Source organism: Archocentrus centrarchus, chromosome 24, assembly GCF_007364275.1.
Source record: "Archocentrus centrarchus isolate MPI-CPG fArcCen1 chromosome 24, fArcCen1, whole genome shotgun sequence".
NCBI lineage: Eukaryota > Metazoa > Chordata > Actinopteri > Cichliformes > Cichlidae > Archocentrus > Archocentrus centrarchus.
In genome coordinates, this window is record NC_044369.1 from 16,809,703 (window position 1) to 16,881,791 (window position 72,089).

The window sequence follows — 72,089 nt, forward strand, 5'->3', positions numbered from 1 at the left end:
TTACACAGGGAGCATATTGATGGTTTCCTATCTCCTTCACTCACTTTCACCTAGTTACATTGTCCAAGACAACACCACTCTGCGTAACTGTGACTGACACTTTACAGCCTATTCTCAGTGGACTCTCACCTCAGTCGATGAATAATCTTCACGTGGCAAAGGAAGGAGTCCGGGTGCACAACCGTGGGGCTGAAGCCGGTGTTGGCAGTACAAGGTTGCACTAAGTTTGATTATAGATTTACCAAAAGACCTAAGCAGCAAGACTGGTTGATTAACAGACCACAGTGTGACAGTGTCAGTGGCCCTTGGTGAGTACAGACAGGTCTGGCATCTGGTGACAATTTAAGGAGAATAAAACAGGTTTGCAGGTTGGAAAGTCACTCTTGCTTTACTTGCAGTTTTTTTTAATATCACTAGTCACATGTCAGCAGAGAACGCCTGTCCATAAAAATTCTATACAAATAAAATTCTGCTTATATACACTGCAGAACAAGCTACAAGTTAATACGTCGTTATGATTTGCAGCAATAATATGGAGTGGCGAGTGTAGCTTATGCCAGCATAATAAATAAAAAAATGAAAAAGTGACAAGCCCATTTATCTGTTTAATTCAATCTTCTGTTGAGACATCTTTTCGCTGGACATCATAGCTGATTTTGTTTAGAGGAATGCTTTGTGGCAGGCTGATTAAACACAGACTTACCCCCCCACCCCCACCCCCTCCCCCCAACCCCCATATTGGCTGAAGTTGAAAGCCCAGTAAATGAAATGACTTCCACAGGATTGCACCACAAAGGAAGAGAGTGCGTCAGATGTGCATTCAGCCGGCGTCGTAGCCAACCCAAGGTCAAAAGGGACAGTGTGTAGACAGTTAACCAACTGACAGTCAGGGCAGGAGGATGCCGTTACACCCTGAGGCACCGTCTCGCTAAATATCCGAGTGCACACAAACACAAATACACGTGTGTGCGCTCAACTGGTCATCCAGGCACAATTTCTGACTGCACATAAACTACCAGAGTTGCAGACAAAGGTATAAGACTCCTATTACAATTATTTCATATTCCACATGGAAGAAAAGAAATGAAAGTCACTTTCTGCTTGGTAGAAAGTGATCAGCTGCTTTACTGAGAACCATTCTTTTTGTGTGCATCTATGTGTAAGCTTGAAAATTAATTTTTATCTTCTACACACTGCATGTAAAGTATCGGCTACAATTATCACTTTAGTGGATAACGCAAATAAAGTACACATACATACATTGTGATGGCTCAACGAAACTTCACATCTCCATATTAGCCAAAGCTTATTATTGAAGCTCATTTTGAAGGTGTGGCTGAATCCTCGCTTTGGCAAAAGACATCCTGAAAGTGCCAGGTGACAATTTGCACAAAAAGGTTAAAAATATACCAGCACACTACTACTTAATTCTTCTTTATATGAACATGACAACAAGTGGCCTTCATCTGTGGTCGTGTTCATCTTGAACAACAACAGGAATTAAAATAATAAACTTGATAAACTTACTTTGTCACTAAAAATGTGGAAGACCACTGCACGCGGCTTTTTTTTAAAAAGGGATTTCTAAGTTCTATGTTACATAGTTGTCCAATAAAAATCATGTGCAACCATTACATAAACCATGTGATTTTATTGTCACTGTACATTCAGTGCACTGTTAGATCTGACTCACTCCAAAAAAGAAAAAACAAAAAGCATATATTTACACATGGATACAGTAGGCATGAACACAACAAACAAAACACAAGAAAATGCCACACAATACTGTCTAGTGAAACCCAGCTGTGGTTGGCTTTTTGCTTCTCACTTCCAGTGTTTTCCCATATTTTTTTCCCCCTTTGTCTTCCCAGGACTTTGCGTGCATAGTTAGCCTGTCCTTTCCCAAGCATAAGTGTATAATTAAAATGAACCAAAGCTCCCCTTTAACTTGATTCATATATTACAATGCTAACATATTGCTTTTGAGAGGGGGTAAACCTCTTGGGTAATCACATGTCTATGGTACATACACCTAGCAGGGGCCTTTATACACCGTGGACCAGAACGGCCGGGGAGGTTCCTCCGTGTTTTATGTAAATCTCGTCATCTCAGCGTGCGCGGAGATAAGGTAAGTCCGCAAATGGAACAGCGAATAAGCAGCTTTCTCCTCCGAGGAATGTGTTCCCCAATCGCAGTAAGTTCATCTACATTTTTTTAATACCCAGCCAGTGATGTCACTTTATTTCTGTGCCACCGATTCCCAGGAGGAGCCCATGGCCCGCTTCCAAACCCAGTGTAATTTTCAAAATATGAATTGAGGTATAGGGTCTGGACGACTTTACTCGCTATACGTCCTGCTGTGCCGATAACCAAAATCGATGGTGACCCAGAGTGGGTGCGTGTTTCAGCAATGAGATACACAAAGACACAGAAAGAAAAAAAAAAAAAAAAAAACAGAAAATAAGACAATATCTCACCATAGACTTACTTAAATAATTACCCATTGACTCAATACAGTGACTTGTATTATACAGGTTTTCAGTGGGCTCTAAAATTTGCTGCTAATCAAACGCGAAAAACTCCCTAAATTGGCAAATCAAACAATCATAGTTGTAGTAATGAACAGCAGTCGCAGTATAGTATAGTGAAATATGCACAATACATTTGTACAGCATGTCCACAATGTAAACAAAGAATAAATAAATGTCAGTCTGATGCTCCACGACACAAGGAACATAGGTGGCCGTTTTGCCTTGCATAGCCCAGTGATCGCTCTGTTATGAAACTATTACAGACACCCATGAAATCATCTTTGTGAAGGTTTAGACAAACCCTTCCCACCATCAACCAAAGTAAAACGTCTCTCGTCCCCAAGGTAGAGCCAAAGCAGAAATTTAATTGCTCCATTTCTACTGAGAATTTCAGCTTAGGAGACAATTAGAATTAATTGGATGTAGTAGAACCGTTTTAGAAGTCTCGAAATAAATTAAGCATTTTCTTTTATTTTCTTATATTAATTTGGGAGAAGGGGGAAAGTTGGGAAACAATTAATCTGCTATCAAGTCTTCAAAGAGCACGGAGGAGGTGTGTAAATGAACTCTGGTCAGAGAGAGGGTCAGTTTTCCTGTTTTGGTCAAGCTGGAGCGTGCTCATTAACCCTTCACACAGACAGAATAAGATGAACTGCAGTCATCTCCTTAAATTAGTACAAAAAAAGCTTCACTTTTTAGGGCCGTTTTATCTCAGGGTGAGACTTCACAGAACTAATCAATGCCTGAATTAACTGGAACAACAACAAAAAGATAATACAATTTCCACCATGTTCTGCTGTGGGGTTTAAAGGATGCAGAGCAGAACGAAGGTATGACCATCATTAATATACTGCAACATCCATATTTATGTAGAAACAGCAGTCATGTCTGCTTGCATCACTTGTATTAAAAAGACAATAATGCTTTGGTTTGCTACTGTACAGAGGTGATGAATGCCTCATTTCAACCGGGGGAGGGATAAGCTGGTTAACAAGTGAGGAAGTGCATCATGGGATTTGTATTCTCTAATGTATATGGTTATAATTATCTATGCATTACATTACAGTGAATCAGTAGTGTTCCTGTGGGAATCGTCAGTAGTTACTGGCAGCTTGGCTTTATGCTTTATAATTGTTTGGGCAGAAGCTAATGGCACTTGACACTTTAAAGACTACTTTAAGTGTTCACAAGGGACAATATGTGTCTTACTAAAATCCTAAGAGCAGCTGTTTAATTTAATATTAGTATACTATTTTGATCGCATGGTAACATGTTCCATCTAACCTGCTCAGGTCATCAGGACAGGAAGTAATATGTTCATAACTATATGACTTTATCCTAATTGAATAATTTGGCAACTGGTTTACCACTGACAGATATTACGTTCCAAAGTTCTACTATCACTTCTGGAATATACAGATTTATTAACTTAGTCTGTACTCCTTAATGGGAGTATGAGTGTACACAGTGCCTGTCTGAATATTAGCACCTTTATTAAAAATGAGCTAAAAAAAAACGAAAAACAAAAAAACAAACCCAAAAGTTGAAAACATCCTAAAGCTGCATTTGGAGGTCTTTCCCACTATTGTTGCAAAGACTGAACCGCATTTCAGGTTGTTCTCAGACAAAAAAGTGTCATTATACTGATGAAAAGAAACTTAAAAAAAAAGTAAAGTGAAGATGTGCACTTACACCAGTTAATATTTCCTGACAATAAAAAATTGATTAAAAGTATAAATTTACACGTTGCATATCAATTTTTCCCCGCTCATTTAATTTGTAATATGATCTCATGCTATAACCACAAATTGCTGTCCGCAAAGAGTGACATAGATTAGCTAGAAAAGTTATTTCTTAGCAGTGATTCTGATAACGACTCACCTAAAGCAATATTTATTTATTTTTTCTTTTTAGAACAGAAAAAATCCAGGATGTTAAAAAGTGTTCAAACTTTACACGTGTGGCTAGCATATATATTCAATTATGGGAAACTGCTATCAATACAGTGACACTTGTTGTTCGAGAATCCAAGCTAAAAAATAGGTGGGTGGGGTGGGCACAAGAAAAAAGCGAAGCCTACCTGTACAACATATCGCAATCTATTACACCATCGTCACCAAAAAGCTTCAAAGGCAACCAGAGATTTTGAAATAAACTGAATATTACAGTCGTCCCGCACTGTAATGCTTAACTGCTAATATTAAGGGTGTCAGTTTGCATTGCAGGGTGTATTACATTGCATTCATTTGCAAATATTTTGCTGTTATTGTGTCCTTGGAGTAAAATCCTTTACCTTTTCTTGAGTTTAACTTCATTCTTAAATATAGCTTATCATTATCATGTGCAGGTTTCACAGTATGTTTAGTTGCCAATAGGTGTGCATGACAAGAAAGAGAAGTTTAGCCTCTAAAAGCAAGAAAACAGAGTGAGCTAGTACAATACTCATTATTGCCACATTACTCATAGCTGCTCAGTGCAAACTCATAGTGAACTCTGATCACCAGCCAACCACTGTCCTTCTGTAAGCACCAAGTTGACCGAACCACTGAGTTGATGAAGCTTCTACGAGGTAAGTATATTAGGAGGAAATGGAGAATCTTACTGTGGTGGGTACCACTACTGTCTCTGATGGTGAATACAAGAATATGTCTAACAGCCCCCCCCAATGTGTCCAGTGCAATGTCATACAATATACAGTACACATATTATATGTAGACCAGTTAGAGACTATTGCTTTAACAACTTGAGATGAGAAAATATGAGATAAGGAAATAAAAACACATAACGTGGCTAAGTAACTGTACAGTTCTTGAGGACATTTATATTATCACACTTCCATTTTCGAGATGAAAATAAAATAAGAAACAAATTCACAGAACCTTCAGGTGATATAGAGCAACGGGTCTCCGGTTATAACAAGACCTCGGCTGCCTGATTTCTGTACACAACATCTTTATATACATCATCGTGATCCCCTCTCAATCAGATTGATAATCGCCCATTTTTAAAACTATGTCAAGTCCCTTTTACCTTTAAGTTTAGTATTGTTTAAAAGTGTTAAAATGACTCCAAGCTTCATCTTTTCACTGTCAGTTGGCACACCACCATTATTTTTTTATGGGCTGTCCCTCGCCTCTGACTGGGTGATGCAGCTGCGTGTCAAACACCTGGCCTGGGTGTCAAGCCTTGGCTTCCAGCATCTCGAGGAATAGTTTGTGCATGGGGACTTTGCCCTGCATTTTGATGCTGTAGAAGTGCTGAACGGCCTTGGTGGCAGTCTGACGGAGCAGAGGCAGGGTCATTAACAGCTTGCCCGCCCGTCGGGGGTCCTCCGGGTGCTGGGAACCTTCAAAATCCTGCAGGGCCTCATGTAGAGAATCTTGGAGCCTTTGGACAGCCTCGATATTCTCTATGTGCATGGAGTCTGAAGCAGGAAGAAGAGAGGCACATAAGTTTTTTAAAAGCTTTTTGCTGAATAACAAAAATGCTAAAGAAAAATCAAATGCTTCATATCTACATGGTAAATGGACTGGTTCTTTATATAGCACAACTCGGGGTTCAGTATCTTGCCCAAAGATATGTTGTCATGCAGGCTGGAGCAGCCAGAGATCAAACCGCCAACCTTCCGATTAGTAGACGACCTGCTCTACCTCCTGAGCCACAGACACCCCAAGACTGAGAACAACTGCATGTTTTGCAGCAGCATCATCTGATTTTAAACTCAGTAGCTTGTATATGCAAACATGCGGTTTTGTTTCTGAGTGCTTAATGATGCTCCTTAAATAAATGACTATGCATGGCTGAGACTCCAGGGAGATATAGGAAGTTAGAGAAGTACAGTAGGTATATATAAATCTACAGCGGGAGAGGAAAAAGATTCATTTCTTTTGGTATCATGGACCACATACATCCCCCCTGCTAATGAATTCAGATGGCTGCATTACTAGGATATCGTTCGGCTGAATGATGGTGGCAGATGGCCTTCATTTCCATAAGAAAGTGAATACAAGAATATGTCTAACAGCCCCCCCCAATGTGTCCAGTGCAATGTCATACAATATACAGTACACATATTATATGTAGACCAGTTAGAGACTATTGCTTTAACAACTTGAGATGAGAAAATATGAGATAAGGAAATAAAAACACATAACGTGGCTAAGTAACTGTACAGTAACTGTACAGTTCTTGAGGACATTTATATTATCACACTTCCAAAGAGCAGTTGGCCCCCTTATGTATAGGCTCTAAAATAAAACCAGTTGAGACTTATTAAAAACTGCTCTCTATGTATAAGTCTACATGTTGGAGAGAGAGAGAGAAAAAAAAACAGGCTTGTCCTCCGAAGGACGAGCTGACAGCGAGCATTTTAATGGACAAGCACTGCTTTGCTTTCAGCCAATTTCACTGCACTGACATACCGTGTCAGGTCTAATCTGTGTATGCATCATATCCACAATTCATTAAGTCACAGATAAAGCTGCACAACATAAATACGAATTCAATACAGTATTATAATCAAATCTCACAGAATGAGATAAACTCGTCTTAACCTCAGTACTCCGTCTTACTAAGGAGAAGCCAAACATGGCTGCTGATTGAAGTGTAAGTGAATGAGATCAGCTCTGCCATGTGTCATGAAAGTTGTGGAGTGAAGTAAGACCATGTATGAACATGTAAATGAGGCAGAAAAAAGGAAAAGTACAAGGCTAATTATGTTCCTAACTGACTGATTAAGTCTCTTTTACCAGTCGCCTTCTGTGTAAATTGCATTTCTATCTTGGGAAATTAACTAGGCTATGTGGACCGCACATGTGTTCCAGCACTCTTCATTTGAAACCTTCATGTTAATACCGATCTGATCGTCGTTAGGCTGCATGATCGTGTGTGTGTGTGTGTGTGCACGCTTGAGAAAGAAAGAGGAAAATAAACAATGTGTTTTTAAATGGGTGCATACGTAGAGCACAAATGAATGTGCGTGTGTGTGTGTGTGTGTGTGCTGAGGTAGGTTGGGTGAGGAATGCAAAACTAACTTTGAAGAAACAATTTCCATGTAATCCGTCAGCAGCCGGGCGTCAATCCCGTCGATACTTTGCTAATTACAAAATCAATGGCCATGAATTTCCACAGCTGTCACACCCAGAGGACCAGTGGAGCCGAAGCTCGCCGAGACTGTGTTCAAACGAGCCGAAGTTGCCCTCTCGCCCTCCCTGAACTCCCCTCTGAACCCCTGCCTTCCTCTCTCACACGTCTCCCTTACCTTTACCTCCCCATCTTTCCATCACCTCCCCTCCCCTCCTCTCCCATTCATCCTCCACTTTCCCATGGAGTGTGTGTCATCAGGAGACTAAAGCTCTGGGCTCAGCATTTTTCATTTTTCAGTCAGGCAGGAGAAAAGACTCCTAACAGGCATTGATTAGTGGGGGACAGGCCCAGCCTCATGAAAAGCAAACTGTCAATACGGGCGCAGCATCTTCACATTGGAACAAACGAGACCCGTCTCTCCCCGACGCTCATTCCACTCCACTTAACACATTTTATTGACAGCCCCTGTTTTTCTAATGAAATGCTAAATATATCTCCCTCGGCTGCGGCGCGCTGGCAGCTACTGTTATGGAGATGGAGAGAATGAGAGCGCAATGTGACAGTCGCACACACGCGCACATGTATCTGCACACAAATTGAAATATAGCTACACACAGATGCACACACAAGGGACAGGGTGGGGGTGGAAGCTAAATTAAAAAAAAAACCCAAACATACTCCTAACCTTTATGTCCTCTCTTATCAGGGATCTTTCATTGTGGTGATGATGGTGCCACAAGATAGAGATAACCACTTGGCATTTTTTCCCTATTTCATTTCTTTGTTTGTTTAATTAAATGCCAACTACCAGGCTTTATAGAGATGTACGTTACTGTCAAGCTCATTGCTGCAGAGAAAAGAAAGGATTTTTGGCAAAAATGACTGCAATTACACTTCCCTCTTCCTTATTGATGCACAGATTCAAACCCACTACTCATCCAACATTTCTATTCATTTGAGCCTCCAATATTTCAGAGACTAGGATTGTGAATTTAAGTCCAACAGTGCTTGATGATTAAGAGTTGGGATGCAAAAGGTTAACCTTACCGGAGTTGGAAAGTGCGATGGCTTTGAGTGTGACAAATTCTTCCTTCTCCATGCGCAACTTCTTGTAGCGTCGCACCAGTGGGAGGATAGCAACGTGAAGGTCCAGCAGGCCCGAGATCCTCGCCTGCTCCTCATCCACCACGTAGTCCTCTGCGTACATGATCTCATCCTCGCAGGGCAGTGAACGAAATACAATGCTCAACACCAGGATCTCCATCCAGGCGCTCTGCAGTAGACTCATCTGGTCTGCCAGTGAGAGAGTGGAAAAACCTGCAAGATTATAAAGAAAATATATGTCATGTTTTAACATTTTCTTTTTAGGTACTGCTGAGCCCTCACACAGTACAACCATGTGACATAGCAAGAGGGCAGCCTATTAACCTCCTTGCTCAGTAGCTGCCTTTTTCAGTCCTCCTATGTTTTATGGGCCATGTACAATTGCTGCACAATCCTCAAAGAAATCCAACTTGAAACAGAGACGACCACTGTATGCAGTGGCTTTCAGGGAGCAAAATAAATCAGCCAGGAGCAGAGAGGCCTTTGAAACATGAGCCAGGGCTGCTTCAGCCATCAACAGCCAACACTCAGTCCTTCTGCAACCCACTGCATAAGCACATGAGACCCTGCTTAGTAAGGACAAATCCAGACTTAACACTGATTATATTTTATTATTGTCAGAGTAAAAAAGGCTGAATAGACATTCACTTCCTCTTTACAACAACTTTGAAATGAATTTGTAATACTTCTATATAAAACATTTACTATAAGAGGAAACAACATTTTCTGCTAATCCATGCCCATGTTACACTGCTGTTTGGCTTGTTTGTGCTGTTGGCCATGAAATGAAAATGATACGATGGTTTTATAGACTGAAGGTATATAAATGCAGAAATTGGGTCATTTAGCCCATTGTGAGGTGGTTGCTATGCAACATGATGATGTTATAATATATCATGTATAATTCAACTTTCGTGGATTTAAATTAGATGACTTAAAAAAATAGGATGCTTTCACAAGGTGTTGTAAATGCATACAAAGCTAAAAATGTTATGTTAGCCCATTGCTAGGTGGTTGCCATGCAAACTAATGGCATCATTACATATCATGCATAACTGAAGTTTTGTGGATAAATGTCATTATTGTGAAATAAAAATGATAGAATGTTTTTTAACTCTCTACAACTGCATAAATGCTAAAAACAGGCAATTTCAGCATGTTGTTAGCTGGTTGCTAGGCGATATAATGACATCAGAAAATCTGACATAGATAAGAACCTTAAGATGTACCTGTGTGCTAAGTTTCACTGCTCAACTCCTGATCGTGTAGGAGGAGTTGGCAGCCAAAGAAACAAACACACAGACAGACACAGGTTTCGTGTACTGTAGTGTTTCATTTTTCCTGTGGTTTATCATTCCATGCACATCAACATGGTCTCTCACTGTTTTCCTCTTTCTGCTCTGTCTATCACATTGTTTATCTTCTTTGTTGGTATCAACTTTCAACACACCCTTTCTGGCTGTGCGCTTTGAACTGGCATTTACTGGTTAGCTCATTAGCGGGAACAGTAAACAATCTTGAGCCATAATGTTTAAGAAACCGTGTCTGTTCTGTTCTGCTATAGTTCTGCCAACTGCCAACTGCATTTACTATTACGCATCGCAAGTGTATCACTGTGCTGATTTTGTGAGTGAGAATGTGTTTAGAGTTTTGCAAATAAGGTCTGCGAACTGGGTATAATTCAGTGAAAGCTCTTTAATGTTTTGCCAAAAGTGTGAGTTATTCAACGAATGGATTTAGGTTACTGTGCATTTGGTTCAATGAATGGGTTTTTGTGTTTCATCAATTCAGAAGAAACTAAGTGTTAAAGGGCTAAATGCAGCTGTCTTTGAAATCATTTTTGTAGAGTTTATTAGACAACAAGAAGGAAATTTTAAGTGATACGTGGACATAAACTTGCAAAGTAAACCTCAGAAACATCAGCAATATAATTAAATCTGGACTTCAGTAAGCACTGATCTGCACGTAGTATATTGAGTTAAAGCTGCTTGACTAACAGTAACATAATCACTGGGAGTCTTTTTCAATTAATTGCATTTTTCATTACTGTAGTGTGATGTAATGGCATTATGAATGGGAATACTTTAAGTTTAGCAGCGTAAGGTCCAAAACAAAGCGAACATGCAGTCTCCTTCCTCTACTGTTCAACCTTTTGAACTTGGAGTGGCAATTTATCCAAATCTCGAGGTCGACCCATCAACTTTCCCCTCTAACATTCACCCGCAACACATCAAACAGATGGACACCTGAAAGGACCTCAGCAGCCACAATACCTTTCACTACTCTATGGTGAATAGGAAGGTGATTGGGGATATTGACCAGGGGCTTGAACTCACCATGCTGCTTACTTAAATCTGAACTTGTATGGATTGGAATCGGGCAGGTTGACTTAAAAGCGGTCCTCCTGATGTTTCTTATCAAGCAAATAGAGAAACGACGGGAAGAGAGAGAGAGAGAGAGAATGAAGCAGAGAGAAAAGAGTGCTGGGGGTGTCATTGATTAGTAGATTGTAATCAGTCCACCAAATGCGAAAGGGTATCGATCCAAGCCTCAGATCTGACAAACAGACATTTGATGGAGGACATCCGGTACATGTTTAGTTGGGGGAAGAGAGGACCAAAGGATCCCTGAATGTAGATATCAATGCTGTGTCAGGAATTCATGAGTTTACTCCAGATTCCCAAAAGACACTTCTGCGAGAGAAATTAATGGCCTGAATTCTGTGAAGCTTATTTAGAATAGGGAAGGAGGACAAAATATATCAGTTAGAAAAAAAGGGACCATTGTTACATACAAAAACTATGTTTCAATAACTGCAAAGCAAGAATAATTCAGACTAGTGTTTAACGTAAAACACTTTCAATGTACTACTATGACATTAAAACCACAGACTATGCAGAACCCCCCTGTGACGCCAAAAGCTTTGACTCATGATGAAGATGAGAACCCCTGGGGGGTGTCTCTGTAGCGTCTGACACCAGGACATTGGCAGCAAACGCTTTGGGTCCTGTGGGTCACTGGGTGTGGCCTTCCCGGACCTGGCCTGTTTTTGTATGTGACACAGATGCTCAATGGGACTTCGGAGGCCAGATCAACACCTTGGGCTCTTTGTAATGTTCCTCCAGCTATTTTGGAACAATGTCCTGTAACAAAATTTAGCTGGGTGGTATGTGTCAAAGTAACATCTACATGGATGCAAGAACTAAAGACTTTCCTGGCATAACATCACATTGTGTTTATAATTTTGTGGTTTATTATTAAAAAAATAAAAAAGTCTGTAATTACAGACAAATGGACTACTTCTACTGTCAAGAGCTCAGCTTCTCTCCATCTATTTTCTATTTCCACCCCCCCAAAACTTGTCATCCTCTTCAGCTGTCTCCCCATTTTCTTCACCCCCACCCCACCCCACACACACACATTTTTTTTCTTTTTTTTTACACTCAATTTACTGAAGCAATTGAGTGACTTCCTGGCTTCCCTGGGGTTAGCCTGGAGCTGGAGGTGCGTCGCCTGGAGGTGGCTGAGTTAAGTGTCACTGTGGAGCTTGAATCCCCCTGATGAAATATCAATATTTCACCCCAGTGATTTACTGCCGTTTGACCAAACATGACACAATACTGAACAAACCAGGTAATGTCAATGTCTCTGTGTTTGCAGTCTCTCTGCATGAAGACAAAAAAACATGAACGGTGACATGTTTTTCACCCAGCTAATAGCAAGAGGAAGACAGCGGTACCTACAGGGGTTTGAAGCCTTTATGGCTTAACTTGTTAACTGAAAAAATAAAAACCTTTAAGTTGATATCCTACAGGTTTAACTATTTTAACTAAAGAAATCACTGACATAGACTGTGAGGATAACTAAAAATGCTTAAGAGAGTGGACAATTTTCATCAAGTGAAAGGGAATAATAAATGCAAGCAAATAAATTTGATTTTGATATGATAAAACAAAAAATATATAAAACTGAATACATTTAAATATAGATTTTGAAAGCAATTAAAACCAAATTGCTTAAATACATCCACGTATTCTTCATTGTAACTTCTTGTTATCAACATGTCCTAACAGCTCTCTGAAAAGATGATCCAAAAATGCCACAGCAAGCGTACTGACGGGGACCAGGAAGAGACACCCTGTACTTTTATGATTAGGATTAAATCTTTCCTTTTTGGTGACTCTGAACACTCCATGCATTTATTTGACACGACTGCATGTCATTAAATTTGAGTCTTCTCTCTCTAGTTTGTGCTTTGTACTCACCTTTCTGTAAGAGGTAAACATTTATGATCTGTGGTTACGAGCCCAGCTAACCTGTTTATAGTCTGTTATTTCTCAGTGCTTATCTCTTCACTCACCCCAGCTGATCAAGGCAGATGGCTGCCCGCCCTGATCCTAGTTCTGTCTGTAGGTTTCTTCCTGTTAAAAATATGTTTTTCTCCCCATTGACAAGTGCATGACCAAAGGGAATAGCTGTGCTTCTCTCTGTGACACTACAATATCTTCATCTAAGTATGTGAAGTGCTGTGATCAAAAACATTTTAATACCGACTAATGAGCACGTTTTTCTCTGTCAAAACAAGATTTACTGAGATACCAAAAGGCAATCAAAATAAATATTTTAACCACACAGAGAGAGTATATAAGAAAATGCATTTATCACTAAATTAAGTAAGGATTATTTTTGTTTACTTTAAAATCAAAATCAGAAGTATTTTTGTTGCTCAAACCCCAGGATGCAAACAACCCTCTCCATGTTTTAAAGTGCCTTTAGGCTTTGTACTGAAGGTGACTCAAAAGTGAAATCCAGTTCTACTCACTGTGTCTGTAACTCCACATGCAACACCCTGTTTTTGACCACGTTGTACTCCTCAGGGGGAGCAGTTTTTGTGGTGGTGCACCATCCTGCGGGGGGGGGGAGGCTGTTGTCATGCGTGTGTGGAGAGGGGGGTTAAGCGTCTGTGTGGAGAATGAATCCCCCTGATGAAATATCAATATTTCATCCCACTGATTTTCTGCCATTTCACCAAACACAGCACAATATTGTCACAATGTGACACACTACATTTAACCACTGTAGCATGTGAGTTAACAATATGCGTATTTCTGTAAGGCAACCAGTCCTCAAAACACCAAAGGATGTTAGTGGCTGTTTACAGAAAGATAAATGGTCTGGTAACGCAACAAAACAGCACAGGTGCATGTAAGATAACTAACTGAAGCTCTGCTCAGTACAGTGAGGAGACTGAGTGGTTGGCAGTGAAGCTTGAAGCTGTCATTGAGAGCTAGGTCTAAAACAGACAGCAGTTCACTCTCTATTCATTTAGTATCATTACAGGCCTCCTAAGAGCCCTAATGGGCCTAATAAAAAGACAGAGGTAATAATGAGACTTGAGGGCCCTATATGAGCAGGAGGAGTAAGGAGGGGGAGAACCAGGGGAACAGGAGAACAAGGAAACCAGAGAGTGTATGTGAAAGATATTATGGCAGAGGGAGTGTGGGACAGAAACAGAGAAAAAGAGAGGAAAAAGAGTGAGCATTAAATACACTGAGTAGAGGGCGCTGGATGCTGTTCAGCTGAATGTAGATCTACACTTTATAAGAATTAGTGGTCATTTCTGATTCTCTGACAAAAACATGTCTCTTCTAATGTTCTTGAAGCCAAAATGTGTGTATTTGGTTTTATTTGAAAACCTTCAATTTTCACTTGTTGCTTTTAAACAAACAAAATGAAATTATAATCATCACAATACATAAAATTGTTCCTTTCCACCTATACAACACAAATATTTAAGACTCCACAATGAACACATGTAACACAAAACCTAAACACTGCTCCTTGTTTCTTCCCAGCTCTCCACATGTGGATGCTGAAGGACTTTTACATTAATGGAGCGATTTGCACTAATGACTCTTATTACCTCATCGTTAAGGCCATTTGTGCAGTGGGCTATGAGTGTAATGGAGGGAGTGGACTGTTAAACTGTAGGGACCCCTTTTGTCTTAATCGTTACTTGGTGACACTTTGACCCAGTGGCCGCGGGTAAAATGTCCCTGGAGCGTCACATGCCTCTTTAATAACTCTGACAGATCTGGATTTAGATCTTCATAGCATTCAAGATCAATACTTATATATACAAAAATGTAACAGAGAATAAGGCAGGAAAAAAATATAGTAAAATTAATTTCAGTCCCCATGGGGCTCCATTAAATTGAGGAATTTGACTGTAGTTACCCTATTTGGCTTCTCTCAGAAAAATACACCTGAATTAGATTTCTTGTTCCCTTGTTCTCAAAATGTTGGATGGAAAAGAGGTCAAGAGAAAAAACTGTGCATTTGGGTCAGGGAATCTCCTTTTGTCCCTGTTAAGGCTTGTTTCTGGAGTGGTGAGACAGCACGCCTGCTTCAAACCCCAGCATCCCTCCACAGGCTAATCACTTAATCAGGCTTCCCGTTGCCTTCGTAAAAACATTCATGTAAAGGTCAAAGGATGGTTTGGGATCAGCTAACTTTGGTCCACATCGCTTTAATAATTCAAACAGATGACATAAGCTTTCCCCAAGAGGTAACTTCTTCCACATGTTTCTACTATGCATTGGTTGCTGTTTTCATATGGTTGCCCACTTGGTGAGGCTAGGTGCCCCACCTGTAGGGCATGGCATGCACACACACACACCCACACACACATATATATATATATATACACACACACACAACAAATTGGTACATAATGCAGAGCTTGTCAGAAGGGAGTGTCAGCCACTTAGAAAGGAGAGGAATAAAGGATTATAGAGACTGTTGCTGCCAGAGTTTTCTCCTAATGTCATACTCCACTCCAGAACTTTTGTTACCACTAAGGCCTCAGTCACACAGGTCTAGGGACCAGTTGGCAACCATCTGACAACTACTGGTTGTGAGGGAAAAACGTATTTTCCCCAACCATTTACTGATTTCTGGAAGTTTCTGGCAGTCACTGTGAAATTGATTATTAACCCTTTAACTTGGGGCAATCGCCACTGAAGCGCCGGTGTGATTGCTTTGGTGGCTAGCAGGTTGTCAGTAGTTTGCATGGAAAATGCCAACTTGTCTGCAAACACTCACAAGCTACTCTCTGAGCTGTGGTGAAACTTGAAAAAGTGCAATGGAAACCAGAAATGTAGAATCTTCACCTTCAAAGTAATGTGCCTTACTGCTCCAACAATTTGTTTCAAAAGGTCTAAATTCTATTTTGAAGGTGAACAACAACACATGGCATATTACACCATATCATTATTTACTTAACAGAAACTGACCCAAAATGCAGAAGCAGCATGCGAAAAACTAAGCACACCTCATGATTCAATTAGCTTGTAGAACCATCTTTAGCAGCAATAACTTGAAATATTTGTTTTCTCTCTGTCTTTATCATACAGAATGGTGGAACTATTGTTAAAGATGAAGTTTGGCCCATTCTTTATTACAGTGTCACTTCAGTTCATTGAGGTTTGCAGGCCTCTGTCTATGCTCTCTTAAGGTCCCATTATAGCATTTCAGAATTAGGTTGAGCTCTGGAATGACTGGGGCATTGCAACACTTTGATTCTTCTTGAAAAGTTCATGGTTGACTCAGTGACTGCAAGGTGCCCACATCCTGTTGCTACAAAACAAGTCCAAATCATCACTCCTCCATCACCTGTGCTTGGCAGTTGGTCTGAGGTGTTTGTGCTGATATGCTGTGTTTGGTTTTCTCCAAACATGGTGCTGTGCATTATGTAGTTTTTCACAATTGCTATTACATAAATGACATGGTGTAATATGTTGTTTGTTTGAGGTTGTATTTACCTAAACGTGAGACCTACTGAGGACCAGGTTACTTTTGGTTTTATTACATCCTGATATGAAAAACCTTAGAATTAAAAGAGGACGTACTTCCTTTTTCCCATGACTGTACTTGCCATCATCTCATAATTACTTGGGGCGACTGCTCAGCAAAAGATTCATAGTCTTGCTTTAAATGTAGAACATGAATCAGTGAATGGAAAAAATAGGACAGCTAAGCAGCTGGACAGCGGTGTGTGAGCCCAAAAGGAGAGAGTAAATCCAGAGATAAGGGAAAAAATTAATTGCGTTAGCAAAAATAATTTTTTAATTTATTCTTTATTTACAATTGATTAATTATGTGTAAGCAAGCATAAGAAATTTTTTGGTTCCATATTCCAATGTAAGAATTTGTTGCATTTTTGATATTATTGTGAAGTTAATATGCAACAAAAGACAACTTTAGATATGAATTTATGTTCTGAGAAACCATTGTCATTTCTTTAAATGAATTAGGAAACCCTTAAGACATGCATCAGTGAAGAATATTATTTGCTGTAATTGAATAATAATTGAATTGACTACTTGTGCATCTTTACATGCTTTATTTAACTAAATCAATGGCTTGCATCTACTTTGAATCCAACCTGTGCTCCTTTTTAAAAATGCAGGGGTCCAAAGTGTTTGCTTCAACTGATAAAGATGAGAAGAACAGAAGATCTAAGAACATTTGCATAAAAAGTCTTATTTAAGAATTCATCAACAAGAAGAAGGGAAATTCATCAGTATTTCCCTAAATAAATCAATTTCACCACAGGCCCTGTGTAGTCTTTTTAAGTAAGTAAGAGGATTGTTTTCTTTAAGTCTGGGATTGAAATGGAATACATTGACATAGGGGCGGGTCCCAACCCCCCAGACTCTCCCACCCCACCCCAGTCAAATCAAAGGTTTCAGCTGCTCTTTATTGATTAGATTTTAGAATATGGGACTAGCTTCTCCCTTAGGTGCAGATGAGTAGCAGATGTTAATTATCCCGTGTGTGTGTGTGTGTGTGTGTGTGTGTGTGTGTGTGCATGCGTATGAGTGGGAGGGGGGGGTGGCACGTTATGTACAGCACTCGGTGAAGTACTCCAGTAATCTCACACTGTAACATTTCAGCAAATCAAAGAGCAAACAGCAGCTTCTCCTCTGCTTTACCAACAACACAACACTGCACATGAACCTAGTTTGTTAAAACAGCAGCTTAATAGATAACCCTACTTCTGTTTCTATTTGACTGTGCAGCAGATCTGTATAAAAAACATCTGTGTCTGAAATTTCACATGAAGACAAGTGTTTGAACAGCCGGATCCCCCGATGACAGTTTCAGTCAAGAGCAGTCACATGTCCCTACCTGGGATATGTTTGGCCCAGCCGATGATGACCACCAGCTCGCGGTCAGCCAAGTCACACAGCGTTGTCAGGGCCTTTATGTCTCCGTCGGGCATGGTAGGGTCAGGCATGGCATAGATCTTCTCTGGCTCCACCACCAGCAGATGAGAGACGATCTTTGTCACTAAGAGGGGAAGGAGAGAGAGCGAGGGAGGGAGGGGGTGAAGGGATATAAATGTACTGTGTTGTGTGGTAAAAGTAGGACAAAAATGTCCAAGTGTTTTTACTTAAAATATGATCATATTATGCCACGGGAATCCCACAACTGGTGAATATAAAGAAACATGTTAGTGAACATTCATCTTTGGATTTAGATACCAATGCTGTTGTCACATTCCTCAATGGGACTCATTTTACTCATTTTATGCCAAATCATATTAACTAATAAATGTCACAGAATCAAACCTTTCTGTAATGCTCAGGTAATATGCACATTGTCACTGAGTGAGATAAAAAAAAAAAAATAATAAAAGCGACTCACGTGGCTTTTTGGCAGGAGGGGGGAGGGTGAGGCCGAGGTAGGTGCCGTTTTCTGCATCCAGCCTCCGCTTATACTTCTGCCGCCCCCCTCTCACTCGGTCCAGACGCACTCCTGCAAAAAACATCACGAATGCATCAAATAAAACAAAGCTGCTCTGAATAATCCACAAAACGTAATGATTATTTAGCAGAAGGGAACTTATCACTTGTTATATGTAGAAGCAGGTGTTCTGTTGACTGGTTCAATTTCTCTTTATTAGCTTAATCTTGAAAATTACACTTCATTATAATGGCCCATTTTACAGTGTTATATTCACTACTACAACCACTGCTGATTATAAAACTGTAGCATATTTATTGAGGGAAATGTGACCTATTTTGCTATGTCATCAGACTCTCTTAAGGATTCCAGTGTTTTTAATTTTCTACCCTCATTATAAGCACCACTATACAACTATTCCTTGTATAATATATAGAAGTCCTGCTTGACAGTCATTTTTAACCTTTTGACTGTCAAGCAGGACTTCTGAGTGGAAGTCAAAGCATTCACATGCGGGATTATCTTCAAAGCCATCACAGAGGACACGGGCTTGATACACCTTGTCTGCTGAATTTATACATTTGCATTAAAAGTTGTTTGAGCACTGAGGGAGCGCAAACAGATTTTACATGGTCAAGTAGAATTAAGTTGTGTGAGATTTCCCAGTGACTCATATAAATTCCTTTGATTCCCCTGGAAACAAAAGAATCCGATTAGGATGGTCTTTCAATTTCCTGACACCGACTATCCACTAACCTAATTACCCACCGTGCCCAGAGGGAGCTCATTCTTCCCAGCAAACACAGTGAGATCATTTTATGCCTGGCAGATTGAAGCTAAATCGAGAGCCCCTCTCCTAACACAGCTTTCCATTTGTACGCCTTAAAGTAATCAATAAGGCTTGCAAATAGACTTCTTGTTCTTTGAACACATGTGGATGCGGTTTTAATTAGTCAGTTAGGCAGCCAGGAGCTGGGTTTGCGATAGATGGAGCTTTAGTGGTTGTTTTAAGCATTACTCTTGGTTAAGTTAAATTTAAAATGATAAATTGTGCTTCAGGAAACTGTGTGCATGTACTCCAGATATTAAATCAGTTCAGGAGCCTCTCTCTATTTAATGACATACAGAGGCCTAATAAAGGGTTATGCAGTTAGTTAAGCCTTTCACAATAATAAGCTTGTGTAATGCAAAAATATATTAAGAAGGTACAACTCCCAAATTCATGTACCATGCACTTGTCAGACTAACTGACAGTGGAATTGATGCTGCTTTTGCCCCTAACTTTATCAAGACACACACATACTGACACACTCTAGTTTCCCTGCCGTGGGCTGCTAGGTCATGTAGCTGCGACAAGCGACAAGTGACCAAACAGCCAGAGTTAGAATTCCAAGATCCGCGGGGGCTGTTTGAACTCGAACATCCAACTGGCCCATAATTAATAGACGCTGACAAGAATTAAGAGCCCAGCGCTAACCAGTTTCAGTTTACAGCTTAGTGGTGCTGCAAACAGCAGAGACCTGAGGCAGGAGGGCAGAGACAGCGACAAGGGAAAAACAAGGGTTAGATGAGGCTGACGAGTGGGAGGGCTGGAGAATAAAACAGAACATTTTGTTGTGTTTGGAGGAATATATCTGTTTTCTGATGGTTTCTTCTTTCCTCGCTTGTACATCTCCTCCCTGACAGCTCTGCCTGTCCCAGTGACCACCTGATCTGACCAGCGCAGGATTATCTCCTCCCCATGTGATATGGAACAGTACTGAGAATATGACCACAACAAGACAGCTGAATGAGGCCCTTGGAAGCGAGCCGGGGGGGGTTGTGTCATCGTCAGCACCGCATTCCAGACCTCAGGCCTCAAACCACATCGGCCTCCACACTTTAAGACAATGTGGGTCCAGACGAGAGCCATGGTGCAGTGACATGGGGGTGGGGGTGGGGGGGTGGGTACAGGCGGGTCCACAGATCATCTTAAAGGCATCCAGATCCTTTTTTATGGTTGCTGGCCTTCCATAAAGTGTGACAGGCAAAGTATGGATGCATGGGTGAGGTTATGGAGTAAAAGAAGTGTGTGTGCTGGATATTATGAATTCACATACTACAGCATGCTCATAACTTTGTGCTGACTGTGAGAAAGATGGGCTGAGACACTTGGTTGAAAATCTATTCTTGCTATGTGCGTCTGTGTGTGTGTGTGTGTGTGTGTGTGTAAGCCCATGTGTGTGGAAAGACGATGAAGGATATTTACATTGGAGCAATCTTTACAGCCACCTGATCCAGCTTCCCTTTCACATACACTACCTTTATTGACTTGTAAAATGTTAAAGCAAATTCCTCATTAAAGTGACAGCGTCTTCCTTTATGTGCTGCCGGCGGGTGCACCGGGTGTGTCCTGTGGATTATTTTGTTCTGCTAGGTGTTTATTATTTACACATAATTGCACAGATATGTATTTCACTGTAGCAGTTGCCAAAATTAATTTTATGGCCACATAAAAAAAAAAAAAAAAATAACAGTGAGTAACAAGGACCTTAAGAATACATAAAAATAATTCAAGTCCTCCTCAAAGCACAAACATAACGAAAGAAACTTGAGTATGTAATGAAATTATCCACATAAAAAACCCAACTCAAATGGTCTAAATGAGAAGATCTCCACGACACTGTGAAAAACATCAATCTCTATAGTTTCGATTTTTTTGAAAAACACCCACCACGTTTATTTATTTTTTACTTTTAAATCATAGTTTGAAAACTATTCAAACTATAATAAACTCCCAGGTGAAACACAAACCTGTCTCCAGTGTTGTCAATGTAAAAATGATGCTAGAAAAAACAGAAATAAACAAAGAAATCAAAAGGAAAGAAAGTAGAGCAATTAAAAAAAAAAAGTCCAAATGAGTCCAAACAAAACATACCACATGATATATGTGAGATTCATCCCTCTGATGCAAAAGAAGCCCTCTACAGACCAGCTATCATCACTGAAATGTGCATGTGGCTCAAATTGAGATTGTATGTTACTATGTGAACGTGTGCATGTGTGCACATGTGTGTGTTTATGTATCTCATGCAACTATTTTCAGCCTTTCACCTGTCAGAGGCGCTTCTTTCTAGAGAATGTGTCAGAATTGGCTGGCTGGCTAACGCTGCCAAAGGGAGATTAGGAGCTCCCTATTTTAGATGGGAAAAATCAGAGGGATGCAGCGTGCTCCCCCTCCGACACGGCCGCTCACCCTTTGCAAAACGCAGCCGCGCTGCCCTTCCAGGGCTGCCTCTGATCGCTGTCGTCAGTTTTTTTTTTTTCTTAAGTCTGGGTGGGCTGAAAAGAAGAATGGGAAAGCGAAGAAAAAAAACTACACAAAATGTTGAAGGGGGTGGGTATCAGCATGGTGCACCATCTGCTGTAACCCCCGGTGGCCTGGCAATGCTGGTGCTGTTTTACCGGAACTGCCACGGCACTTGTATCACGCTTTATCATGTTTTACACTTTACGTAAATCTGAGCCAGCGTGTCCGCAAGGGGTATTACTTTGTATTGTAGGGCCCCGACCACAGATGCAGCTCTAATTGAAAACATCTGCAAGGCTGGAGAAGGCTGGGTTGATTCAGGATCCCGGGTGCACTGGCGTGGCAGGTGCTGATTTTGTATTGTTTGCACAAATTAAAAGAAAAAAATGGAGAAGGGTGTCAAGCAACAAACATGGAAGCTCACTTGTCAGGGGTGATATACGTTTGACATGTGTGTCGCGAAACGAGTGCGTGTATCGGAGGGCTGCTATGAGGTCAGCGCTTCGCTAAATCCTCTTCTTGGGATGAACACGTGTTAGCCTCCGTGTCTGATCTATCACCTGCCAGACAGTGAGGACAGGCCAGTGCAGAGCCTCTGGGTGGGCGCTGACTCTCAGCTGCGGTCTGCCAGCTACTCTGACACCCTTAAAAGCAAACAAGCCCACACACATGTGCTGTTAGACAAGTTTATGACACAAGAAAAAAACAAGTGGCAGGGAGGAATAAGTCCTTTCTTACTTATAGTTTAACTTCTCATGATGCAGAGCAATACACGCAGAACTGAATCAGGTTTTGAAGCCTCCCATAGCGTATAGACTTCGGGTATATCTTTATTTTGATGATGTAATCTTAGTGTATAGATTGGTTTCTGATTTAAGCCTATTGATTGGGAAGGGATCTGACAGTCTGTGATATTGGATATGGCTTTACTAATCTTTTGTGTATGTGGCTGGAGGAAAATAAGGCTGTAACATTACCCTGGTAGCCACGTTCGCTCAGGAAAGACTGCTGATCCCTATCTGTGGTTAGGAGAGGGCGAGACAGCGGTGTAGGTTGCCAAAATAGTCTGGCAGCTTGTGTTCATCCACCACATTATAGCGATGTCAGAAAATCCCCGCAAGCAAAGAATAAACCACAGAAACACTGAGCTAACATCACTGAACTAGAACAACCTGCAGTGGCTTCTGAAGAGCAAAGTGTAAGTGTCTTTTATTCTCTGACTGTTTAAATTCTCCTTTTGGGACAGACGTTTAGCAGGTCTACAGAGGTCTGCTTCTGTTCCTGTGGGACGGGGTTTTTGAACACGATAATTTGTTAACATGATGACTGGACACCTGTTCAAGGACCTACATAGATACCTACGTTTGCTGCCCCCAAAACAACAAAAACCAAAAATCTGCTGCTCCTCTTCAGCAGAAAACAACCAACTGTGACTCAAAGTGGAAACTGAAGAATGCACACGCGGTAGATTCTTGCATGATTTAACACCGTACAGTAACGCTATGGGATATTAGCGCTGCTATTAGCTGTGGGCACTGACTCCTGGCAGTTGTGACTGACACCATGCCTTCCGTGAGTTGTAATTACGTGAGAGTTTTTCCATTCACCTGTGACCTTTCATCAGCCTCAGCTGGACATCTAAGGGGCCAACAAACGTCAACCGGCTTCTTCAAACAGCTGCCTGTCGCTACCGTCCATCCAGGTGCTTGGCTGTGACGTAGCACTAAAGCCAGATCAGGAGAGAAGCCTGTCATCTACAAAATGTTTTTTTTCTTTTTTTTTTTTAGAAAATAATAATCTGTTAAATCTTATACAGACAGTTTAACTCAGTACACCTTCCTGTTCACTGGCCGCTGTTAGAACACCTGATTTATTTAGACTCCAAACACACCTGAAGCCACCAAATCAAGCTGTAGGAGTGAAGTCAGTTGATTAGTGGCAGGTGGTACATGACACGAGGGGTTTCCCCCACCCACTAATGGTGCTCGAAAACCCTGGCAGCTGGCACTTTAAAAGTCAGGATGGCACGATTGGTATGAGTTAGAGAAATATCAGAAACCTTTAGAGCAACCGATCACGACATAAAACTCTCACGACATCCCATTCTTAGAACATCGCTGCATTTGGATCATTATGACTCTGAATGTCTACAAAATATCCCTTCAGTAGATGCTGAAAGGTTCTCCTTTGCTGCTTTAAAAGTCTTTGCATTTTAAATCAGAATCTGGATAAATGCGAATGTAATGTGAACCTTATAAAAATAAATATAATACTAAGCTGTCTTATCCTGTTCAGTATATCAATCTGCTGTTTTGTGAACTGTGGTGGTGTTTTTAGATCCCTTGGCTCTCTGAAATGACCCTTGGCAGATTCATAATTAATAATTATGCCCATCTGCTGCTGGTAGTTCAGAGTCTACATGAGTCTGTTTGAACCTGTTGATCATATGCCTAACTGGAGATAATAGAGTGTTATATACCAGTTTATATGACATTTTAAGAAATAGTTTGATGGACCATGACACAGGCTTGTCTGTGACCAGCCCTTGCTAACTTGTTACAGGGTGCCCCCCCCCGCTGGTTCCATGATCAAAGTCCCCCTTAAGTCTGTAAGAGGCCACGCCACTGCAGTACGCCATGATTAAGTGTCCCTTTTACTCTTAATTGAACACCATCACTTTCAGAAAATCACCTGCTGTGCCACATGTTGCGGTGGCTGTGACGCTGCATCTCGCGCACACACACACTGACCGGCTTAGCTCGGCACTCCACCGACAATACCCCACAGTTTTTCCTTTAAGTACACACTAATAGTTTCAGCTTTATTTCTGAAACAACTTTTTTTTTTTTTTTTTCTGGCTGAGAGTCAAAGGCTCAGTGTGAGATATTTTGGCCGGGATTAAGACATAAAAAGGGGTTGCATGTATAAATAGTAGCGTTGTGCCAATAGAAATGACAGCCCTCTCTGTCTGAGATGAACAAGCACATCAGAACACACTGAAGCCGGGTCAGTGAGAGTGAACCGAAAGACTGACACGCAGTCTTGTGTTGCCAGGATAGACTGTAGTCAACGTGTGCAGGCTATTATTATGAGAAGTGTACAAAATTATATGACCTGTTTTTAGGAAACAGATTTGTCTCTATGTGGAGCCCATAAACAAATTTATAAATGGTGTGTTAGGATTCAGTGTAAACTGCAACAGGCTCAACTCCAAACCTTGACCTGGTATAATACGTCTAGATTGCTACACACATACACATATTAATGCTATCAGAGAACATATGAAGTCCAAAAAAAAAAAAATACAGATGCAATGATTCCACTAGTCAACTTAAGTAAACTTGGTAAAGTTTGGTAGAAATAAAACTTTATATGAGCATGAAGTGATTAAATATTCCTTTGCTTCTGTTTTTGTAAGTCTTTATTTTATTATCTCTTTTATGCCATGAACACCTAAGGAAAACCTACAATTGCTCCATTTCAGCACATTATTTAATTACTGTTATTGTCAGTGTGCAGTCATTCTCCTGTGCATCTTTCATTACCCAGGTGCACAAATATTATTTTTTATTTTAGTATAAGACACAGAAATATAATAAAATAAGTCAAATTTACTTTAACGTACAGCAATTTTAAGGTTTGTTTCCATGGACGTCTGTCCAGAAATGTACACTGAAGTCCACATTCGGCACACAAGGATTGAAAGTAATCTCTGCTGTATGCATATAAATAAAAGTATAATTTAGACTTAAACTTCGCATTGGAATAAGGTAGTTTTTCTTGCTCTACACACAAACTCAAAAGATTAAAAAAACAAAACAAAAAAAACCTCTTCCTGTGGAAAGAAAAAAAAAAAAGAAAAAAAAGAAAATCTATCGGCTAGATTTTCCCTCTGTACTCCCAAAGGACTCACACTGGAGGAAAAACAACACGTGCAGGAAGTGAGGTGGGATGTTCGGAAAGCATTTAGTGGATCAATACGGCAGGCAGGAGAGGGGAAGGCAGGCAGACAGACAGAGTGGGAGATGGAGAGAGAGAGACACCCAGAGCCCAGGGGAGAGGGAAGTCTTGGGGGAACAGCCTGTTCTTTTTAAGAGTACTGTTACACATCTCAGTCGGTCTTGGTAAGAACATCCAGCTCAGCAGCTTTTTCCACCCAGCTGAGTTAAAACACTCAGAGGCTCGGCAGCGTGAAGAGAAGTAAGTAAGGCTTGTGCGTGATGTCACTGGTGTTTCCCTGAGGCCCACAGCTGGCTTTAATATCACTGACCATTCCTCTAGACCACAGCGGGACCATCATAGATCCACTAACACGAAAGAAACAGACAGCTTATAGATAAACCTCCTAATGTTTGTAGCTCGATCACAAAATCTTTACAGCATCTGGAGCATTTTAAAAGAAGGCATCATAAGAAAATCCGGTGCCATAAAGGAGAGTCTAAATTTTATATACTAATAAACAGAGAAAGCCGAATCAGAAGAATATGATCTTTAGGAGTTTGATGTGACAGTTAATTAATCTAGACAGATGCTATTAGCACCAAGGTGTCAATAGCCAACAATGCTATTTGCACCAGTGGGTGGAAAAGTTAATGTGGCTATTTACACCAGGGAGTATATAGCATGGCATATACGGCATCGCAGAGACAAGCACCACAGTGTCTGTAGCCAAAAGTGTTACTTGAACCCAAGCGAGCATTGCCAGAAAGGCTTTCTAACACCTCAACTGTAACCTTTTCCTAAACCTAAAGAGCTAGTTTTGTTGCTTAAGCTTAACCAAAGTGTGACTGAAATAAACAAAATATAAACTTAAAAAAATTAAAAGAATTCTAATTATTACTCGTCAGCTCTGGTGTTTGGTTTCACATGGGACATGGACTCCAGTCTCCTACATGAAGCTCTTTAAAGCGTTCATCCACCACAACTTCGTCCCTCTCTGAACTTTGAACTTTATGGCTACCTATGCGATATACGCAACCATGCACACAACAGAACTCACTCACTGAAGGGCAGCACCGAGTGTAAATACTGACTATTCTCATCAAGATTGAAACATCTACCCCAAATAATGTATTGCCTGATTTCTTTATGATTTTCTTGAATTGCTGAGACTTAGAAGCTTTTCACAACGGGTGCAGTGAAAATGTAAGGTTAAAATTAATATACAGAAATCAGTATATTTATATAACAAATATCAGTACTCACCTTCTTTTAGCATGCCGACTTTAAGGCATTTCATAAAGCGGCAGGCCTGACAAGACTTTCGTCTCCTTTTGGTGATCTCACACTCGTTGGTAGCTGGACAGCTGTACTCAATATTCCCTACAGAAGATTAGGAAAAAAATGAATTCATTATTATGTGTGATTAAAAGATATACATCAGCAATTAGGAATAATTTGTTTTGAAATTATTGCATTGAAGAGAAGATCAAATCAGACACGATACACACCAGGCGCAGGGGGACAACCCTGCAAAATACACAGCGCGCGTGTGTGTGGTTGTGTGCGCATGCGCATGCATTGGCACGCATACACACCTGTCCCAAGGTGACCCTGTGTGACACTCGTGAAGGAGAGAAGGGTTTAGTGGCATTTTGATGGGGCATGTAAAAAGCACCTACCCGCCCTGGAGTCCCACTCCCATTCTGATTCACAGATAAATTAGCTTCATTAATGCAGAGCGTCCTCTCTGCAATGCTCACCACGACCCTTTCCAGCCCATCCTTCTTCACCTAAAGGATGATGGGAAAGCTGCCCTCCCTCAACAGCACGGGGCTGAGACGGACAGACAGCTGAGCACTCTGCATAATGTTCTCCAGCAAAGACCAGGAGCTGCTGCTAGACTGGACAATCTAAGGCTGCCATATCATGTAGCAAAAGTCTATGTATTATTCAAGTCTTCTTGACGGTTGTTGGCTCACTATGGAAATATTTCCTATGCAATTTAATCACTCAGATCCAAAAACAGCCAGAAATGCAGACATATTGAATCTGCGGGAATGTAACCGCTGCCCATCTTTCTCACCCGATTCCGGTTAACAATTTTTTTTTTATTAATTTTTTTTTTCCAAATCATTACACACTCACTTCAAAAGTTGACATGACCCCAAGAATCCAATGACAAATCCTCTTTCCCAAGTATCCGTATCCTATGATTGAATGTTTAAACAATGTCCCATAAGTCCAGAGATGTATTAATGGTACCTAAAAACAGCAAACCAGGTGTTGTCTGTTGCAGGTCTGCCAGAGCCCCCCCCCCTCCCTTTCCCCAATCTCACACACACACACACACACACACACACACACACACACACACACACACACACACACACAACCCCCTGTTGGTCAAGGAGAAGGTGCCAACATTTGTCAGGATCCCTGGCATCGAAAGTGCCAGCAGGGTCACATGCACAGTTAGGGGCCGAGGGCACCATGCCAGCATGTTGGCAGAGGCTGCTGCTGGATTCGGGGTAGGTAAAGTCTGTTAAACTGAGAGGAATTAGCAGAGGGGAAATAAAGTACACTGCAGCGCTGTGTAGAGACGCATGCCGTGCACCAGCACTATACTGCAAACTAACTACATGCAGCAAGCGCTTTATAATATTTATAATATTAATATATATAGTACTTTAACACAGTTTTATTCTGAAGAGGTGTAAATTTGTGCATTCTTACAGGAAAAAATTACAAAATGTAAATGAATACACATAAATCTGTTTTTTGTATTTCATACACAATAATTCCCCACAATCAGAGCCATAGGGATAAATTAATTAATTGAAAAAAAGCAGTTCTTTTTTATATATATTATTGGCAATGGCATTTCACTCTCACAGCTATAAGAAATTTTATCATGCATCTTTCAGATGTTGTAAAAACCAGTTTATATTTACTACAGAGCACAGGCTGTATATATAAACTGAATATCATTAATGTTGAATCGCACAACTACTGCACTATTTTGTACAAGCAGAAAATAATGAAAATGATGTGACATGTTGTAAGACATTAAGAAATCCAAGGCTGAAATTCTCATTTTACAAAAAGACACAAAATAGTTTTGATGTTTTGGAATCTTTCCTCAGTTACCTCCATAACATCTGCTGTTTGTTGCACTGCTTTAGAGCAGTGAGCAACACATTATTTTACACTAACTGAAGACCGTGTCCTGAAACACTCTTTATTTCAGTTGCATTTGATCTACGCCAAATTCTGAGCAGTGCCCTAAGAAGTGAATAGAAAAAAAGTTTCTTTCACCTAAGAATGAATACGTCATGTTTCACTGCATGCATGTTTAACTTACTTTGACTAAACTTCATAAATGGAATTTTTTTTGACCTTCTGAGGTTTATGAACATGGTCAAAACCTGCTTTGATATCAATTTTTTTCTTCTCTCAAGTCCTAAACAATAATCAAAAATAACAGAATACAGTGGATGGATAAAATATGACCTCTGTCTGTGCGTTGCTGGGCGTGTTTGTGGGTGGGTGGGTGAGAGGGGGTCCACAATAGACTTAAATTGCCTACCTCTAAAAGCTCACTGTCGGCATACCCTCTTAGTTAATCAGGTCTTGTGTCCACCTTTATTTCTCAAAGGACATTTCAACCACTCTAATATCCTTCCGTAACCTCTCTTATTTTCCCTCTAAATTTTGATATATTATTATGCCATGCTATTATCCACGTGCTCATCTCCACTCAAGTTGGACCTCTCCTTGTCCTCCTCCTTTACTGAGGCCGGGACCCCCCTTCCTGATTACCATTCCATTAAAGTGCCTTCTCCTTTCTGTGAATGACCATATACCCTGTCCCTTGTCCCTCTGTCTTTATTTAGAGGACTCTTCAGCATCTCCGTCTCTCTCTTCCCTTGTTCTGTTATTGCCACCACAACACGTGCCTCTGCTTCTAATTGGACCCCATCCGCTCCCCCTTGGGTGCGGGCTAGAGGGGCCTGGGGGCAAAGAACAGATCCACACCTCCCACCCTCCTTTCTTGACTTTCTCCCAATGAAATGCCTGATTCTTAATTACAGTCACCCAACACTGATTGTTATTGACTGAAACTCCCGTGGCTCAGGACGAATGACGGACAGATTAAGCTCATTACAGGCCTGTCCTCCAAGAAGGAGAGCGAAAAGAAGAAGAAGACTACAACGACAAGGAAGAAGATTAGGAGGAAGAGAAAGAGAGATCTCGGCAAGACAATGCAAAGTCACACATGAGCATTAAAGTGTTGTAGCTCATACTGAGACCCGCGCAGCCTTTTAACTACCAATGATTGGTCATCAACAGTCATTCAGGATTTCCATAAAATGCTAAAATCATTCAAATTCTTGTAAAAAAAGTGAAAATGCTCTTATGATAAAACGCTCCATCCACTCAGCGGGCAGGTTAAATGAGCCTAAGAAAGTTAGTAGCCTTTTAACAAATAGGCCACAACCCCAACAAAAATATAAATAAATAAATAAATAAAATAAAATAAAATAAGAAAGTTTAGGAAATATGTCTTTGCTGTCTGCTTGTTAGTGTTTTAGAAATGTCTGCTAACAAACAACAGGGAATTGGAAGTGGCTACCTGACCCTAAACCAAAAATTTAAGAAAGAAAAAAAAAAAAAAATTGCCTTTTTGTGGAAAAAACCCCTCACTGCCAGCACCAAAAGTCAAAAAATCTTATATTCTGATAGCCTAGGGTTAGAGGATCAGGTTTAGCATACTTGTCATCATCACTTAAAGAGTCACTAAACCAAGTCAGAGTTTTATACTTGTGCTAAAGTGTGGGCTATAAGTAAACGTGAAGTAATTAGACAGAAAGCTTAAGTGTTTCACTCTGATGATCAAGTGAGGTAACTGTCCCAAATATCAGTCACACTCTTTCCTTCTTTATTTTAACAGTGATTCACTGTTCTGGATTTTGGCAGCGGCCAATAAATTGACAGAAAAAGAAAAAAAAAAAAAGGGCAGCGCAGAAAGTTGTTTAGCTGTTTCTTTGTGCTTTGATAATTCTGAGGGATTTAAGTAGAATACTTTTTTAAACTCGCCTGCCTTAATGTGCACTCACTCTGACTCCATGCATCCAGACACAAATGCTGCGAATCAAATTCAAAAATCTGCAACTCGGTTTGGGACGCATCATCTCTGTCCAAAAGATTATTCTGGAACAGATCCCACACATGGCAGATTCAGTGCCAGATGTATGATTCACATGCAAAAACATCAAAAATCACAAACCAGAGCAGATTTGCAGTCTGGGCCTAATGCCTGCTGTAGACACCACATCGTATTAGCCCCATAAGAGCAGAGGGCTGCAGAGCAGCTCTGAGGAACCCGTTGCACGCACGGCAATGAATTCAAGTGGACAGAAAGTATTTAAAATCACAAAAAAGTAGCACTTCGCTCTTGTGACAAGCGTGTCAGACACCTGACTGAAAGGGATGGTGGAAAGTCATGAATGCATTGTTTTAAGTATAATTTTATGTTAGGTTAAATTTCCATCTAACTTCATTTCAGGGGAACATATTCATCTCTTTACTTCAATACTTTTATCCAACAAACTTAGCAATAAGTTACTTTTCAGAATAAAATATTGAGAAATGCAATTCACTGTTTGTTCAGAGCGCTTCCAAAAAATTAAAAAAAAAGCTCAAGGTAACATTTGTTGCTTGGGCTTGCTTGTCGCTGTTTCTACTTTGTTAAAAAACAAACAAACAAAAAATGGAGGTAGCTAAAGGCAGATCCACCTGATAATTTCACCAAGTAAAAGAAATAATTTAAAAAATTCAATAAAACATTTTAAAAAATGTAAACATATGTGAGGATTCTTCCTTCCCTCTTCCTCTTCAGTTAATTCAAAGCATCCTCTGATTCCTCTGGTTATCTGTGATGTTGTGAATCAATATTATTGTGTCTAATGTAAGTAAAATGCGCCACTACTTGATAAGCTACAGAAGCAAAATGATACATATGCTTCAGTAAAAACACACTACATAGTCTAAGCAGTACACGGGAGCACAATAGAGCATTTTTGCAAGTAAACAAGCTAAATTCTGATACGTTTGATAAGCACATTGCAGTGATGTTTTTCTTTTTATGTTCATTAAAGCAGAATTTCAAAAGTGGAACTTTCTGTGTTGGTACTTTTACTTAAAAAAATGGTTTGTCTCCACTTGTCTCAAAAGTAAGAATAACCCACTACCTAAAACACAGTTTTACTGACAGCTCAGGTGAGCCAGTGAAAGCTGAAAAGAAAAAAAAAAAAAAAAAAAGCGGGAAGTACCTTGTATCGTCCTTTTGAAAAAGGCTTTGCAGGCCTCACAGGAGGCCACCCCGTAGTGGTACCCCGAGGCAGTGTCGCCACACACCAGGCACAGCCTCTTGGGAATTCCATTGAGCATGTACTCGCACTTGATTGGCGAGTCATCAGCCATGCCACCGGCGCACTCCTCGTAGCGGCGTAAGCAGGCGCTGCCGCCTCCTAGCATGCCTGGGTTGAACATTGGCGGGGAGTCCAGGGTGTGCGAACGTCCGCTGCCACCATTAACGTAGCCGCCGCTGGCGTCAGAGTTGCCGCTGGGACTGTGGTGACTGCCGGTGTCTATAAGCGAGGAGGAAGGACTGGAAGGTTCAGTTTTGACGTAAGAACCACAGCTCGAGGACAGGTGCCGGTCCTCAGAGGGCATTCTGGTTAGTAACCTGGAGAAGCACAAACAGAACCAGAACTGCAGTCAGTTTTGGGACTGAATTCACAGGGAACACAAAGAAAAACGATACACATTCAGTAGGATTTGTTGCTAATTTTCAGAACACAGAATATCAGAAGTTTCCAGATTTCCTGACTGACTTGTTAAACACAACATTATGCCAAACTGAGAAAATTTTAGTTAATAATTCATAGTAACCTTTAATAAATGGCAATGCTAATTCACAACGGGCACCTCAAGGTGCTTTATACTGTAAAGTAAAGATCCAACAATCAGAAGACCCCCTATGAGCAAGCACTAGGTGACAGTGGGAAAGAAGAACCCCTTATTAACAGGAACAGGACCTGTGGCAGAACCAGGCTCGGGGGGAGGGGGCAGTCAACTGCTGTGACTGACTGAGGGTGAGGGGAAAGAGAAAAGAAAAGGTGAGCACGGGGAGCCAGGATAGTGCTTAAACTACCTGTTTCTGCCAGCTGCGGCAAAAAAATTCTGGTTTGGGTTTAACAAAAAAACTCATCTTATTACAAAAAAGACACCGAGGTCTCTGAGATGCCAACAGCTTTGATGTAAAAATAATATTTTATTACACAAACTAGCAATATAAGCATAACATATGTCAATACAAACAAATAGCAAACATTATTTGTTATTATTTGATTGTGTTACCAAATTTTCTTGGCACATCACAATTTTTTTTTTTTTTTTTACTTTTTATTAAAAAAAAGAATTTAAAGCCTCAAACAAACGCCCTCAAGTGAAAATAACTAGAGGACCAAAGGACAGAGCACGAAGGCAAGCGCACATCCGATGAAATCATCGCCATGAATGTACTGAGTGTTGCTTTGTGCCATCATCCGCCACTCATTGTGTGAGAAATTTATCAGCCGGTTCACCTGAGTTTGATAGATTGCGTTACACACACAACCATTAATGCGCTGGAATGCCAAGTGATATAGTGCAGTAGCTCATTCCTCTCAGGCAAAATGGTAACTAACGACCGTGTCAACAGATGCCCCATACATCTTGCAAACAATGCCTACAATTGGTCGGCTGCCAGAAGTAAATGAATGAATGAAACTTCAGAAGGCTGTTAATGGACAGAGAGAGGTGTTACACTCAGCATATGGAGGATCGTGGGTAATACATGACCCAATCAATAGTCCCGGTTATTTTGCCGGTAGAGGTGCTGGGTTACAGCTGGCAGAGGAAGTTCCTTGTTCCAAATTTTTTTTATCAAGACTGGGAAGGCAGGATTAAGGAAAAATGCCACATTAAAAAAAAAGTATGAAAAAGACCACTTTTTCCGTTGTATGGGGTAAAAGCTAAAGAGTATATTCTTTATTTGTCATGTTAGGTATAATAAGACATTATGCATTTTGCTTAGTGTTATCTCACAACACCATGAGCATGCTTTTTCACATAACTACTGCTTTCGGTGGGCAGTCATTTCTCTTTGAGGCAGCAAAGCCAGTGTGTGTTGCTCTCCTTGCTGTAATTCAATAATATTCTCTCAAACGAAGCATGAAATTAGGCCTGGGTTGGTCTTAGAACTGCTGGCTCTGTCTGTCACAGTTGGTGTTGATCTTACACAACTTCAGCCCTAAATTCTTATGAGTCATAAATATGCGGTGAGAGTGGCAGAAAGCCATGTTGGGAATGTCTGAAACTAACAACAAGCTAATGCTGGTTTATAGTCTGAACTTTTTGGCTTTTTGCTGCTAGGGGCTGCCCCCTTTTATGAAATATGGTGTTGCGGTTGGGAATGTACTTTCCTTCTTTTGCCTCCTTCGCCCAAGTGTTTATTTACAGCCCAGAAACCTCTTTTTTTTTTTTTTTTTTTTAAACTGCTAACGGGTAGTGAGAAGAATGGAGAAGGAGGAGGAGATAGCCTCTACCCCAGGGCCCAGATCAGATCTATTGATCCTCTGCTTCCTTCCTGTTCCAGATGAGGCATGAAAAAATAAACCCTCCTCTTACGGGTCCCAGACATTCCTTATGCATTTTTAATCAGTCGAGACTGTTAACACAGTGCGAGATTGAGAGATACGGCATTATGTTAGCCTTCATTCTGAGGATACTGTGGTTTATAAAAGATTCAAATGACTCACGTTAAATCTTGTTAGCGATCAGCATTCACCTAGAGTCAATTGGACGATATATTTTCTCCAAACTGAAGTGGAGAGAGAGCGGCGTGCTAACAGTTAATACATCATTGCAGCCAGATAGGGGGATTCCCTATGGAATAGCACATTGTGGCATACGTAAAAAGTAGTTCATTCCACACTTAGCACACGGCAACGCTGGGGAGATGTTTTTTGTTAGGTTTAATGGAAATTTCTAATGGGCCCTTTCAAATCTGTCGAAATGAAATAATGGCATGAACCACCAATTCGCACAGACAGAAATAGCTTCATAGTTTCATAATTTGCCCCCCCACACTATTATAAAGAGACATAGAGTTTTCAAAGCACAGCCTGACTCTCCTCAACCTGTCCCACTCCCTTGGCAAAACACTCTCACACACACACACAAATGCACCACACCTAATACCTAATGGGGTACTGTTTGCTCCGCCGCGCAGAAAAATGGTACAAACCGAGCAGACAAGCAAGACTCATCAGACAGACGTGAAGGTCACCTGCCTTCTCTGTTCTGAGAGGCCCAGACGGTCCCACAATGGACACTTCACAGCAGCAGATGCACAGGTTTCAGTCTGTCCACCACACGTCAAGAGACTACTCTGTATAAAAAAATACAGTCATCCAGAAAGTGAGGAACGTGGTGCATGCTCAGATTATTGACCACTTTGTCTTCTTCTTCTTTTTTTTAATTTTGAAGCTAACGTGAGATAGGTGTGAAAAATGCCCTGACAGTGCAGCTGAAATCTCAAATGTTTGCATGTGCATGTGTGTATTTTTTGGCATGCCTCCTCATGTTGGCAGAGTTGCAGATCCCCAGCTTCCCAACATAAATCCTGAATCCATCCACCTCTTCTCCATGAAATATGTTGTCTAGCCTCTGAATTTCAGCACAATAAATTTACACCGGCAGTCAAACACGAAAATAAAAATGCATATTTAAAACAATTCTCCACAAACGACCTCACACCGTCCTTTTCTTGAGTGAAGGCGTAAATATATGGCTCTCTAAAATTTTTGCCATGCACTTTTGCACAGAAAGGAAATATTATTGTTAAGCTTGGGGTTAAGCTTGTAGCAGGGAACACAGCGTAAATCACGGTGCTGAACACACAGCCGAACATGGACGCACAGAAGGACAGAGGCAAGGAGCCATGCATGAAATTAGTTCATTAATCTTTCTATGATAGGCTGTCCTTGTTTGGGGCAAACTCTATCAGCTTTAAACGGAGTGCCCCTTCCCGCCTGACACATAGATTACACTGTTAGTCAGTGGCCGCGCTGTCTGGGAAATGAATGGTCATGCGAGTGGGAAAACGGGGGGTACCGTGTGTCGTCCAAGTGTTAAGTAGTAACAACAACATGCGGGTGACACAAATGAAGGTCATCAAAAATGTGTGTGTGCTCTTAAATTGCTGCGGCGAATAAGGTTTGTTTTTTTTAATAGTAAATATACATCCCTGCAATATGCTGATTTAATAGAAACAACCACATGCACATGATTTCAAATGATCTTCTGCTACAACCTTGCAGATTCAGTTAAGGGCAAGCAAACCTACACTTAAATGTTACAAATAAAATTCTGCTCACTGCTGAAGTAGCCCTACATTGTATTGCTGTAATGAGATTGCACTTTAAGCTCCTTCAGGTCTAAGATTAAGACGTGTTTGTTGTATTTGCCTCTAAAGTGTGAAAGATTATGTTTCTTATTCCTATCTATCTGATAGGCTTGAGCTTGTGTTTTATGTACTTGCATGTTTTTAATATTTTCTTATGTTTAACATAGCTTATATTCAAGTATGTGGATTTTACACACACACACACACACAATATTGACTTATTCAGTTATAATAAAGTGCATGAGATTTTTGTGGGAATTATTCCAATTATTTTTTGCAACTGCAAAGAGCTGAAGATCCAGTTTAAAGCTGCAGGATAAGTTGGGTAATCTAAGCATAGATTTGTGCTGCAAAGGTGGAAAATGATTCTCTATGTTCTGTCTAAGTTTTGTTCTGACAGTGTCTTCATTTTTTAAAAATCTTTGGCTTAATGTAGTTATATCCCAGCACTATGTTTGTACTACACACACACATATTTTATATGTGTGTGTGTATATATATATATATATATATATATATATATATATATATATATATATATATATATATATATATATACACACACATACTCTCTTTCGTCTTTATCTAATACACACTCACACACACACATATACCATACAGAGAATTTCCAGCATATGGCCTCTTCAATGTCACTGCCACGAGGAGAGATTGCATAGATTTCCCACATGGATGATGTCTCCTTACCTGGAGTATCAACCCCCATCTACATACACATCCAGCACCTCTAGGAAATTGCTCTCTCTGCAAAGTCAAACACACCCCTAACTGCCTTTTAAAAAGAGACAGAAGAAGGAGGTTACAGGGGAGAAAAAAATAAACGAGCAGAGACTTAAGCCGTCATTGGGAATCAGAGAAGGACTCATGAGGGACAGTTACGATATTGATTTCATAAATAAACAGAGATGGCCATCGATCCTAATGTTATTTTGCATTTCAATTACTGCCCAGAAACATAACCTTCAAACGTCTGCTTCTCCACAGTAATAACATCCACTTATAATCACAAGCGGGTCTTGTTCGGCACAAATTGGCTTTTCTCTCACCCCCTCCTATCCCTTCCACCTTTTTTTTTTTTTTTCTTCTCCCCAAATGTGTAAATGACACAACTTTGCATTTGCCTAATGGTATTAGAGCATGGACTGAATTTCAAGTGAGACTCAAGCTGATACAGTAAGCGCTCCGGTCAATTGACACAATGCAAATTAACGTGGTGAAGAGGAATTAAGTTCACAATGTGAGCCCTCGTGAAGCTACGACGAGGCCCATTAAATTAAACATGCCGGCTGACCCACACTCCATGATTAGACGTACAGCTTCTTTCTGTGTGTGTTAATTTCATTTGATCAATAAAACAAACACCTTCTAAGAAGCCCTCTCTGCTGCTTACACTCAGCCTGAGCATTTGAAAGGCACATTCATATTTGATTGAACAGCGGCTTAAAAAAAAAGGCATCTATCTAAAGCCCGAATTCAGAGTCCTTGACAGGCTACCTAAAGGATATCTATATCAAGAGGAGGTCATGACATGTGATGAAGTTATTTCTCCCCTCGTGTCATCACACAGAACCAACTACGACAGTCACAGCGAGTTCGCACGTCTAGAGCTGCTTTTATCTCGGCCAGTTTTTGTCAACTTTATGAAAACTCAAAGCTGGTGATGAAGTTGGAGGGAAGCTGCCCCCCCCCCGCCCTCAACAGTTTCAACACAATGCAGCACTTTCCCACCACCTGCTCCCTCCATCCGTCAGTGGATTCTTTGGGTTTTCTAGTCAGTTTTGCTGCTCAGATCAGCCAACTATCAAACAAAGTTGGTAGAGATCGCAGTCCTAGTGCGAGTGTGGATCGATTTCAAGCATTTTGACACAAATCAAACCGCAACAGTGCGAAAAGGTGGCTGGGAGCGGTGAGTAAGCGGACGCTGGCTTTCACAGTTTCCACAACACGCTAACTGAAATACTTAAAATCCAACTGACTTTTTCAAACTTGGAGAACAAACAAAAGCAGTAATGAGAGCAAAATTTGACAGGAATAGATGGAAGTAAATCTGCCACTATGTACAGTCTCCATGTGGTGAAAACACTTGGAGGAAAAAAAAAAAAACCCCACCGTCAAATAATACTAAATATTCTGCTGCAATGAAATTAATTTTAACAAGCATCCAGGCGTGTTGCCAAGTGTTAAAAAACAAATAAAGGATAAACGACTGGTACATCTTAAGCACAGCAAGGCCCATGTGTTAAGTGTAATAAATTGCAGATGCAATGCATGATAAGATGATGTGCTTCTCTTTAACAGACACAGTCAGGTGTTCCCGTGTATTGGACCACTAAAATTAGATCCCAGGTCAGTGTGTGATTCTTTGCTCTACACGTGTGCGTATGTCTGTCTCTCTGTGTCTGCATGCATTTGTGCACTTTTGCATTCCTGTTTACTTACTTTGGCACCTGTGGGAATAGCAGGTGGAACAAGTGTTGGGAAGAACTGTTGCAGTTATTATTGAAAGCATTCAAATTGATTTAGTTTTAATTTTAAAATGAACAGTTACTTTTAAATGAGAATAAAGTCCTATGTCTGCATGAAAAAAAAAAAAATTTATTCCATCATGTGCAACACAACATTTAATTCAAAACTGTCTTTCATTTTAAAGCAGACAGTTTTGACTGACAGTAAAAAGTGGAGAGTACCTGTGGAGGCAGACAGTAGATTACACACAATTAAGTATATTTGATTTTGGTCCACAACACACCAAGATGATCCTAATGTGGACATTTTCATAAAGAATAAACCACTCAATGTAACTAATGTATTAATCTCCTGATAGGCATTAACTTTACTATTAGAGATGTAGTTTGACAGCTGGGCGCTAAACTCCTTTGACCTTTCACCTTGCGGCAGTTTGACAGGTCTAAGGCCATACCCAAATCATTCACAGATATATGCGACACTAAACACAGATTTTCAGTGTGCAAACACCCGACTTGGGAAAATGCAGGACAACCGGGTTAATAACACTTTAATGTTGACAAAACCACATGTCAGGCTGTTTATGAAGAGAGTTTGTGCAGTGATGATGCTTCATTTGTTTTTAATAAAATATTGTAAGTGTAGCAAGTGAAATGCAGTATTAATCCCAAGAAGTTGATTTTAACCTGTAAAAATATGTAGAGTTGTGGTGTTAGTGTACTTAAAAAGCCCTACCAAATGTGACCCACCATAAGAAACAGTTTAAACATTTATATATACACACACAATAACCCAGCGTATGCATATATTCACAGAAGTATTTAAGTGGGTGGATATAGGCATACATAAACCAGCTACTGACTCGCCAACACACACACGTTTATTTTTATATCACAGAAACTTCAAGTCCCACAAACACAGCAGTACACACACACACACACACACACACACACGGATAGAGACACGGCCCAGGGTCATGATAGGTTAATAGCGTCATATTGTAGGATTTGCCATTTTTAATCGTTCCATTTGACAGTTTTTTTTTTTTAAAGATGAAATCAGAAGTTTTCATTTGAAAGTTTTGTGTGTGTAAAAATCAAGAGCTTATGATTGTGTGTGTTTTGAAACCACTACAATGTAACTGTGATATTAAAAGTCAATTCAATTCAATTTTATTTATATGGCACCAAATCACAGCAAACAGTCGCCTCAAGTCAAAGCCTTTAAAGACAGTACATGAAGCAGATGCATTTAACCGAGATCTGTTGCTTTTACGTAAAATAGCAAAACAACTGACACATCTGCATCTGTTGTTGAAGATCCCACTCTGGAAACAATTTACATCCTTTTATTAAGGAATTTTCTGTGATTCATCACTACAGGGATTAAATCAAATTTATGTACATGCTTAAAGCTGTGTGCGGCACCTCTGACTGCAATGCTGAGACGCTTTGAGTCATAATCATCATCAACAGTGCACACCTTTTAATTTCATGAGAGCTAAAACAACATAAACTTAATGTCAAAATGTGCTTTGTTTTTTTTTTGTTTTTTTTTAATGTTTAACACCTATTTTAACTACTTCCAAAAAAAAGCTGCTTCTTCTGAATGCAAACACGTTTTGTCATTTTTCTCGCTAAACCAGTAACACTTGTTTAACACTTCAGGAGATCTTTTTTTTTTTTTTTTTTTTGTGGAGCCTTGCAGAGTTGGAAATATCCCTAATCGCAGTTCTGTAAAAAGTGCTTAGCAGATTAAACCTTTCCAATCCCATCTACAGATTAACATTAAGAGGATCCCAGTGAACGTAATGAACGGTGTCCCTGTCCACTCATATTTGGCTATAAGAAGAGTATCTTTCCAGGCATTCAGAAAGTACAATAATGGTAAAAGCTGGTGCTCCATATGAGAGTTAAGAGTTTCTTTAACTTCTCATTTGTTCTGCTCTTGTGCTAAGAAAATGTACACTCAGCGTTATTTAATTGTAACCACCAATTTTATATAAAATCCACAAATGACAATAAAATGGCAAAAGCAGTATCAAACACACAGGCAGACACGTACCTGCTTCCTCAATCACACACTTATCTGTGCCACTCTTACACAGTACAGTCACAGTTTACTTTCCCCGGGACACTGGCTGCTGCTAGAGGTTAGTGTTCTGGATACTGGCTGCATTAATCTGCCTGCGACTCTCTCATGTGAGCTGAGTTTAAACCCTGGATCCTGACGCAGAGCTGTAAGAGCAGCTGTAAGGAAACAGTGTTCCCCTGGTCTCCCTGCGGGCTACGCCACAGCAGCCAACACTGAGCTCTGATGTCCCGTACATGAGTGAGAGTAACTCCCTGTTTTTTTTTTTTTACACATAAGAAAATGATTAAAATTTTTGTCAACTGAAAGAGACACAAAACTTTTGATGAAAAGCTAAAAGAGAGATTTGTAAAAGGAAGCACCTACTGGTTGTGGTAGCAGAGAGGGTCAGGGATGCACAGTTCGGAAACATCCATCAGTCCACGTTAAGCATTCCAGATGTTGCGATAATAAAAAAACAAATTTTAAAAAATAAAACAGATAAACAGCTGGGGAAAAGCTGCAGCAGGAGATCAGTTCCTAAATCTCCTCATATTCTCAATAAATATTAGTCGGGTGGTCCTGGGTGCTGCTTCCCCTCCCCTCCTCTGTTCAACAAGCACACTTAAAATTTAAAAAGGAAAAAAAAAAAAAGCCTTCTGCCTCGGCCCAACAAACTCCAGTCTGCACAGGTGCCGCACGCTCAGGCTCAGGAGTATGGCTGGTGAGAAGAAAAGTGGTGGTACAGAAAGAGGAGAGAGGAAAACAGAACCTCAGGTAGATATGATGAGAGGAAAAAGTGAGCAACAAGACGAGACAGAATACAGATGATGGGACTGATGGACAGAGAAGGAGAATAAAAGATAAGACAGATGGATGGAGAGCAGCAGCAGTGAAAGCACACTCAGGCTGAGTAAGTCAGTGAGGGGGGACTGAGTCTCCATTGAAGACAAGGGGGCTCTTTAAGAACAGGAGGGAGTGGTTTTGGTGCATATGGAGCCACCACCATTGGCTGACTTTGGGAAGGCTGTCCTGCCAGCGGCCAATGGTGATGAAAGATTACTGAGATGAGATGGGCTAATGGGCCACTAGTCGCCCTCCATTCACAAGGGAGCGCTGCAAAACACAGAAAGAAAGAAAAGGAAGAAAGAAAGAAAGAAAGAAAGAAAAATAAAAAAAAAGGAGAGAAAGAAAGAAAAGAGAGAGAGAGAGAGAGAAAGAAAGAAAGAAAAGGAAGGAGATAGATAGATAGATAGATAGATAGATAGATAGATAGATAGATAGATAGATAGATAGATAGATAGATAGATAGATAGATAGATAGATAGATAGATAGATAGATCTGTCTGAGTCACAGCTGTGTTTCCAAACTAAGGAAGTAAACAAAGGCGGACAGCAGTAACTGACAAGCAACAGAAGTAGCAGCACGTTCGCTGAGGGTGATTTGAACAGGTCTGTTTACGGTGCCTTAAAGGGCTCAGTGCCAGATTATGGAGCTAAACGGTTCCCTTTAGTCTTTTATCCTCTCCACCATGGATCTGGCTTTCCACAGCCTGCTCTCCTTTAAAGTAATGACAGCTGCTTCCCACAGCATTCCACCAGTCACGCTGTGAAGAGAGGGGATCTACCCGTCCTTAGCGAGGCAGGATGTAGGAAAACTGAGAGTGATAATGACCTCGGCAGGAATGATAATAATGATGACGACGACAGAGAAGTTTGAGTGGATCTTTACCACGTATGTGTAATGTGGCAGCCATCAGAGGAAACCCAAAGCTCCGCCACCCACCCTCCAGCCCACTTCATCAACCCACATTTTCCCGATCGATACAAAACCCATCACACACTCCTATTGATCACAGCGTTGCCGTGCCGCCACAAGCCTCAGGACAGACTCCTGTTTCTCAAACGTCTTTTAAATAAAAAGGAATTATACATTTGAACATTTTCTTTTCATGTCAGTCCATATCAGAGTCACGGGAGCAAAAGGCTGATTGCTTTAATAAAGGAGCTGTGCATTCTCAATTACAGTTTTGATCAATATTTTGGCATTTAATGTACTTTCCTGCGAAGGAAAATCCAGCTATTCCCACTGATCCGATTAAGACATCCAGACTAAATCAATAGGGGGGGATATGTTTATGTTTTTAATGAGAGAGAGAAGACAAGAACTGATGTTCAGATGACATTTATGATTTCACATCCAGGTTGGACAATGGAGTCAAAGCCAGTTAAATTAAAAAAGTGAAGAAATGCTGTCTCCATTTTTAAGATTAAAATTAACTTTATGTAAAATTTAAAGTACCTTAACTAGGATTTTTTTTTTTTTTTAAAGACTGAACACATTTTTATTTTGGCAAAGATTAATTATAGGCTAAATATAAAATTTATTGCACTTTCCTGCTCTGCTGTTGTGCTGCCAGTTGTCTGAGGTGGGTCATGCTTACATCCAAGCCTCATTTGCTTCCCCTCTTCTGCGCAGGCCTGCTCACACAGGGTAGGGACACCGGGCTTTGTGGCATCTGACAGGAAATCTATTGAGCGCACAGTCTGTGTAATCCCACCATCACGTTATCTCCAAACGAAGAAACTGTAATCCAATCATTAAATCTGTATTTAAGCAAAAACAGATTTTCAGCTCTATGACCGTGACTGCGTCTCTTTAAGAAGATCAGGGCAGACTGGGCTCTAACAACCCTGCATTGTCACGCAGCAGTTTATGCTCTCATTATAGTTTTGCTCTCATTTGCTGTTTTACATTCTCAGTGCTGTAAACTCCCAGGATGGCTGTAATTCAGAGGAGAACAGCTGAATAGGAAAGGGAATCGGGTTTATTTTTGGAGTGAAATTTGGACTACCGTATACAGTGAGTACAAATGAAGAAAAAGCAAAGAAAAGAAGGGCTGTGAAAACATTTTCAACAAAGGACCAGAAATTCACAGATTTAACTGTTCTCAAAAGTGCAAAAAGACCCAATCGTTATGTGTCAATAAATAGTAATGAGGCTGAGAGTCACGCTGCTTGTATGTAATTAAATTCCTGATTCACGAGCAAACTGCCTTTTATGTCTGACCTTCTGACCTCCCTGCAACGAAAGTGTATGAGCAGGAGGAAGTTCGCTCTGTACGCCTTCCTAACTGTTCTGGGCATTCAGTTCAATGAACTGTTTCTTATTAGTTAATTTATTCAGGCAACACAGGAGTGACGGAAAACAAATCAAAATATCTCCAGTGCTTAAACTGTGATGAGCTGATGTTTTTTAAAGTTTCACTTCAGCCATTCGCTGCTCAAACAGCAGCGTATGACCTATAATCATCAGATCCTTTGATCAAATTACTGACAGTTAATAAGAAATCAATGAAATGGAAAATAATCCACCTGAACCAAAAAGTCCCTTTTTTTTAAAAACATACAATCTGTCATTTTTTTTAATATAGAATCATTATTTTTATATTTATTTTTGATCATGTTATAAATCTGCTTTATCAATATAGCTTCATTATAATTCTGCTTACCATTTGTGTTGTACTGAAGTGCATATAATTTTCTTTTTAATTTATAGTAATTACGTCGGTTTTACATTGGTTTTTTTTTTTACATGCTTTATGTTTATTGAGACCACGTTGAAAACAGACACACCGTTACCTCTTTTGTCTACTTGCAATAAATGTCATATATTTTCATCTATTTAAACACAGGTGGAATTTGTGACTCAGTCCAAACAGTCATTAAAACTGTTGCCATTAAACTTCTGCAAGTGCAAAACCTTCAACTCTGCCGCCACAGGAAAACCGTCTCGACATCAACTACTTACACAAAGCTCACGAAACAGACACTGAGTCCCACAAATCCATCATTTGCACGTTTCCCTTTTTCTGCCGTGCACTTGTTTGGCTCGTCTGCTGGAGGAGTGTGGAGAGGGATAATTACTATAGCCACAGGGCTGCATTAATCAGCTGGGTGCATTTGTTGGGCTTTATTATGTTCCACTCCCCTCTCTGGGCTGCGCTGACTGAACCACCAGGACGAGACAGGGCTGGTGGAGGACCACCGTCGCCCCGCTGCCCGCTCACGCTGGGTTAATAAATGCTATTAGCCTCTATCTCTTGCCTCTTAATTTCTCATTTAACTGAGGACAGTTAAAACAAAACTACACGAGCACTTGTGTTAATCAGAGACTTGTAGCAGGGCTCCGATATCTTGATTGAGAGAGCCGGACTCACACAATGTCACTGGATTTGCTTTTTTTTCCCCTGCCGGTTCATGGTGTTAAATATCCATGCACATCATTTACTGTTGTGGAATACTGATGTGATATCACTGATATGAAGCAACAGGCGTGTGACCAAAAAATTACAGGAAGCTGCTTGTGAGCATATTTTGTATCATCTAATGCCCTCAGCTTCTCCCAAAGCATCCTTTAAGGTCCTGCAGCAGATGATATTATGAGCAGATGTATTATGAATATATAAGCTTGAGAGGGATGAGACCCAAATTAGCCAAGCAGCCTGCATCAGACCTTTGACTGAGTATTCAGAGCAGAGTCTGCATCATAATTAGAGAAATCCGCTGTTATAAACTCTTAAATCACTGCCTGCTCGGGGCTGTTACGTATTGTGCTTTTTGTTAAATGTTTTCACTCATCAGAAGTCACTTTGGTTAAAGGCAATCACCAAATGGCATATATTAACTTAAGGACATTTCTCCAACCTGCACTGCATCTTTGAAAGCCACAATTATGATTCCAGCAACAGCAAACGCTCTCCACTGTGCTTAATCACAGCACACATAAACAAAATCAATTTTACCCCCATGCTCTCATTTTAAATGACTCCTTGACACCGCTCGAATCCTCTGCGACTCGCCCACGTCAACTGCGCAACACGAGAGGGTCTGGATGGAGTCACCTTTGAAGCGAAGCCAGGTTGTGTCATTGCCGGATCAATACATTCAGCTCAAGTTCATTCCAATATGGAAGCTGGCAAAAAGGAGACCTCGTGGTGTCAGCTTTATAAAGCTTTACGATGCCCGCGCGCATGTGGCGAGCCTGCCGCGTCTAGACCCTGCCGATAAAACGGCTAGCCCAAAGAGAAGCGGGTAACACAACTGATTGGGCAAAACACAAGAAAAATGCACAGGATACGGGTACACTGGTCTGTATATTAACAAATGCGCACATTAGTCAGCCTCACTGAAAGTGTCTGAAAGAAGAAAAATATAGCGCATTCTCAAATTCATGTCACAGAGCTGCCAGTTGGGCTCATACTGACTTGAACATCTCAGAACACCCACAGGGCACTAGTAACTCTTCAATTACGAGCTTCCCTCCGAGGCACGGTTAAGTACAAAACTTTCTGTTTTAAATGAGTGCGTTTGATAGGGAAATTATCCACTTCACTTGTCCCACAACCACAAAGGAAAGAAGCTCTTTCTGTATAAATTACCTCCATGGGAGAGAGAGAATTATCAAAATACTTAAGCGGAGAGTCCGAGGCGTATCCTGTAAAACAAGCTTCTGAATATTAGTTGAGTTTAGCTGCTGAGAAATCATCAAGTTTGAAAAGCAAACATTTATGTAAAGCAGCCTCATTGGCAGCAAATCTCATTTCGGAAAGAGGCTTGGTATTCCAGGCTCGGCTCCCCTAAGATCCAGGGATGACTTTCATTTAGTCTCACCTCTCCCTCCAACTGGGGTCACCCCTGTTGGTATAGCAAGCACAGCAGTCACATTGCTCCACCATGCACACAGATTGCTTACTAGACCCGCCTGGAACCTTTCATATTTCCCAGTCAGCATTTTTACAGGATAATTTTGGCAGCCTTTAAGGATATCGCTGCCTTAATAGAGGATAAAAATAAACGGGTGGTGGAAGGGCTATATCAGGCCGGTATAATCTTGTATTCTACACTGTGTGGAGCTAAACGTCTGGCTTTGGCTCCATTCAATGAGATTAAACTTCTCCCCAGCTGATTCCAAAAGACCATTTGTCCTATTTTTAAAACTAGAAAGACCATTTTGAGCCAAGTATATCTAAAAAGGGCAGTTAAATTGATTAAAATACTATGGTGTAAATGGCATTATAGCGCAGCTTCTAAGAATGTCTTTGGTCTATATCCCATTGAGCGATTCTGGTCAGCAGATTTCTACAGATGGTTTGTCAGATTCAGTTTGCATTTGTAGATACGTGCGATCTTTAATGTGTACTGTCTGGATATGCGCATACATATACGAGCACTTGTGAGTATATGTGTGTGCGCCGTATGTGCATATAGCTATCGGCGTGTGTAGTTAGAGCAGCGACTGACTTCTGTATAAGAAAGCTAGTCAAAATGTCTCAAAGAAGGAAATAGCTTAATTCAATCAGTGCTACTGCTTTCAAGACCACGGGGGAGCCGGCTAATGGTGTTAGAAACTTGAAAAGTTGGAAAAATAAGCTTGAGGAAGTTCTGACTACCTGGGAAAGAAGTCTGTTCCTTGAGGCTTTCCTATACTGTATGATAGTAAAAGCTCCACTCTTCAGGGCCTTGTTGCTTCTCTGTGAGCTCAAATGCTGGATTTTAGTTTGTGCTCGTCCCATGAGGGGCAAAGCTTTGCAGAAGTTAGAGGAGGGTTATATGAAGTTCAGTGGAAATGTTTTTCGAGTACTCAGCCAACTTTTTAATAAAAGACAAGAATATGGATCAAGATGTTCTGCAGAAGCTTGTTTGGAAGTGAGTGGATGGGGAGTTGGAAAATATAGAGGTTTAGTTGAGTTAAAACAAAAAAAAGAAAAGTAACCCTTCTTCTAAATAGGCATCCTGTGGGCATTGCCTTATAGAATTATGAGAAAGAGACAAATATTATTGCAAAATCTTGAGAAAACACAGCAGCCTGCAGTGCAGGAGAAAACTGTGGCTCTACAAGGCATGCACCTGGTTTGTTTTAAGCGCCCTTCCCCCTTCTCCGACATTCACACGCATTAATTCTGTGATTGTGTCTTCCTCTCATTTTCTCCCTCGTTATGCATTTAATGTTTCCAATTTGCCATCATCACAGAAAAACGCCACAAGAAGCTATAAATTCTTTTCTAATTCAAAATAATTAGGATTACACGGACCAGTGGTTTTCAATCAGTGAGATCATCTCGGTGATAGATGGCAGGATAACTGGTCATTGCCGAGACATAAATATTGTGTCGTTCAATTAATCTGGTCTAATGAGGTGTCAAAGCTGCCACTCATCCATCAAATACAATTAGGAATAAACACATATGCATGGAGATGGGTAATTAATAATTAGCAAAGCAAAGAAAACAGTATTGGTTTCAGCAGCCACATTCACAGAGCAATTTACCACAGCTCTGTCTTCATCTGATTTTTTCACGTGACTGAGACAATGCCACATCAAAGGAATTTGAATCAGTTTTTATCCATTTTCACGTCCCGCGTTTGGTACGCTCTGCGATTTTGCTAGGACGCGTGTCACTCTGGAGAAGAGTTTTGAACCTTTAATGGGCATTAAATGACAGTTTAACCTTAGAAAGATCCACTTACCTTTCAGCCAAATGAACTACATCAAGCCCTGGAAATAAGAGCATGTTTTCTGTAGGCGTGCTCTGAAAACTTAATGATGGATGGAGCTCTTTTTTTTTTTTTTTTTTTTTCTGGACCAAAAAAAGGCAAAAACATTTATTCTAGATCTTGGGAATTAGGAGCTGTCATCAACAGTTTGTCTTCATATTTCTCTAAAGCCCACAAGGCCTCATTGTCCTAAAAAAAGACATTTCATACAGAGCGCTCATTGCCTTCCATTTTCCAAAAAGCAGCCAAGCATGCCGACAGAATTAAAGTGTAATGGCGGGATGAGTCCTCAAGTATGAAAATAGTAGTTTATTCTGCTTTGTTCAAAACACAGTGTTAAAAATTTTTCATCAATATCTGGGACACAAAAGGGAAAACTATTTGTGACCTGCTTGTGTCACCTCTCGGGGAGAAGGTCCTGCTCATTAAATCCCTTTGTAGCACCAGAGCTGACACCTGTCAAACAGGAGCAGTGAGGCGGTGTGCTTTTGACACGTCACAATTATTAGGCTTCACCTCCACACTTTTAGTCAGACTCGTTAAAACCGGGAAAAAAAAAAACATGACAGTTACAGTGTTTCAATGGGTATGAGACTGCAGAGTGGTAAATTACTGTGAAGCATTAATATCAAAATACAAATCAAATTTTAAATTTTATCTCCAGATTAATTTGAAAACCCTTTTTTTCTGCCTAAGGTTGTTTATTATCTCGAGAGACTGACGCAGAAATCACGGGTATCTTCAGGTGGTAACTTTTGTCTTGCAGAAATTCTGTACTTACATGAAAAGCTGACAAGTTACAAAGTATTCATACAAAAAAACAAACATCTGTTTGCATGTTATTGGCCCATTCAGGGAATAGCTTCTCTTGAATATCATGACACTTAGTGGCAATTAACTTGTGGTGCTCAAAACTCCAAAAAGAAAGAAAAATTACTGCTTGGTGAGCAGGGACTATTTTCTTTCTGCCAACCATAAGAAGTGCTTATAGATAATGTAATAACTCGGCCAAGGGGGGATGCAATAAATGTTTATATCCTGTCATGCTGTCATGAGCCTCTCTGTATGGGCTGAGAAACACTTTCTTCTGCAAAGTAATACGGCAAGTGTAGTTTGGTCAAAAGAAAATAGTTCCTACAGGAAACTGTAGGGATTTTTTACAGCTATCTCAAAAACGGACTTATACCACATCAAAAAAAAACTAGATGGATAAAAAAGCAGAAAAGGCCAGAGGAAAGACGCATAAATATGATTTATACATAAATAGCAACAAATTCCACATTAGGCGGTGCTGTTGGTGGCGGTATAGGTCACTGGCTGGAGTTTTACCCATAGGTCTGCATTTAGTGAGGCAATGGTTTTTTTTAGATTTTCATTTTTATTTTGTTTTAGAGGTTTTGCTGTCAGTAACTTTAGTTTAAGGCAAAAAAACAAACAAAGAAAAGTATTTGGTTGGGTTTAGAGAAAGATTGTGATTTGGGTTCAAGTTGTTTGACAAAACCTTTCTTTCACACCAACACAGTATACTGTAGTGAACCAGCAGGATACTGTAGCACACACGTTGCCATGATTGTGCACTCACAAACACGACTGCAAGAGTTCACCCTCGTTAGGCAATTACTTTGTGACTGTCTGTGACAGAATGGATGATACACACCTCCTGGTTTAGGCTTCAGTCAAACAGCCCCAGAGACTGGTCAGTGACCCGGAGCAACATGTGGTTTCCAAGGGCCAACGTGTAGTGTAGTGTAGTCCCTGACTGGTTGACATCTGTCTGTAGGTAAAATTAGTCACAACGAGAGTGCTGCACCAAAAACCTACCTCCTTGTAATTGCTTTGGTCGCTAGCAGACTGCCGATGTTGCCTGCAGTTTGCATGGAAGAGACCGGCTTGTCTGTAAACACTCAGCGACAACTAAAGTTGTGCCTTGTCGCTGCAACCAACAGGTTTCAAATGTGCAACTTTTACTTTTAAAGCAAACATTCTCCGTTTTGCACTTTTCACTGTTTCACTACAACTGGTGAGTAGTTGGCGACTGTTTGCAGACAAGTCAGTGTCTTCTGTGAAAACTACTGTCAATTGTGGCAATCTGTCAGCCGCAGTACAATTGCGAGGAGGTTTTCAGTGCAGGCCATATACTTGTTTGCAACCAATTTCACCTAACGACTGCCAGAAACATTCAGCAATCACTCGTCAGCCATTCAGGAAATAACATTTTTGCCAGGGGGTCTCTAGGCCTATGTGTGTGGTAGGTAAATAAGTAAGGAAGCAAATTTTATTTGCATAGCACATTTAAAACCAAAGTGCTCTACAGTAAAAATAAATAAAAGGGCTCCTAAAAATTCACATTACACATATTCACACTATTTACATGAAATACCACAGCAACAACCTATCCTCCAACCACAGTTCCAGAAACCAGCTGCTTCCAAAAGCTTGATAAATAAAGGTTTGTAAAGGTCACCTGGGCAATCATTCCAAAGTCTTGGTGCAATGACAGCAAAGACACAGCTGTGGGATGGTCACCAATGATTGGAAAGCAGAATTTAGTAATTTAGTAATTGGTTTTGAGGGAGTGCATGGATGCAGCATATCTACCACATATACAGGCCATTTAAGGTATTAAATACAAAAGTGCCACTTTATACTGGATTCTATGATGCACAGGGAGCAAGTGCAAGGCTGCCAACACTGGAGGAATTTGATCTCTTTCTTTTGTCCCAGTCAGTAATCTGGCTGCAAAATTCTGGACTAATTGTAAATGAACAAGAGATGACTGACAAACTCCAGTATACAGTGCATTACAGTTGTTAGAAACTGCTCTTGATCACAGCATTAATTTGTTTGACAAATTTTAAATAGTAGGTTCAGTCTGTCTACTCTGAAGCATGATTACAGGAGCAAAAATAATTGACAACATTTAATAACTGAAATGGGCTCATCAGAGTCAAAGCAGGCGTCAAAAGTAGGTTTCCATCTCCTTGTTTTTGTTTCCATTTTAAAGAAATGAATAAAAGTTGGTCAACAAATCATAATATACACAAAAATGAATTTTATCACAGATAACCACCTCTTTATTTTTACTAATATTGGCAAAATTTACAAGTTGGATGGAAACCAGAGACCACATTCACAAAACTCCTTAATGTAAAAGTAGCACCAAAATAAGAAGAAACTCGAAGGACGTTTTTGATCTGAAAGTAAGATTTTCCCTTACTTTCAGATTTTAGGCAGTGCGGCTAAAATGAAAATGACAAATAACAAAAGTGATTCAAATAAAACAATCTAAAGTGGATCTTACTGAATTAATATTACATCAACAAATTACTTAAAGGTTCTACTTTCTGGTGTGTGGTGTTGATCACAGTAAAAGTTTTTTTTTTAATTTATTGTTTTCTAAATAACATTTTTATCACATTTATAGAACCTCTTGATACATAACCTCTAATGTTCCCTAATGTTTAAGTTCAATAGAGATCTGCAGGGGTCCTGCTGATTGCAGTGGAGACGCGTAATGCAACATGAAGTCATTGCGGTTGTCGTCCATGAGTCTACATAACAGGCCAGAGACACCGAGACACCCTGATGGTTCAGTTCAGCTGTAGCAGCAGCAAAGAGGCAATTACCCAGAGTCATCGAGGCGAAAGACAGGAGGAAAATCAATATATAATTTCAGCATTTCAGAGGGTGTTTCCTTCAACTGAATCAATGTCTCAATTCACGTCTGTGAGTTAGTTGTTTTGTGAGTTAAGCTCTTTTTGTGTTTCTTATTGTACAATGAAAATGTTAATAAATAACGATTTACCTCCGCTTCCTGTTGTGGGTTGTATAAAGCAGCTTTAAAGTTGCTCGATGCAAATACACGTTGAATTTGAATGTGATAAAAGTGAGTTAATAAAAGCTGACAGCATACTGCCATAAATTTCTGAGTCTGAATTCACAAAAAAAGGTTACGCAGACGCCTCTGTGCGTCCTCTGAGTGGCCCAGCTGAGAGAGATTCACTTCACCTGACCTGGGGTTAAGTGTCTGAGAGGAATTTCATCCAGTCCTACTAGCACAGGAGCATGGTGTAAGTTCATGCAAAGTTTACGCCTTCCACACAATACCATTTTGTACACTGTCACACTGTATTATGGAGGGCAGGCAGATGGGCAACCCCTGCTTACACTGCACCGAGATGCCATGGTTAAGTGACAGCAGCCAGACACGAAAATGAAATGAATCAATAGTGGCGTCTCTCATGGAGAAGACCAAACCATGGCACAACATGATAATGACCACAAATCCACTGAAGCATTGAGACTACCCCCAGAGAGCCACTTGTTTAAATGAATGTAGGTTAGTATGATTGACTAATCGTGGACTAAATTAGAAAAGACACTATCATACAGCTTTGCGCTGCTTATCAGAGCTTTGTTCTGCTCTGCGCACCTATGGCCCACGATGATTGTCTAACATAATGGTATACCTTCTTCCATAACCTGGCAATTATGCTGCCTGCAAAAACTTCAGGCATTATCTCCTTACAAAATAGTAAAAGACCCGTTTTTTAGGATTAGATATGGCTAACTTTTATGTTGTGAATTTGAATATGAAAAGGAGACTGGTGGGGCGCACAGGGAGCCCATGGGACCCAAACACAGACTTCCTCTAAAATGTTAATCGTTTAGCTAATTGAAGGTATGTTCTTTGTCGGCTCTGCGTTTTGGAGGGTCCCTTTCTATGGACCGAGCGAGCACGAGGTAGCAGCGCTTTTAGATGTTATTGTATTTGACTGCTGCTGCACCAGGGTGCCAGTGGATTTAGGTGCTTTTAAGATAAGTTACGGGAAAAACGCACCCTTACCCACAGATGTGAATGAAGACACACAAAAACCTGTATGTATACCCACCCACCCACGCGGTGACACATGCACACACATACGCGCGCACACACGGGCATGCCGTCATTTGCATTTCAAAAGAGCATAATTGCCCAGGGCGGTGACAGGGGGAGTGTGGCCTCAGGATTCCCCGAGAGCGCCTGTGAAGTTAACGAATCATAAGTCGAGACTCAGCCGAAGCGCCTCTTTCATACAAGCACATTCACACCAGCGTCCTCCGGAGTAATAGGCTGGTAGAGCAATCATATAGCGTTATACAGACAAGGCATTTAGTGCCTTTTGCAAATCAGGTAAAAAACCTTGAAATTATCATTTCTTTTTTTTTTGTAAAAGAAAAAACAAAGCGTTTTCAAACATGATTTCACGTTCTCTAAAATGTTGAGTCCAGTTTATATTTGAGCTGACCAGCACAAGAAGTGTATGCAAAATGAGACATACACTGAGTTATTACAGTCATTTCTATTAAATAGTGTTTGTCTTATATGTAATAAAATGATAAATTTACTTTCAAAATTTTAGAACCAGTCTTCTGTTCAGGTGTAGAAACACGCTACATTTATTTCGGTTTACATCAGATTTGAATTGCTCCGTATACAGCTCTGAGTAATGGTCTTCCATTTCATCTCTCAGCACTGCTGTCAGCGACGCATTTTCTGTGCTGTGTCCGTGGTTTATTGTATACGCCTCTGCACACATTCATTTTAATGCTTCTGTACAAGGTAAAATGTGTACTAGAGCCAATCTTGAGCCAATGTTTGTTTATCTTGTGTTAAGTTCCTCAAGATGAGTCTGTCAGAGTTATGGTACAACAAATATATACCATGGTTTTTAATTGTTTTTATCATAATCTTAGTCACGTGCAGTAATAGCATGTCCAGTGTGAAAAATCAAATGTGAGACCTGCTCAGCCAGTGCGAAAAAGGAAGGAGGCCTGTGTTACACCCTTGTAAGGGGTAGAAGTTTAAAGAAGCCCAGAGAAAAAATGGCAGATAATTGCTGGAGTATGTTTCAAGTGAGAAAGGAGGCGCTATCTATGGTTCACAATCCCATTTTTGGCTGTATTTATAAGCTGTAAGCTTGTGCTGCAGGCCAAGCTGCTAGATCGACTTCTGACGAGTTGTGGGGAGAGTCCAACCGATTTATCGATGGGTCAATATTATCAGCCGGTATATGTAAAGAAGAGACAAGGAGACCACGTTATGAGTGTTGATGTTGCATATTTCAATTCCCTGCTGGCAACACGTGTTTAGAACACCACAAACACAAGTATCAGGTGATCCAAGCAGAGTTGGGTAGGGCATAAATGAGTAAATAAATAACTACACATAATAAATGTTAGGGAAATCTGTCCATGCGTTGGGTATCTGAAAGAAAAAAAAATTTTGGCTGAAATATTGGAATATGTGATTTTTAAATATCAGTATTAGTATCAGTATTAAAAACCCTGTGCACAGCAGAAAATACACTTTTTGAGCTATGCATAATTATCCATCCATCCATCCATCCATCCATCCATCCTCTTCTGCTCATCCTTTTCAGGGTCACAGTGGGGCTATGCCAGCTGCCATATGGTGAGAGACAGAGATGTGTAATTATAAGCAGTTCTTTTAAACATATGAACAGCCATTAGCTCCTTTTTTTTTTTTTTTTAAAAAACTATAAAACATTTCATCATACTTCTTGCTTTAAAAGACTTTTATTTATCTTGATTTATCTAGTTTATTAAATGCTATTATAGTCACTGTAGTGAAAAGCAACACGGCCCTGCACTAAAACATGCAGCAAAGAAAGCACGTCAGTACAAAAGAACAAACAAAAACAAAACAACGTAGATATCCTGAGTGCACGTAAAAACAGAAAGAAATGAGAACATGAATTTCTTTGATTACCTACATACTGCTGCATATTTCCAGCCCTGTACATTTTAACCAGCCTCATGGCAGAACAGCGAGGACAAGCCAGTGAATGTGAAGCTGAGGTGATGCTGAGTCTGACACGACATGGACTACAGTCAAGTGAAAGGTAAGCTGCCTTGTTGCTGGAAAGAGTGATAGCCTGGCAGAAGTGTTATTTGTCTTGTATTGCTGGGTGAGCCCTCATGTCCACTCAGGAAGAGATGAAAAAGGGATGGACGGTCTGTCTGGGAGAAGTGCTAGCAATGTGGTGGAGGACAATCTGTCATCAGCAGTCATCACTTAACTCAGCTCAGAGCTGCACCACTCACTCAATGAAAATCTCACCAGACTAAAATGGGAATGCTGGGCAGAGCCAGAGAGAGATATGATTAAAAACCCGCATGAAATGAAATGCAAATCCTTTTACTTTAGTACTGACCCGAAAAATCTGAATGTAAGACCCATGTAGACAAAACCAGAGAACATTAGAAGATAACATGAAGAAATATATAATTTCACGAGCTGCTTCTGAAACTTCACAAATGGTCAAGTCTGCCATCCATGTGGACACCTGATTTCTTACACGCAAACACAATTTAATGTCTAACAGGAGTTGGCCCTGCACATGGAAATGAAGGACATGTGCAGGGGCTGCCCTGTCTCATAACACAATAAATGACTATGATCCAGATTCCCGCAAAAACAAGGACTGCTTTTCAATTCCACCTCTTTTACCCCGATGAAAGATGAACCTTGGGTAACAGGTGTAGAGTTGTGGTATTAATATACATCACAGGCCAGAGCGCGACACTAAATCAGGAACGCCAGTGCATTTGTTATTCTAATGACAAGCAGAGGCTGCTTGAAGTTGGGAAATCTTAAGTTTGCAAGAAGACAAAAAAAAAAAAAAAAAAAAAAAAAAAAAAAAGAGTAAAGGACTTAAGAAAACGGACAAACCTCTTAATATTAGTCAGTTTTAGTAATTATCATATAAGGTATAAGGTGGCTTTTTACTTATGTAGTAACTAAAAATGGAAATGATGGCAAATTAGAGCCCTTAGATGGAGTGCAATGTTACATTAATTCATAGCAAATCAAATAGCAATACAAATATTCTTTCTTAAATTATTAACTAACAATACACCTGAAATGTGGCCAAATTCAACCGAGGGAAGCCACTTTTTGACATCCCATTCAGGCCTCTTTACTTCATATCACTTTTATACATGTCCAAGATGTTTTAACCAGCAGCTGCTCATCTGACCCAAGAGATCATAAATCAGCTCTCAGAGGAAGATTGAGTGAAAAGGGGAAGCGAAGATGGATGATTCTGCTGAACTCTCAGGATTGAATAATCAATACTGACAAAAATAAATGGCTTAACTATTTATTAAAGTCTGTGGTTATCGCTGTAGCAGAACTCCTGTAATGTATATTTCATATACTTTTATACTCATTGATTAGCTGCCTTGTAGTTTGTAAATTACGTGTATATCGATCTGCTCATGATCCACTTGTGACTTTTACTGTCGCCAATTTGTGCCACTGCTAGAGATCAAGATTGAACTCTGTAACATAAATACGTATGTAACCATTTCTCTTAGGCCAAACAGGCATTTATGTGGCATTAAAAAATTATTACTCTCAATTATTTGATTATTTGATTACTTGCAGAAATGCATGCGTATGATTATTGTGAAAAGCATTCAGAGGTTGACAGCTTATTAAAAACTTTATTATAATGAATACTTAGTAGTAAAGATTTTCTTTACATAACATTAAGAATATGATTAAAAAATGTAAACGGTTACAAATATTTAAAATCTGTATAAATAAATAGAAAATTTAAAAAAGAAAAGAACTGATGGTATTTAGGCAGGGCAGAAAATCACAAAAGGAAATCCACTTTCTGCAGTATTACAAGGTGATTCCTCCATAACAAGACCGCACTGTCATGTGTTCTGGTTATCAGAACTCATGTGTATATTCCAGAGGGAGATTAGAGTCAAAAGATGTCCCTGCAAAGCTGAACAGATTACACAAAGACAGAGTGGAACGGTAGCGAGATAGAAGCTAGGTTTGGATCAATGGCGCCAGATCAATTATCAATAGGCCGCTCACACCAATACACTTCCTGCTGACACTGAGAGCTCTGGTTTCACAGATGAAAATGGGTGGGCAGGTCCAGAGTGTGATGATGATTTATGTTAGCAGGGTAGATGTGTCATTTTTGGAGAACGACCATCCGATAGAGATGCCTGAATGTCACTGCCTGGACTTTGGAAGAGTGAGTGAGTGTTTCACTCGCATGCAGGAGATACAAAAAGACTACGAAGTGGAAACTTGCTAGGACATTAAGAAAACACTTTTTTAGCAGCTTTTGAATGTTTTATTTGTTGTTGTTGATTTAATAGCCAAGAACTAAGAAGGGATAAAAAAACATTCCAAAGACTTCTGTGCAGCTGTATCAAGTCATTTTTTAATATTATATAAAATCTCTGCCGATGCTACATCGAGGGCAATGCAATAACTCAGAGTTACAAAGTTACTCCAAAAGAGAATGACAGAAGCTGCAGAGGCAAAGTTCAAAATATGTTTTCCCATACTTTCATCTCATCACTGCAGTAAAAGCATGTACACATAGGTGAACAGGTACCACGCGCACACACTCCCAGACTCACAAATGAGATCCTTGTTTCGACCTGTCAGTCACCCATGCCTCTCACTGCCAAGATCTAGTGACAACTGTTAAATCAGAGCATGCCTTAATCCCTGCCGTGGATAATGCTGTTAACTGTAGAGGAGCATCTTGTCTAGCAAACCCTGGGCAGCCCTAATTACCCCCCCCCAGATGAGTCCAGCTCCTCCTTCTGCCCACATGGTGCCCAACTCCAAATTATGGTGGAGAGAAAAGGCCAGAAGAAACCACTTAGCATGATTGAAGAGTCTCTTTTTTTTTTTTTCCTTTTCTTTTGCAAAGCAAAGAGCTAAACTTGCCTCCTGAGCTCACTAACCTCTGAGCTGCTGTAATTGGGGTAGAGCTCAATAAAAATGCGACCTCCCACCCCCTCCTCTTCCTCCTCCTTCTCCTTCTCCTCCTCCTCCAGACCCCACCTCAAGTTACCCCTTGCAACTGTGTCCACCCGGCTCTCAGCCGTGGTAAATTGGGTTAACGCACACTAAGTGTCCCATCGTTAGCGTTGTTAATTGACTACTGCGTGTGATAATTAACAGGGAGCGGACTGCCTACCTCGCTAATCTTATTTAGGTCATTTGCATTTAAAATGGTTTTGGTCTCTGGCAAATTTGGAAAAAAAAAAGAAAAAGACGCCTGGAAATTGTGCTCGATGAGTCTGAGACTGTATAGACACTTCATGTAAAGTGCTGTGAAATTAGAACTGGTGCATTTTTTCTGTGAGATGTTTCAGAAAGGTATATCTAAAAAGAGAAGGGCCACTTTAAAAGAAAAAAAAAACAAAAGACAAAACAACATGCGAGAACTTTTAGAAGACTACACCAAAAACTCTGTAAATGTTCACCAAAGGCATGATGTCCCATTGAAGTTCATCCCATCCCATTTCTCTTTCTAGCTGGAGTTGTGAACTCTTAATGTATTTAGGTTGATTTTGTTGCCATGCTGTGATACCTCCAGACGAATGTTTCCTTTGTTGAAGCACCTTCTGTCCTATTTTGGCAATGACACGAGCACTCGGTAGCTACGGGGGAGACACACGACTGAGCACTCCTCCTGATTCACACAAGCATTAACACAGCACATTAGCTCAGCGGAGTTGTGGGAATGAAAGATGGGCGAACACCGCTGCCCCAGGCAAAGTGAAGACGTACACTAAAGCCAGCTGCCATCTATTATGGATAGCCAGTGCCGACCCCTGCTGTTAGTGTTACGGGGGTGACAGTACTGTCCTTGCCGAGGCGGTGACCTTCGTTGGTGGTGAGAGGGTGCTGGGCAGATTAAAAGTGGACTGGCTCACCGTGCAGTCCAGGCGTACCCCTGATGTTCTGCCCAGATGGCAACCACACACACTCATGAGCACACAGAAGTAAACACACACACATTCTGCTGCATCCTGGGAGGGCAGATGTGGGGTACGAACATAGCTGCTCCTCAAGTTGTTCAGCCTTCAGAGTCTATATGCTACGTCTACATTTTTTCCCCCACACACACACGTACACTTACAGAGCAACACAGGCATGCACACCACACATACACACACACCCAACATGTAGTCCTCAGAGGTCTAACCAACCCTCACCTCCTCCACTCTGCGTCTGAGTGTTTCTCCATCACTTAATTCTGGCTGTATGTATGTGAATCATCCATCACTCACTCAATCAGTCCATTGAATTTCATTTAGTGCGGTGTTACACAGGGCATGTGATTGATTCACTGGTACCTTTTCACTGAAGCTTGAATGACACACAATGCTGGTTTGTGTAGACGCTCACGCACATACACACACATGCACATATCGCCTGCTTATATGCTACTGCACTGGGTTTCCTCTGCCAGGGGGGGAGAGTTGGTGCCCATGCTGCCAACGAAGACCCCTTTGAGATTTCCTCAAGGTCGCCATGTCCAGCTGGCTGTGCCAACATCTGTTCAGAATGGCCTCAAGACTGGCATGAGAGAGGCCTGTCTATGCTGCTTGACCTTGGCTCAGCGGCCACATTTGGAAAAATTACTGTTACACCAATTGACTATAGCTGGATGCATACATGTAGTGTAGTGCTCCTTCTAAGTGTGTCATCAGATTTGAACCTAGATATGCTCGCTATACTAATTTAATGCATAGGCTAACATTTAAAGCAACTTCATGCAGTTCGCCATCTCTGCGTTTCGCTGTAATCAACAAAAGCAGCCAACCAAAGTGAGCCTGAGGAGCTGACACCAACACACTTACACACTGTGATGCTGCTATTTGGAACAGGATGCAGCTGTAGAGATACACTCACTGAGCACACACACACACACACACACACACACACACACACACACACACACACACACACACACACACGTCTTTCTCAAAATGCGGGCCATCTATAGCTAAATAATCAAATGCACTCTCAAATTTTATTAGTTTCCATCGCGCAGATAAAACAGATTGCGGCACAGCTAACAGTTACCAAAGACAGTGCCCAATACACCTTAACACAGATGCAGCTACACAGGTTTGTGCACAATCCAATTAGGATTCAGGTTAGGGTTAGTTACTGGACACACACACACACACACACATTCGCACAATTAAAGTTCTTACATGACAATTTCCGATCAGAGTCAAAATTTAAGTTTTTCAAAATTTAAGACTGATGTGCAAAATATACTAAAGCTACATTTGGGAGTTCCCTTATTCGCAAGGTGTCACCACATATTTGATTTGGCAGATTTTTACACTAGATGTCCTTCCTAACAAAACCCCCAAAGGGATTTGTGTCTCCTTCCAGGATCAAATCAGGAAACTTTTCCTTGTTAGGCAGATTTGTAAACTATGACAATATGGAGCCACTGTGTGTGAAAGCAAAATCAGCCACCACAAAATATCTTGAATGTGATTAGATTGACAAAGACCCATTGGTAATTATTATTATTACTACTGTTTTTATTCCAAATTATGTATATTGTTCTGTTAATGGTTTACTTGCTGTGCAGGACTTTGCTTTAAATGTGCTCTATAAATAAAACGACTTGACTTGGTATGCATGTATTGTATGTTGACTAATATATGACAAGAAGTTGTGAAGTATTCTGATTACACAGATAGCAGAGGCAAGACTTTAACCATGCAAAATGACCCAGTCTGATCTCTTGTCACACATGAATCAGGTCAGGGAAAGTTTTTACAGTTGTCCTTTTTGCAGATGTTGCTTCAGGCATGCACTAGTACAAGTACTCTGTGTGCTTTAGGTTAAGAAGCTGCCTGGATAGACTGCACAGAAGGCATCACACATGACACTCACTTGGTAGCAGTAACTGCACTGCACTTTGAGACCAGGTTAACATCTGGCTAATGTCCAACCCAGCTGAGCCAGTTGTCTGCATTTTTACATGAACCTCTGTCGGTGTCCAAAGTCCAGTATCATTCAAACTGTAAAACATGTAGAAAAAAAATTCAGAGGATCAGCAGAGGTCAGCAATCACTAATATCTTATTCTTTAAAGCAACTGTAATCAGTGTTTTGACAACAAAGAAAAAAACATTGTGACATTAATCCTAATGATGAAAGTACACAGAGTCATTGCCCAACTCAGTAAAGGTTTACTCCACACAAACACAGCAACTAGCGGTGAATATTACACTGGGAGCAAAATAGCCTCACATTTCCCTCAGAATTTGGTACGTTTGGTATATCAAATAAAGAGAAATAGCTGAATTAAAATATATCCATAACTGCTGGATGTGTAAACAACCAGCTGCTTACTAATAGTTTATAACTGTGTTATGATTTATATCTTAGAAACTCAACACTGGTCACGGTCCACTCTGGCATGTAAGTGGTTTCTAGTCCAAACAGTTTAGTGCTTATCGGATTCAGCCACTGACTGTGTTGAAGGTGTTGAGTAAAACCTCTAAATTTTGACCACTACTCAGCTGAATGTCTTCTATGAAAGGTGAAAGTTACTTCATCTTTATCTGACACTGATGACCAACTAAAATCTTACATCAGTTCATAAAATAAGATCGATGCACATTTCAAGATCTGGTAAAGTTCCTGCTTGATATATTTCTGACTCAACTACAGCACACCAAAGTCCATTTCATCATCAAATATGAAACCCAGATTAGAAGAAGAAATGCTAACGTCATAAACGTCATAAATATCATAATGAGAGAGAAATACTGAAATCATATACAGTAGCATATACGTTTCCAGTTTATTAAATTTTACATTTATATAGCAACATTCAAAACAACAGTCACCACAAGGTGCTTTATATTGTAAGGTAAATACTATACAATATTAGTCAGAAAACCCCAACAATCACACGATCCTATATAAGCAAGCACCAGGAGGGTAAAACTCCCCTTTAACAGGAAGTAACCTCCAGCAGAACCAGGCTCAGAGAGGGGCAGCCAGTTTGAGGGGAGGGGAAAAGAGAAGAGAAAAAAGGAGAGTATAGAGAGACAGGACAAAACAAAAACTATACACTCCACGTGCATAAAAACACACGGGGAGTGTAAAGATGGGAGTGGACAGTGCATCCTGGGAAGCACCCCCAGCCTGAGCCTAAAGCAACATAACTAAGTGATGGTTCAGGGTCACCTGATCCAGCCTTTAACTATAAGCTTTATCAAAAAGTAAAGTTTTATGCCTAATTTTTAAAGCAGAGAGGGTGTCTGTCTCCTGAATCCAAACTGCGAGCTTGAGGGGGCCGAAGGCTAATATTTATATGAGTTAACATGATTTGATGACAATTCTTAGCTTTGACTTAAGAAAGTAGACATTATGCAGCGCTTATGTCTTCATCTAAGTGTATTTAAAAAAAATACACATCCTCTGGATTAAACCAAATATTTTCTTTATTGTTACAATGACAGAGAGCTCCTGAAAGGTGAATGATGTTTATTCGTAGCTGCGTCACTGAGTGTAGTGTTAGTGCACAGAAAAATGATTGACCACCACCAACACTTTTCTTGTTTTAATTCTTCATGGAGGTTGTTCCCTGCCAGTAAGCCTATCGATTTTTCTATCAAATACAAAAAACCGGCATAGTGGAGAGGCCACAGAGGTCAGTTTGAATTAGAGAAGAGGTAGGTGTGTGTGTGTGTGTGTGGATGTGTGTGTATGAGGGCATCCCCACCTCCTTCCCCCCTACGTTCCCGTTGTCACTCCCCAAAGGCCTCTCTGTTAAATTGGCTGACAGATAATAAGATCATACAGGAGAGTACAGACGCAGAGAATTTGTCCCACAGTTCCACAAAGAGTCTTGCTTCTGTTAAAGCTCCTGGTCTGCATCACAAACACTGAACAGAAGTGTCTGTGATGACGGGTGAACCTATTTCACAAATATTTAACGGTAATGGAGTGAAGTCGACCCATTACTTCATTTTTCATGACCTTTCGACATCATTTGACCTTGTGCATATTTATTGGATCGTATCATTGATTCAACAAATCACTCTAAAAGTGATTGATGAGAAATGCCTGCTTTACACACAGTATAGACTTACTGGCCGCTTTATTAGGTACACCTTGTTAATACCTGATTGGGCCAACTTTCACCTTCAGGACTACCTTAACATTGTGGTCCATGTTGACAGGACACCATCACACTGTTGCTTCAGATTTGTCAGCTGTACATCCATGATGTGAATCTCCCGTTCTATTACACCCCAAAGGCGCGCTGTTGGATTGAGATCTGGTGACGCTGAGGGCCATTTGAGTACAGTGAACTCACTGTCCTGTTCAAGAAACCAGTTTGAGATGATTTGAACTTTGTGAACTTTGTGGTGCGTTATCCTGTTGGAAGCAGTCATCAGAAGATGGGTACACTGTGATCATGGGTTGGACATGGTCAGCAATAATTCTCAGGTAGGCTGTGGCCAGACAGTAGACAAGAAAGATGTAGCTACTGTATATCATTCACTGATATAATTTTGAAGCCTCACGTTGAGTCTTTTCACTGTCGCCATCTCAGTTAAAAAAAAAACGGATGTGACATGGAACAGCAGGTCTCACTGTGAAACGACCTGCTCATTGGCTAGCGACTTATCAATCGCAAGTTAGCCAATGAGCATACTTTGGGTTATTTTTTTTTATGCAATATGACCCGAAATGAGTGAATAAGCCCATGAACTCAGTGGGAAAGTGTTTTGCAGAGGTCTAAACAGAAAATAATTTCCCCATAGACAAGAACTCTTCTGGCAATTGCAGCTATCGCCATCTGGTGGCTTTCAGATAGAATGCAGGTTTATGGCATTTCCACATTGGCTTGATTTTTCCGACCCAGAAGCTACAGTACAACCATGTTGTACACGGTCTATGCCTGTGGCATTTAAATGATCCTCCATTGGTGAAACGGGACCCAAAGCGTGCAAAGAAAATATCTGCCATACTAACATACCGCGACCAGCTGCAGTTGCCTGATCTTCTGTTGTCTAAATTTGGTGAGCCTCTGTGAACTGTAGCTTCAGTTTCCTGTTCTTAGCTGACATCAGTGTCACACGGTGTGGTCTTCTGCTGCTGTAGCCCATCTAGTTCAATATGTTGTTCATTTGGGGACGCTCTTCTGCATACCTTGGTTGTAAGGAATGATTATTTGAGTTACTCTTGCCTCTGGCCATTCTCCTCTGACCTCTGGTATCAACAAGGTATCTTCACCCAGAGAACTGACGCTCACTGGGTATTTTCTCTGTATCGGCCCATTCTCTGTTAACCCTAGTCAGAGGTGGCAAAAGTACTGACATTCTGTACTTAAGTAGAAGTACAAGTACTTATGTTAAAAAATACTTTAGTAAAAGTCGAAGTACTGGTTCAACTTCTCCACTTAAGTAAAAGTAAAAAAGTACGGGCTCTGAAATGTACTCAAAGTAAGAAAGTAAAAGTAGTTCTTTGGAGGACGTTTCTACCTGCTATTTTTGTGTAAAACTAACTGAACCTCGTTATATATTATTGTAATAATATAAAATAAAATTACATGAGAATGCAAACATTATTCCAATCTAAATTTTAATCCCAATGAATGCACTCAGCTTGAATCTGTTATGTAGGACACAAACTGTTAAAGGGAATTTAAACACAGCTCTATTCTCCATGTCCTCCATAGTAGAGGGTGACTGTGCCTCCACCTAAACACAAACATGAGGATACTCAGGGGTTACAGTGGGATTCAGAAGGTGGAGGAACCCTAAGATCAGCTGTAGTGGCTCTGCATGGGGAGAAGAATCACAGCTTTCTATTGTGAGCTGCAGTAAATGATGTTGGTGTGCAGACTGTGATCAGCTGACCTGCTGCTGCTGCTCTGAGGTTTACTGCTCTGTGTGGATGAACTGAACTCACAAAGATGTAACCCAGTATTTCACAGCTATCTGAGCTGATCTCCATCCCCTACACTGACAGCATACAGGCTGTAGAAATGTTGGATTCAGTGAATGAATCTCAGCATCAGCAGCTTTGATTCAAACTCATCTCTGCTGCACTGATGTAACCTGTAACTCTGACCATGAACACAAACACTGTGCTCCAGTCCAACACAGAGCTTTACTGTAAATACAGTACAACAAGCTAACCTATTTATTACACACTAAACTGCAGTATTTTCATAGAATCTTTGAATTACACAAAGTCAGCATACTTCAGTTTATTTTCCAGTCCTTACCTTTAAATCTAACCTCTTCGTCCTCTCCTGTCCTCTTTCTCCATCTCTGAGTGAACTTCTCTCTCTTTGCTCTCCCTGAAATACAGCAGCTCTTCTTTTAGCTAGCAGACACACTGTGTGACAAACTGCACACACTTTGTGTGTTTGCTGATATTTGTTGAGCATTTAGAAACGTTGCATTTACCTGCCACACGTTACTCCCTTCATGCTCGCTCCTCTTCAGTAGCGCTAGCTAAGCTGTTTATGTGCCGCAGCGCAACTTACGGACTCGGTCCCGCCCGATTTTAGCGCTATAAATGATACATTAATTATATGGGTTTGCGTATTTAATCCCTTTGTACGAGGTAAGCCCAGATGATGGAGGATACGCCAGTACGATTGTCTCTTATGTGTTATTATTCCTCCGTTTAGGCTCAGACCGTTTGATGTTTGAAGGCGCACTGACCGGAAATGCAAACTTCTCTCTGACGTGTTAAAAAGTAACGAGTCTGTTTGAAAATGTAAGAAGTAGAAAGTACAGATACTTGTGTAAAAATGTAGGGAGTAAAAGTAAAAAGTACTCAGAAAAATAAATACTTAAGTAAAGTACAGATACCTGAAAAATCTACTTAAGTACAGTAACGAAGTATTTGTACTTCGTTACTTCCCACCTCTGACCCTAGTCTATATGGCCGTGTGGGAAAATCCCAGTAGATCAGCAGTTTATGAAATACTCAGACTGGCCCATTTAGCACCAACAACCAGACTAGTTTCAAAGTCTCTTAAATCACTTTTCTTCCCCCATTCTGAAGCTCAGTTTAAAAGTGGTCATGAATGTATACTTTATAACAGAAAGTGAGTAATTTCTGATTTAGGCTTCTTCAACTGATTTTCTTTACCAATAATGCTTTGTCATAATAAGTCTCAATCTCATATATGTGGTGAATGTGCTCACTATTCATTCACACACTGATAGGGATAATAATAGTACTAATAATACTTTGCCAACTGCTAAGAAGAAGAAGGATGAGTTATACCATTTCTTGCACATCTGTTTGTGGTTTAAGTATTTATATTGCAGTAGCTTTTTTCACATTATCTCTTAAACTCTTTGCTAAAATCCCAAATGGGCCAATTTTATTCAACCACTGTCTGCTTTACATTTATCTATAGCTGTCATACTGAGATATTCAGCTCTCCTTTTTTCCCACCACACCCCTCAATACATCCCCACAGCTTGTCCTCGGGCCTTCTGCCCCAAGGGCTCATGGGATACGAATATTCCCTGGGGCTGCTGTTTTCACAGCCTGTGAGAGAAGCACTCGGGAGAGAACAGGAGAGAGGCGGCGGCAGCATTTCTCCGTTTGCTTGATGTCACTATAATGGAAATATGCATAAGTGAGAAAAAGCATAGTGGGCCTTTGGGGCCCGAAAAGTACAAATATTTTAATAACAAACACTTTCACTGTTTGCCTCCTGTAACGGCACCTGGGTATTATTTCACATTGAATGCAGTCAGTCGCTGCTGGATTGTGTATGCATAAAGATATAGATGTTTTCTTCTTTTACTGGAAGTGATTTTCATGCTGTGGAAAGTTTTTCCTGGTGAGATGTCCTTTGGAGAACTGTCATTAATCAAAAGTCAAAGTCACCTCAGATCTCACATTAGAAAAGACCAGTTTAGCTACAGCTGAAATTGCAGCTGACCCCTCTTGCCCTGAGCACTTATTCAAAATCAGCAACACGGCCATAGGGGGCTAAAACAACTAAATTGAGTGAGGTTGCAAGAAGCTAGTAAGAGTACTGAGGGAAAATACCTAATAAAGCACTGCCAACCGGCACTCTCAGGGGTTTCTTTGAGCTTTCTAATGTCCTCATGGGTGACTTATAGCTTTGTATATGATATAAATGTAAATGACAAGGGGGTTTTACTGCAATGAACAATGCAAAAAAAATGAGGGTAGGCTTCATGCCAAAACAGTAAACTCTGTCCAGCACAGATACCTGCCTGTGTGGTCAAAAACAGAGCTGTGTTGATGCCGAATGTTTTTATTCGGCATCAACATGGTGAGTTTGGTAGAAGTGAAGAAGTGAACCAAAAACAAACTGTTATAGATAATAAAAAAAAAGACCAAGCAACCAGTCCTGAAATGTTTCCACCAACAAGTTTAAAACACTGCACATTTGTTTGTGTTTTATTCAGACAAAATGATTTTTGAAAATGGACATATACGGTAAACAGACTGTTTAATTCTTAAGAATTTCATGTTTTGCTTTCATTGGTGGACCTCTTTTTTTTTTTTTTGTTATCCTTTCATTGGAATTTCTGTTATTCCTCCTTCCCACTCTCACAAGCCAAAAAGAACATTCTCAGATAACTAAAAGCCCTCCTAATAACGGACATTTGTGTCTACAATCTGTGTATTTTAGATCGGAGTAAGACGAGAAAACACAGAAAAAAGGAGTGGCTGAACAAGTTTGGTTCCCTCCTTGGATTTTCATAATGAGCTGTCAGTCATTTCTCGCTGCCCAACAACTTTCATCTGCCCTGATTCCTTCCAACCTCCCTCATTTATCAATCCTTTCTCTCTTCTGCGATGCAGTCTTTCAACGCCCAGTGTCGTTTATCACGTCCGGTGGAATAGAGTTTCTCCAGCTGTCAATTTAGGAAATGGAGTGACGAGTGAGACCCCTGGGACCCCTCACTAATCTCGGGCTGCAATGTTACACAAAAATGATATACAGTATGTCTCCAGTAGCCGGTTACACTCGCATCCACGTGGACATCGATAACCTGCTCTCCCCTAAAATTCATCCTGTACTGTTACAGCTTGTATTTATTCGAAAGTTTAACCCAGTAGCTGCTCTACTTTGCTCAGCTGCTCTTTCACCTTGATGGCATTTAATAAAATGCTAGGCGCACTGGGGTTTTAGCAGTCAGTGCAGCTGTTGCTGTCAGAGCCAACAGTGAGGGATGCCAGTGTCGCACTCTTATGCGTCTCATGGGGAGCAGGTATCACGGTCTGCAACATGACATACGTGGCGGACGAGCGGTGAACGAGACCTCTGCTCATCACTCTGCTGACCGGTTAAGACGGCAGCTGGGAGTATGCTACACGTGCTACCTCGTCTGCAAACACCTAAACACCTCAGATCCACTGATATCAGAAACCATGACTTGCTATTTTGGAAAATGTGAGGCAGTGGACTGTCTATATAGGGCCAGTTTGCCTTTTTTACTCTGCTAAATTGTTGCTGCACATCAAAGACATGATCTTGTCTTCATATTTTATATTTTCAGCCTGAAATAAAGGTTACAACTCTGCAGAAAGTAATTAGCAGCTGCATAACAGAGTGAGGCTGAGTGCAAGAGTCTTCTAATGGCCATAGTATAGCAGTTATTCCATTGGCTGGCGACTTGTAATCACCCTTGTGGTTTAAAAGGTCAAGGGGTCAGAGGTTATGGGAGATAAGGACCCCAGGGAGTGTCATAAAACACTTGCGACACTTCAGCCCTCGTTTGTCTTGCTGGAGCTCGATACCACTCATTCATCTTGTTTAGGAAAGACTTTTCCTTCAATAGACATCTCGCATCATAATCCTGCAGTGCGACTATAGTCTAAGGCCAGTTTTTTCTATTTTATTTTTACTATGATGGCCAAATTTAAATCTACAGAAGATTTATTTTGAATAGTTCTTTCTCTCTATGTCTTACAGTGAGATACTCACGGTGCTTTCAAAGGAAAACACTTCCTTAGATTGGGTAGTAACAGCGACTGCTCCCCCTTGTCCACATCTGCATTGTATTTTTTTTTTTCTCTTAAATTTGCCAGCGGAGAAAGGCACAATCAAACGTCACACACAAACCAAATGCGATTCCCTTGCATTAGGCAACTATGTAATCACATTTCCCATGTTGTCTCTTACCTTGAATGCTACATCCTGTTGAAACTGGAGCCAGAATGTAGACGCTGCATCAGGAGGGTCACAGTGCAGCCCGGTGCAGGCCTCCCTCTGTTAGCTCTGCATACAGAGACGCTCGCTCCCGCTGAGACATCTCATTTAGTGCATCTGCAAACAACATTACAGGTGGAAACACTTTAGGAGATGTCTTGCAAACATTAATCCAATTTGTGTCCAAAGCCATTTCGAATGTGTGTTGGGCTGCACTCATGAAATGGGAGAGATGCAGCCGCGATCAGATGGGCGCAACACAAACATTTCCAAGGACTTCAGTGGACATACAAAGGATATGTCATCACTAAGAGGATCTGCATTCAGCAAACTGAAGGAAACAGATGGTTTTAAAATGCTGAGAGGCTGATCTAATAATCATCCTTATGTGGAAACTAAATGTGGGGTAAAATTCAAAAGCTTCTAGTGTGATTTTAGTGTAAGCAGACAAAAATGATTTTTATTAAATTACAAAGTGTCTATTATGTTTTACAAGCTAGTAAGAGAGAAAGAAACAGGGATTGTTCAAAGAGTGTAAACACGGCATGTGCAGAAATCTTAAAATTTGATATTTACAGCAGCAGGTGGTGACACTTTGTATCACATCTCTTAAAAATTTTGGGATTGCTGCTCCCAATTAAATAGACAATAATTTCACATGGCTTCCAAGTGATTTTGAAATAGCAGGAATCTATTTAAATTCAGCACCCAGTTCACATTTGTTTCCATTTAACTTCATGTAGGTTAATTATTAAAAATATTAATATTCAGTGATTTGTGATGTAAATAAGAGGATGAAAGAAACAACAAGAAATCATCAGGATCCTGCGATGAAAACACACAAATCCCTCAGCATGTGCTGGTTTCATAAATCAATGAATGAGCATTTTTAACAAAACAAAAACTACAGAATGTGTTATGAGAATAAAAAGCTTGTAAGCATATGAATGACTCCGGGAGAAAAAAGCAAAAATGTAACCAAACTCCAAAAACAGACATGCATGCAGTGGATAGAGCATGCACACCAGAAATCATAAATAAATATTACTGCCTGTAGTTAAATACTACCCTCTAGTGGGCATTGCAGCATTGCTGGATGTCCAGCTATGATCCAAACCAAGGAGAGCAAAGGCTGCATTTTATTACCTAATCGTATTGTTATTCTAATCTCAAATCCAGAACAAAACACTAAAAGATGAGTATTATATTCAGATAACTCACATATCATAAAGGTACAGTATCAGTCAAAAGTGAGTGTGTCCAAACTTTTGACTGTGCGATTAATCTGAACGTGTCAATATACTGAGAATATCAGACATAAGCAAACAGTGTTCAGCGTTCTAAAATGATGCATATACTAAATATGAGATGGAGCTTTTCTAACCAGAGAGGCATAAAGTAAAAGGTTCATCTGTTCATACAAAACTAAAGAGGCCTCACCTGAACATGGAAATAGTCATTTTCAGTCAAAAAATAATAAACATCCCCACATTCTAGGCAGTAAATTAAACATTTAATTTGGCCTCTACAAATTGTGAATGCATTTTAATTTATTTATATAGTTTTATTATTTATTTAATACACTAAACATGTCATCCATTAGCCAGAAAAATACTGGGCAGATTAGTGGCAAATGTTGTAATGCTGCACCTCTGTGCGCTTCTTTTTTTCCCCACCTCTCACTTCACTGTTAGACTTCATCGCTGCAAGCTAAGCTACTGCCAGCATGAATGACATACGGCACCCAGTCCCCATCTCCGCCTGCTCTTAGCATTCCCCTTCTTGGTCACGTTCAATTAGCTATCCCCTAAACACTCTTTCTCATTAGTCTACCCATAATCCACTCATCGTGCCTTGATTTGGCAAATAAATCACCCTCTGAGTTTTTTCAGACTCTTCCTGTCTTCCTGTCTGTCTCTCCCTCGTTAACCCTGTCCAGAGTTTCTACGGTGACAGTCTCCACCAGGCCTCCTCATTGGACATGGCAGCCGGCAATTTGCATGCCAGACTATTTCTCTTCATCATTGGGCCTCTTTCTCGGGCTCTCTCCTTCTCCCTCTCTCTCTCTTTTCCTATGCTAGAAGAATAGAGAATAACTCAGCAACTGACGGCAGACGGCGTGCACGTCCTTGTCCTACAAGGTTACGAATCCATTTCATCTGTGCAAGAGGGGAGTGAATTAAAATAAATGATGGCCGGACATTTATTGCATTCCGGGGTGAAGGAGGGATTGGGGAGGAGAGGCACAAGTTGCGGAGTGAGACTTGTGTCTCATACTGAGCCAGACTGGCAGACAGTTTGATATCGACTGGCATACAGCGTTGGCACAAAGAACGAAGACAATGCGAGGACAATAAAATTATCTGCCACAGAGCCGAGTTTGAATCTGTTTGTCTCTGGGCAGATCAGGCTTCAGTCCGAGCTGAAGGCAGCACAGCCACTCATATGTTACCAGTCTCACCAGACCAGCGCTACACATTCCAGCACACTGCCCATCAGCTCTGCAGGGGGTCAGATCATATTTTGCTACATTTATTTCAAATTCATATATCCTACACGGATCCTCTTCTATGCATGTTTTCTTAAAACAAAAGCAGAATTTCTGGGGGGAAATATTTTTTGTGGTTATTACATACTTAGAACTGAAGACCGCGTTGCAGTGAGATCACAGCAGCAATAAAAATCCTGTGACAAAAGTTCTCAGCTTGATAT

At 40.5% G+C, this 72,089-nt stretch overlaps 1 protein-coding gene across 2 annotated transcripts; it reads right to left on the reverse strand.

Annotated features, from left to right (window-relative positions):
- Positions 1–4,328: 4,328 nt before the first annotated feature.
- On the reverse strand, positions 4,329–41,228 carry esrrgb (estrogen-related receptor gamma b). 2 transcript variants are annotated; one of them, XM_030721501.1, is made up of 7 exons: positions 41,156–41,228; positions 32,034–32,449; positions 26,965–27,081; positions 18,432–18,542; positions 17,913–18,074; positions 8,664–8,933; positions 4,329–5,955 (listed from the first exon to the last, which is right to left on the reverse strand). In XM_030721501.1, exons 1-7 carry the CDS (start codon positions 41,203–41,205, stop codon positions 5,711–5,713), a joined length of 1,371 nt encoding a protein of 456 aa, XP_030577361.1. In that variant the 5' UTR covers positions 41,206–41,228; the 3' UTR covers positions 4,329–5,710. The 2 variants fall into 2 exon arrangements, with proteins under 2 accessions (XP_030577361.1, XP_030577360.1); XM_030721500.1 differs by lacking the exons at positions 26,965–27,081; positions 32,034–32,449; positions 41,156–41,228 and adding an exon at positions 23,367–23,474.
- Positions 41,229–72,089: the final 30,861 nt, after the last annotated feature.

What these genes read in the sequence shown, in the direction of transcription:
- esrrgb (XM_030721501.1), bottom strand. Translation starts at nt 41,205, where the DNA reads ATGGATGTTTCCGAACTGTGCATCCCTGACCCTCTCTGCTACCACAAC. An exon ending in CTGGGCCAAACATATCCCAG is followed by an intron (nt 8,934 to 17,912) that starts GTAGGGACATGT and finishes ATAATCTTGCAG; the next exon opens with GTTTTTCCACTCTCTCACTG. An exon ending in CATCGCACTTTCCAACTCCG is followed by an intron (nt 5,956 to 8,663) that starts GTAAGGTTAACC and finishes TTCCTGCTTCAG; the next exon opens with ACTCCATGCACATAGAGAAT.